The sequence below is a fragment of the Helianthus annuus genome, chromosome 7 (assembly GCF_002127325.2).
Source record: "Helianthus annuus cultivar XRQ/B chromosome 7, HanXRQr2.0-SUNRISE, whole genome shotgun sequence".
In the NCBI taxonomy this organism is placed as follows: domain Eukaryota; kingdom Viridiplantae; phylum Streptophyta; class Magnoliopsida; order Asterales; family Asteraceae; genus Helianthus; species Helianthus annuus.
Window position 1 is genome coordinate 79,840,821 of NC_035439.2, and position 72,089 is coordinate 79,912,909.

Here is a 72,089-nt window from a genome sequence, read left to right on the forward strand (position 1 = left end):
ATACTTTCAAGTCTAGTACAAAGTTTAAGATGTTTACCAGCTCAAAATCGTCAGGAACTGATGTTCCTGATGCTGATGGAGTGTTACCATACTAAGAGACCATCGGAGTGCGGACTTCGCCATCCGTACCTACAAATAATGCACATGTTTGGGTGTCAGTTTGTGACAGGAGGTAATCAGCACAGTGTCTGTATATACCCAAGTGCGCATCATCATCTTCGATCAGCACATTGTCCATTCCCTTTTTGTGGCCTTGTTTTTGCTTCTTGAATTTTTTTCCATCACCCTCAACCCCTTCTGCTCGTTTGTGTTTTTTATCTTCCCTTTTCTTTGTCTTCTTATTTTGTTCAGTATGCATCCTTTCTATATCACATTCGAGATTGTACAGAAGATCGTCATCTACAAGTTCAATTATATTTGAACTGTGTGATGAAGGTATCTTCTTTAACACAATTCCGTAAGCAATCTGCCACAATATTTTGCAATAAGTTTTATTCCCAGACTAAGTTTCAAAATAATTATGTACCGTGAACCAGATAACAATATTGATGTTATTCAGTTATATAGTGTTATTAAGTAAAATAGGGTGTTATGCAGGTATATAGTGTTATACAGTTTCATGGTGTTATTTAAACCATATGTGGTGTTATTTAGAAATATAAAGTGTTATTAAGTAAACTGTGGTGTTATTTAGAAATATAAAGTGTTATTAACTAAACTGTGGTGTTATATAGAAATATAAATTGTTATTAACTAACGATCTTTACAATAATTTTTTAATACTAAAAGTTAATTACTTACCGCAAGTAATAACATAGGCCCTCTAAAAGCATCATCGCCACCATGCCACGCTGTTTTCGTTCTTTTGAGACACGAGATCATGTACGCACACCAATTGAAGCTTTTGATATCGAAGTCCGGCTGAATATTTGAAATGAATCGCACATTGACGGAGTTGTTCGTCGTGGTTTCTCCTAGGATTGAGAAGTAAAGAATCAAGAAGTTCAGTACAAACAGTCTTCCGTTATCAGACTGCGAATCCAATATGTAATTCATCAGCTGAACTGGCGACAAGCGGGTGATATCCATATGCTTAAACTGATCTCTGAACGCTTGGACAACAACATCCTTCCTTTTGCTCGCTTTCTTTTTTTCAGCAAGATCCGTTGGACCCATAGGCAGTCCGAAAACACTCCTAACAAGCTCCGACGATATGTTTACAGTGCGCCCGCCGTCCACGTTTAAAATACTATTGTCTGGGTCGTAATTTGTAACCAACCAGTTTGCCAAAGCAGTAGGCACACCTGTCACCTTATAATGAAAAATCGAACCAAACCCAATTTCACCCACTTTCTGACGTTGTTCCTCATTTAGGCCGGATGCTAGTGTTATCAGATTGTCGATACCTACTTTTGGCCTGATACGTGCACCCGTGAAAGGTTTATATGGCTGTCTCACTTGTTGATGCATTCCACGAGACGTTCCTCTTTTGGCAGCCGATTTCCGTCGTTTACCCGGTGGTGGGGTGTCGACAAAATCGTCATCCGGGTCTCGCTGCAGATCTACAACAATTTTTAATATTTGTTTTAGTAAACAACTACTTCAAAATATTAACACTTCAACATAATACCTTTTTCAAGTGTTATATTTATGGATGGGTGTACGACAAGTTGACTATCATTAACATCCTGGGCTGCAAACAAAAATCAATTTTTAATCCTTTATTATAAGCAAACAACTTACAATTAAAACATCATTTTTTTCAAAACGTACATTGTGTGTTTTTTATCGACGGCGGAACCTCTTCTCTTGTTTTCGCATTACCCACATCATTCATCCCATCACCAACATCTGTTTTATTCAAAGCGAACATTGACAAAAACATCTCTCAACAACTAACATAAACACATATGGATACTGGGTAATCATACTTTATTGTTTTTGATTTCTCTATAATTTAAACTACATTTTTCTTACCTTTGTCGTCCTTATTTGACGTTTCTAAGTCACTACATACCAATGGTCTGTCAATTGTGTTTTTGAAACGTGATTTGTACATTTTGCCCCTAAGCCGATGGCTTGACCTGACTGTAGAAATAATTAAAAACTACATTTAAAATACTGCATCACCAATGGCTTGACCTGACCATAATAACACTCTTCTTATAGATCAGCATGATAAATAACACCCTTCATATCTAATCGTATAGAAAAATAACACTCTAAAGCTAAATCAACATGTAAAATAACACATCCTAGATTAATAGCACCCTACATAACACCATAGTTGCAATGACACTTTATTAAATAACACCCTTCATATAATTCTACATGATAAATAACACCCCTATATGAAGTTGCAGTATAAATAACACCATACCTATTTATAACACCATTCAAAACAATGACACTCTATTAAATAACACCCTTCATATAAATCTACAACATAAATAACACCCCATATGAAGTTGCAGTATAAATAACACCATACCTATTTATAACACCATTCAAAAACACCTGATAAAAACTCCATACAACACCAAATATAACTACACAACAGGTTTATAACACCATTTAAGATTTATAACACCATTTAAGACAAACACCCTGACCAAATACCAAAAATAAGCAGCCTAAACACCCTAAACCTATATAACACCAAATAAAAAACACCTTGTAAAAAAACACCCACCTTAGTGTTATAACACTATTATTGTGTTATAACACCATTATAACACCATTATTAAAACTGTTGCTAGGTTTAACAACCATGATAAAAAACACCATTAACGAATTCCAAAACAAACCCAAACTAAAAACCTTAACTGATGAACTACATAACACCATGGAAATACACCCTTATTCAATGAAACCCTAGTTTTAACACCATTCGACAATGAATCAGTATATATTTTGGTCTTGGTTAACATAAACTACCTTACATTATAAAAAGCACCATTAATCTTCAAAAGTATTAAACAATACAGTCGAACCTTTTTTGAACTCAGAGGTTGATTTCTTAATTTTTGGTTTTATAAGCCCCCGATTTGTAGTGTCTTCTACTGTTGAATGATCCATCTTCTTCTTCGTCCTTCGTTCCATTGTATCAAGCGACGGCCTTCGCTTCTTTCTATTGTATACGATTTCGATTTTAGGGCTCATTGAATATGCTTAATCTTATAATCTTTGGTGGGAAGAATCGCCCTGTTTCTTCGAGCGTAAAAAACGTAAATGAGAGAGAAATCAGGTATAATAGATACGGTTATTGATTTGAAAGTATATGAAAGCCCTATTTTACCCCTATCAAATCAAATCAGTATTTAAAAAACACTATTTTAATTACAATATCGCCACTCTAATCTTAACCATTAGATCAATGATCTAATGGTTTATATTCTTTCCTATCTTTCTCACAAAAACTACCTTTTTTACAATAACCTTACCCTATATATATATATATATATATATAGGGGAAGGTTATCTTGAGAACGCTTGCGAGAACCGTGAGAACGAATGAAAAAACCAATCAAAACCAATTTTTTTAATACAAAACTCATTGTAATTAAGATACAACATCAAAAAAAGAATTTACAACATCAAATAATTCATTTCTCATTTCAAAATCACTCTTTTTAGTTTTTTTACATGTGTGTAAATATAACAGATTTACACATGTGTAAATGACAAACTTACACATGTGTAAATTTTCTTTATTTACGAATTCACGTAAATTTAAACGTGTAAATTAAATTTCTAACATGGTATTCGAGTAATAATGATAAGTGTAGAAAAAAAATTTGAATTTGAATTGTTTTTGACCAAGTTCTTGCGGTTTTTTTATTTGTTCTCACGGTTCTCACAATATTTAGCGTTCTCATTTAAACCCTCCCCTATATATATATATATATATATATATATATATATATATATATGGGGGGAGGTTCATTTGAGAAAAAAATTAAATTGAGAAGAAAAAGAACAAATGGTACAATTGTAAAACATTAAATAATTTTTCTCTCATCTCATTTATTATTATTTTCGACTAATTAATTAGTCATAAATACTATCATCCCCCACACTAAAATTTTTGCCTATACACATCAAAATTTATCTTACACATACTGAAATTTATTCTACACATACTGAATTTTATCCTACACAACTCGTAATTCGTGCTACACACATCATAATTTATCCTACACTTTAAATTAATTTTTTTCTTCTTTGAGAAGATATATTTCTTTTTGAAAATAAGTTATAAATTTAATTTAATTAGCTAATAAAAAGAAAGACTAACAATTAATGATCTATCTAATTTTACCAATATACCCTTACACTCATATTAAATACAAAAATTAAATGAAGTAAAATGAAGCATTCTTATTGGTTGAAGTTTGTTCTTTTTTATTCTTACAAAAAATTTCTTCTCATTTGAACCCTCCACTATATATATATATATATATATATATATATATATATATATATATATATATATATATATATATTAAACCAATTTTATATTGATAAAGACTAATCTATATACCATGTCAAAAACGGTATGAATGATAGATATAAATCACGAATAACATCATAAAACACAAGAGAAGCGACAAAACGTGACGTAAAACTTTATTATTTAACCCAAACCGAAAAAACTCCCCCCAACCCCTAGATCTTGCTTATGTAAGATCTAATACTAAAGATACAGAAATACAAGTGATGATCATCCTTTGATGATCATCATACTCAGAAACTCAATCTCTCTTACAGATGAGAGATGAAACAACACATGAACGAACAGCAACTGGATAATCATCCACTGATGATTATCAAAACTAGAAAAAGATCTCTCACAATATACAACCGAGAGACTACCCACAACCTTCAATAACAACAAATAAATAACCCTAAAATTCTCACAAGATGCAAAGAACAAGAATGAGAATCGTGACAATGAGAATTGGGGGAACCACCATCTGATCAACAATTGAACCAGATTCATAATGAATCTCCATCATACCATCACTCCAACCGACCAACTGTCTTGAACAAAACAGAGACTAATACATGTTGTAGGTAGATGATTGAGAGAGAGAATGATCAAAGAAATTAGGGGTTATCTTCATCTCTGTGCAAACACCAACCCTTTTATTTCCAGCCATAACATTTACATTTGAGTCCAAAACTTCTCCATGAGATGATCGCGACCCCTCCAAAGTTACACATTACCCCCCTTAGACTTCCAACTCTATTTAACAACTTACAACAAACATTAGATGGCTATAACAAACAATAATATTCATGAACTGATATAACGACCGGTCATTATACCATAAGCCCAAAAGAGTAACAACCCAATAAGTTCACCCATGTTGAATAACAAGTCCACTTGACATGTTTGTGTTTTAATCACTATTATTTTTAACATCCCCCCTTGATTTAAACAACAAACATGTCAACTAGATCCAACTCAAAACACAACAGATCATGCTGAACACAACTCAACCTTTTGTAACCAAAACTGCCAATTTGTTCGAAATTCATTCAAACTGATCATATGGCACTTTTACAAGCTTTAACAGGTACATAGAAGTTGACACCAAAAATTCATCAAACTATACAATGCAAAATATAACACGCATCACTTGCAATAGAACCATATACACAACAATATAGAGAAACAAATAAAAATACAAGACTTCTATAACTAAAATCCTAACTTAGACAAACAAGAATTCAGACAAGTTACAAGACAAGACGAGACAAGACATGAGATCCCTTGAAGTAATACACACAACAAATCAAAGAACTCTCTATTACAGACAGTCAGCTAACTAGACAAACTGTTATGACTAAGAACACCAGACAACAATGATAGCAATACAGACTCTGGCTAAATATATAACCAGAAACACATCTCTTACACAAGAGATAAAAAACAAGGCTAACATCACATACATTCAATGAACAAGACTGAGAATAACAAGACATACTCAAGCCTATAAGACACAGCCAAACAAATCCTGATAATAACAAAATTATACAATTTGCAACCAGAACAATATTTCTCACAAGAGAAAACATACAAGGCTATCACATATACAAATTAATCTTGTCAAAAACATCGGTTAAACATGAACCACACAGCTCAACTAACCATACAAACAAGACTATAGACAAGCAGACATAGCGACTGTAAACCAGAGACATTTTAACAACATTCAAGACAAAAATTCTCAACATATAGATCTCATAACAAGACAGACACTGACATCAAGAACAATCTTGGCAAAACAACAGATTAGAGAACACTCAAACCACATGGTTTGACTAATCATACAACAAAATACAATAAGACATACGGACAACGCCCAGGAGACACTTCGATAGTCCAAAAAAAAAAAGAATTAAATCACATGATCCAAGATAAAGGTTCACACCACACAAATCAACCACATTTTCAGGTCTAAACTCAACAAAAGCACAAGACCATATAACCACAAAAATAGGATATTACATGAGAAACAACCAATTAATCATGATTAAAAATACATAATCATACAATGAACATACAAGATTGTATTACCAAGACATATAGACGTGAGCTTTAATAAACCAAGAAAACTACAAGTTATCAACCAGACAACTACTCTCAGAAAGCAACAGACAATAAGAAGCAAACAACTGTAAGGCGAAGCTGAGTCAGGGACAAGATTACAGGTTCATCACTCTATGGTGCCCGGACATGCCTTTACTCAGGAGCCACAACCTAACAACTGATAATAACAACAACAAACACCGGAAGCAATAAGAACACAGATTAAATGAACAATCAAGTTGGTGCTTGTCCTCACTACCCCGACTTCAACTAATCCAATCAACAAAAAACAAGACGACACTAGGAAGATCTTACAGAGGGTGCGTTTAACTTCATGAGAGATCAAATTTGTAGTTTTCAAGAACTACACAATCTGATCAAGCCACGATCGAGCACACCCGGTTAGTTTGCTCTGAACCTTCTAGGGTTCAGAGACTAACATAGGTCTTCAAAAAAGAAAGACACGCAATCTCTTTCCAAACTTCAAGAAGTCCTACTTATAGTTTATGTCTCACCTGAATTGAAGAAATCTCTCCAGATCTGTCCTGCACACACTTCAAACAAAAGATCAAAAACAGAACAGACACTAATGAGGTAACCAAAAAACAGATACAAACACAAGAACACACAGCGGAACCCCACCGAAACATGTACACATTAATCCCAATCTTGAACAACAATAACAAGATGAATGACATAGAATTCTCAAAATTTCGAAACCCTGATTGTTAAATAGATTTACAGCTAGTTTGCCATAAGAAACCCTATACACCTTTAAAAAAATAACGGAAGAACAAAAAACATCAACGAAAGTAAACTAGGATTTTGAAAACATAATGAAAGCTTAAGAGACCTAATTTCAACATCCAATGTTATAAAAAAAACATAATCAACTCTTTTATTTAATAAACACAAGGTCAATCTTTCCGTTTATCAATATGATCAACAACTTTAGTAAACAAAAAAAAAAACAGATCTAGAATCAACCATGACATACTACCATTCCACTAATCCAAACAATTTACACAGATTGCACAGGGGAACCACAAATGCAAGACATAATGAACAAAGAAGACACACAATAGAATTCACATAACGGTCAAGAACACATAACTACATGCAACAGAAAATGATTGTATGTCTATCATCGATAGACAAACTGGTCTAACAAGCCTAGAAAATGCCCAACATAATAATTTCTTGGTCATGACATAAATTTCAGAAAAAATAGGGAAAGAGATTCTTACAAATTATTCTGACAGCCATAAGGGTCGTAGAAACACTTACAGTTTACAGCTTCTAGCAGTCTTCACTTAGGGTTTGAATATAAACAAGAACGAACAAGTAACCTGAAACCTTCACTTAGGGTTTCAGAGCTTCACCAATTCATATAGACCAGGACCCAAATAAAGTAGCACTGCTTTATATGATATCCAAGACTACAAAAAAGTATTGTTAATCGTGAAAAAACCAAGTTCATCACACACCTTTCAAGAAATTTAAACAAAACTATATCAAAATATGATATCCAAGACTACAAAAAAGACTTTTATTTCTGAACCAACTTTACAAGCTTAAAATCAATCATCTCTAAATCTGTACAACTCTCAAGATCAAATAATCATTATGATAATATGATAAAACCACAACTCAGATCTAACAGATTACAAATTCAACTAACAAGAAAGTGAACAAATCCTACATCAATTGCTTAAGAGAGAAACAATTTATCAGAATACAACCAACAACATGATCTGTAACAATAAGCATGACAGATTAGGTTTTCATTGTAACAAAACATGAAAACACTAGATGACACTCAAAGCTTTGGTCAAAAAAGATAAAAGGGCAACGGAGATTTTTGGAAAATATCTGATTAAACTACTCATAGAGTAAAAAACTAACATATAGACTTTATTCAGTTTTTTTAGTATATCAACAATAAGTCCTTGTTTTTACAATTACCACAAACAAGAAATTGACGACAATAAACGGACCCAAAAATCGACCAACGAGCACGCACCGATTAGTTTACCCAAACTTAGTTAGATATACACTCAACTCTTCACAGAATCCAATATGAGAACAATACAAACTTAACACATAACCATACACAGTACAATTAAATCACACTTAAAACAATACCGATCCATCTAGCTCAGTCAAAGATGCCAAACAAAAAAAAATTCGTGTACCAAGAAATGTAAAAATTTGGAGAAAAAGTACTTACAAATTACTCCAGTAGCCAAAGGGTTCATAAAAAACTTACAGTGAAAAATTCAGAAAAGAACAGACCACGACTACACCTTCTTGCACCTTTTACTTAGTTTGAATATAGACGACCGAAACTAGCAACCACTTAGGATTTCAGGGCTTCTCCAATTCAGTTTAGCATCCCATTATTCAGTCGGAGCAGTCGGAGAAGCAGAGGATTTTATGAAACCCTAACCGACAATACCGAACCCAACTCGCCAGACCTGCACCTCCAAATCAGAACTTAAAAAAACCGAAATCTGAACCGAAAAAACACCAAGAATACACATAACAGAGCCTTGAAACCCAATATCAGCGGAAGAACACTAAGATCGGATCTATAAAGCTCTGATACCATGTCAAAAACGGTATGAATGATAGATATAAATCACGAATAACATCATAAAACACAAGAGAAGCGACAAAACGTGACGTAAAACTTTATTATTTAACCCAAACCAAAAAAACTCCCCCCAAACCCTAGATCTTGCTTATGTAAGATCTAATACTAAAAATACAGAAATACAAGTGATGATCATCCTCTGATGATCATCATACTCAGAAACTCAATCTCTCTTATAGATGAGAGATGAAACAACACATGAATGAAAAACAACTGGATAATCATCCACTGATGATTATCAAAACTAGAAAAAGATCTCTCACAATATACAACCGAGAGACTACCCACAACCTTCAATAACAACAAATAAATAACCCTAAAATTCTCACAAGATGCAAAGAACCAGAATGAGAATCGTGACAATGAGAATTGGGGGAACCACCATCTGATCAACAATTGAACCAGATTCATAATGAATCTCATCATACCATCACTCCAACAGACCAACTGTCTTGAACAAAACAGAGACTAATACGTGTTGTAAGTAGATGATTGAGAGAGAGAATGATGAAAGAAATTTAGGGTTATCTTCATCTCTGTGCAAACACCAGCCCTTTTATTTCCAGCCATAACATTTACATTTGAGTCCAAAACTTCTTCATGAGATGATCGCGACCCCTCCAAAGTTACACATTACCCCCTTAGACTTCCAGCTGTATTTAACAACTTACAACAAACATTAGATGGCTATAACAAACAATAATATTCGTAAACTGATATAATGACCAGTCCTTATACCATAAGCCCAAAAGAGTAATAGCTAGGGGTGCAAACGAGCCGAGCTGAGCCCGAGCTCGACCAGGCTCGAGCTCGAGCTCGATTAACTTATGAGAGCTCGGGCTCGAGCTCGGCTTGATTCGAGCTTTGTTTTCAAAGCTCGAGCTCGACGCGTTTGTATTTTCACAAGCTCGAGCTCGGCTCAGGCTCGGCTCGTTTATTATCTATTAATTAGTATATTAAATAAAAATAATATAGATAATAGACTTTTTAGGCTCACGAGCTCGATAAGTGAAGGTCGGGCTCCGACCCGTTTACTAAATAAGCTTATTTTTAGGTTCGAGGTCGGCTTGTAAACAACTTTAAATAAGCTCGACTCGAGTCGACTCGGTTTGTTTACACTAAGGCTCGACGAGCCCAACGAGCTTCACATGCGAGGCTTGAGCTCGGGCTCGATAAGGCTCGGCTCGTTTCAAGCTTTTTCTCAAGCCAATCTCGATTAGCTCGCAAGCCGCTCGGCTCGTTTGCACCCCTAGTAACAGCCCAATAAGTTCACCCATGTTGAATAACAAGTCCATTTGACATGTTTGTATTTTAATTATTTTTAACATACCTGGTCAAAGATCATCCAGAAAATGAAGTTCGATGGTGGATATACCATAGTTAAACCATTTTGTATATTTGCCTGAAAATCGTAATTAGATGAATCCATCGATTAATTAATATAATAACCAAAAGTTTTGGTTTTGAGGTAAAACATATACAATGCACACCTCTAAATTATAAGTTATGGTTAACAAATCATATAGTGCACACCTCTAGCGGCAATCATAAAAAAGGGGTTATTGGATTGTATCACCCTCAATTATCGGCATTTGGCCATTGCCACTCCCAACTAACACTTTGACGCCCAGCACCTCCAACTTGACTTTTACTTTGTGTTGGCACTACTCTGTTAACTCTTTACTAACTGAGTTAGACTCTGATCTTACATGGCACAGTCTTGATTACGTGGACAGGACTATGTGGCGATTACATGTTCTATTATGCAGAACCCTTAGTGCCACGTCATTCCCCCGGCCCCCACTTCATCTTCCTCCTTATTTATATCACTTGCCACCACTAAACCCTAGCTATCCACCATCAATTTCCCCTTTCAATATTCCACCATATCATCATCTCCCACTGAATCAACAAGGTTTTTAACTTCTTATGGCTTCAGCTTGCCTGAATAGAATCGAAATATCACCAGATAATATGCTAGAATGCTCGCAGAAGTACTTTTCATACAGCTGGTTCACTCACTGACTCTCGATTAGCCATGAAGAAGATGTTTATAAATCAAAATCCAAATCCAAAACCAAGTGTGCTTCTTCTCCGAAGAATAACCGTTCAGATATATATATATATATATATATATATATATATATATATATATATATATATATATATATATATATATATATATATATATATATATATATATATATGAACTATCAGATACCGACTCCAGACGTGAAGAGCAGGTAAAAAAGTTATCAGATCTGACAGAAGATGAAGATCCAAACGAGTTTGACGGATTTGAGTTCAGACTTGACGGTTCTGTTATGATGCTATCGGCAGATGAACTGTTTTCCGAGGGTAAACTTGTTCCGTTACAGCTGTCAGTTGTTAATCAACCTGCCACGTCATCAACAAAAGTTGTTTCCGGTGATACTGATACTGTTTAGTGGTGGCCATTACAAAAGAAAGCAAGAAGAAAAGCATATGGGCGTGTGGGTTTCAGAGGAGAAGAAAGAGAATGATGATGATGGTGTGTGTGTTTTGTGTATGTGTGAGAGAGATATATAGAGATATAGTGCCACACAATCGGCATGTAATCCTGTCCACGTAATCAAGACTGTGCCACGTAGTTTCCGAAACTAACTCAGTTAGTAAAGAGTTAACAGAGTGGTGCCGGCACAAACTAAAAGTTAAGTTGGAGGTGCCAGGCGTCAAAGTGTTAGTTGGGGTGGCAACGGACAAAGGCCAATAGTTGGGGGTGATAAAATCCAATAACCCTAAAAAAAGTGTTAATATCTTATTCTAACACTAAAATTGCTTAAGTTAACAACTCAAATCGATTCGCAATGTAAAAAAAACTTTAGATATGAGACTTAAAATATCACCAAATAAACAAAAGATGATATATAGCGGTTTGGGTATAGATGAAACTCATCTTGCGTATTTGTTAGTCTTAAACCGAGAGTATTCTTATTAGGAATTATATCTAATCCAGCGGAGATCATCATTTTATATACCATATCTCTAAGATGATATATGAACCATATCTCTAAGATGATATATAAACCATATCTCTAAGATGATATATAGTGATCACCAAGTTTGCTTTCGGTTAAGTTTGATAGAGATGGTTAAAAAATTCTAATTAGTATAAGAAGTGAAAGAACTAAAAAAGAATGATTAGTTTTGTCACTAGCTCTTTCCTCTTTTGTTTGTACAAATATGTTAGAGAGAAAATCACGAAACTAGTCATGGACCCATATAAATCATGAAAATAGTCAGCTGTAGCGTCTCTATGAAGGCTACACCTGGTGTAACCGAACAAGGGTTAACTTTGTCCCTTTTGCTTGAAGCGAGCAGTTAGAGCAGCGTTGTCACCATCCTTCTGCTTCATGTTGTAACACCCCAAAATATAAATTTATGAATATGTTAATTATGAATGTAAGAAAATAAAAGTTTAACTATAAAGTGTAATGCTCAATAATTGAGGGACCAAAGTTGAACAACTAGAAAGATAATTTAATAAAAACTCACAAAACAAAACACACACATCAGACTTATGTGTGTGTGTGTTGTGCGATTAGAAGAAGGGCAGGGAAGCACAAACCCTAAACAACCTAAATCTCTCAAATTGAAAAGGAAAAGTGAAGGTAAATTGATGCATGAACTAAGAATGGTGATTATCTAAGCATATCCAACACCAAGTAAGTCGAAATTTGTAATTTGATGTTGTTTGATTATGTGTGTTTAGTGTAATTCAGGAATGTAATACAAAATTTAGTATGATTAATGGTTGCTATGAATGTCTAGACATCAATAGATGCTAAATTTCGAATATGAGCATGATTAGGGCAAAACCCACTTGCATGTCAAGTAATGTTTAACAATTGTGAAGTTTTGTATGTTAATTTGATGATTAACTTATGAAATTGTTATGAATATTGATTTAGAATTGTATGTTCTTGATTTGAATGATAGATTCTAACATGGTAGTATGTTTATGTTACTAAAAGAGTGAACTATGGAAGTTGTGCTTAAAATGCTTGTACATTATGCTAAACTAGTGATACGCACACAAGGTGTTTGACAAAATGCCCAAGTGAATTTAGTTATGGCTTTTGCATGAATACTTGTTAAGATGATGCAACTTTCTCATGATAATGATGTATGTAATTACTAAACTCCATAACATACCATAAGGATTGTGAAATTAATATTGAAAGAAAGCTAAAGTATGGGATTATGACATATAGGCACAAAGAAGGAGGAAGGCGCAAGTCACTCAAAGGCACAATCATCACAAGATCGCGGTAAGTTCATATGAACATTATTTACTTTAATGTAGTTTTACGAAAAGTGGTATTTGGTTCTATGGAATTATTGTAAAGGTGCATAACGGGTCGAATGATGTAAGTATATGGAAAAGTATGGTCTTTAATGATTCACGATGAACGATTCGGAAAGCGATACATTGGATATTTCCGAAGGGAAGTATGGATGCTAATGAGGTAACAAGACATGTTAACGGGTTGAACAATGATAGGTAATCAAAGCATTTTCGAAGTAATATGTGTTTGAACTAATAATGTTTCCGTTATGAAATGTAGGTAAATCTCTTGCTTGAATGCGGCGCACGCGAACCGAACACATACACGAAACGTCGACTCTAAGCGCTTCCGGTCCAAGTTGTTTGTTTGATGGGTTAACTTACCATTTTGATTAGTAAATGTTATTTTGTAAGTGTCTAGTTTGTTAGTAGGAAGTTTGGATACTAAACTTTGTCTAGTTTGTACAAAAGGTTCAAGGCGAACCATATACGGTCTTAACTTTGATTATGTTGGGAAGTGTCGTAGTATTAATAGTAATGGTATTGTTAAAAAAAAAACAGGGAGAAAGGTACCTATTACGGACGGGTCATGTCAAAATTTTGGTAAAATTGTAAAAAAAAAATATATGTCAAATGAGGAATTTGGGTTCCACAAGTGGAAGTTTAGGTTATATGTCAAATGTGAAAATATGGGCGTTTCAAGTTGGTATCAGAGCCTAGGTTTGAGGGATTTAAGCATCAAGTGCTTGAACTCAAACTGAAAGCTCGTGAGGAAGTGTGTGTTCGTTTCGCGGCGCAAAGCAAGTAAGTATTTTTAAAAGTTGAAAATTTTCTTTTGTAGTATGAATAATTAGTTTCGAAATGTCATTGAATGTTAGGGAATGAATCGTTTCAGTTTGGGGTTAGAACGGGTCAAATAATGTATAAGGGGGTTTATAAGCCGTTTGCGTATAAAGGTGGGATCCTAGAGGATATGTAGCAATATGGTACCTAAAGGTGGGATCCTAGAGGATATGTAGCAATATGGTACCTAAAGGTGGGATCCTAGAGGATATGTAGCAATATGGTACCTAAAGGTGGGATCCTAGAGGATATGTAGCAATATGGTACCTAAAGGTGGGATCCTAGAGGATATGTAGCAATATGGTACCTAAAGGTGGGATCCTAGAGGATATGTAGCAATATGGTACCTAAAGGTGGGATCCTAGAGGATATGTAGCAATATGGTACCTAAAGGTGGGATCCTAGAGGATATGTAGTAATATGGTACCTAAAGGTGGGATCCTAGAGAATATGTAGTAACAAAAAACTTTAATTTAAACCCTCAAACTCTAATAATGCTTATCAAGTAACAAGGATAGCTCGATATACAACGAGAATGCATGAAATTAAATGTGTTAGGTGAATTAGACTCGAGGGAAAGTACATGTGAATGTTGAGAAGAAACATATGTTACGATAGAAAGAATGAAAGAATGTCTAAGATAAGAACGACACGATGCGATTGTCAACGACGACAAGGCATGAAGTACGAATAATGAATGGGAAATGTCAAAAAAAAAAAAAATGATGTTGAAATATGACGATGGCAAGTATGAAATGAAATCTAATGAATGTAATGAATGTTTTATGTAGATGGCCGATAGAGTGAACGTGAATGACGACGATGAAGCACGCCGAAATGAAATAAGAACTATGGTTGTGGAAGAGGTAAAGAAAGCAATTGAGGCTAGTATACCCCGACTAGCTCAGGAAGTCGAGGGGCAAGTATTAGAGGTAGCTAATACCATGGTAACATCTAAGGTGGAAGAATTGAAAGAAATGATTAGTGAACTGCAAGTGAAGAAAAGCAAACGGAGATGTACGTACAAAGAGTTCATGGCATGTAATCCCTTACCATACAAAGGGGATGTTGATCCGATAGCTTGCCAAAGGTGGATTTCAAGCACTGAAGCCGTGTTTACACGAAGTAGATGTGAAGTGGAAGATCAAGTAATGTTTGCCACGGGCCTCCTACAATTTCGAGCAAAAGATTGGTGGGATGCATACTCGAAGGAATTGGGGGATGATAAAGTACAGTCGTTAACATGGCAAGAATTCAAGGAGTCATTCCTGAAATATTATAGTCCACAATCCGCAATTGATAAGATTCAGGAAGACTTCTTGCGTCTCAGACAGAAGGATGAAACGATTGACGAGATAACAAACAAGTTCCTTGAAAGGGTGAAGTTCTGTGAGGAGATAGCGGGGACGGAGAGGCAAAGGATTGTACGTTACCATGCTATGCTAAAGGCCGAATATCGGGAATTTGTAAATCCCTCCAAGTGTGCAACGCTGAATGAACTAATTGATTGGGCAAGAGACAGAGAAATTGAAATAAAAAGGCAGGTTGAACGGGGAGAGAAAAGGGTAGCGGAGAAGCCTACCAACGCAAGCCCATCGAAAAAGGCAAGACACCAAGATCAAAGCAAGAAAGGGAAAGCAAGTGGTGAAATCCCGACCTGCAAGACGTGTGGGAAGCATCATTCGGGTGAATGTTTGTCGGGAAAGAAGGGGTGCTACAAATGTGGGCGAGAAGGACATCCGTTTTATAGGTGCCCAGAAAACTCAAAGGCGTGTTACAATTGCAATGAACCGGGGCACATTAAAGCGGAATGTCCGAAACTCCAACAAGGGGCAAAGAGAGATGGAAAGAAGGACGAGCCCCCCAAGGCTCGCGGAAGGATGTTTCAGTTAACCTCGGATGAAGCTAAAGCTAGCCCGGACGTGGTTTCAGGTATATTTTTGGTGAATTCCATGCCTATGAATGTTTTATTTGATTCCGGGGCTAGTAGGTCGTTCATTTCTAATGAATTGTTAGCCCACCCATCGTTTAAGCTTGAAAAGATGATAGTACCCTTAGAAGTAGAAGTTGCTGATAGTAAGAGCTATTTGTTACATGATATTTGTAGAAACTGTAAGATCTTAATCGAAGATGAGGAATTTAGTATAGATCTTGTCCCGATGTACATGGGGGAATTCAAAGTAGTTGTAGGAATGGATTGGCTTGCCCAAAACCACGCTGAAATTCAATGTGAAAAGAAAGTCATTCATATATTAACCTCGGGGGGGAAACGGGTAAGTGTTCAAGGAGATAGAGTCATCAAGTCGAAATTGTGTTCTCTAATCAAAGCTGTTAAACATGTGAGGAACGGGGTAGAGCTTATCTATCTTATGTGATTGACACCAATCGAGGTGTCCCAAAGCTTGAAGATGTGAACGTGGTGAATGAATATCCGGATGTGTTTCCGGAAGACCTACCAGGCCTTCCGCCTGAACGAGAAGTAGAATTCAAAATAGATCTTAATCCGAGTGCAAAACCGGTAGCTAAGGCTCCTTATCGGTTGGCCCCAACCGAAATGAAAGAATTGATGACGCAACTTCAAGAGTTGCTCGTTAAGGGTTTTATTAGACCCAGTGTTTCACCATGGGGAGCACCCGTACTTTTCGTGAAGAAGAAAGATGGTTCGATGCGAATGTGCATCGACTATCGAGAGTTGAACAAATTAACGGTGAAGAATCGATACCCGTTGCCCAGAATTGATGATCTATTTGATCAGTTACAAGGGGCGAGTTGGTTTTCAAAAATCGATCTGCGGTCGGGTTATCACCAACTACGCGTACGAGAAGAGGATGTGCCTAAAACTGCGTTTCGAACGCGGTACGGACATTACGAGTTTTTAGTAATGTCCTTTGGGCTGACAAACGCGCCAGCGGCGTTTATGGATTTAATGAATCGGGTGTGCCGACATATGCTTGATAAGTATGTAATCGTTTTTATCGACGATATTCTAATATACTCCCGTAGTGAAGCAGAGCATGCTTCCCATTTACGTGATGTATTAGAAACGCTTCGCAAGGAAAAGTTATACGCAAAGTTCTCAAAGTGTGCCTTTTGGCTTAGAGAGGTACAATTTTTAGGCCATGTGATCGATGCGAATGGTGTTCATGTGGATCCGTCCAAGGTGGATGCGGTAATGAATTGGGTACCCCCGAAGAGTCCAAGCGAAATAAAAAGTTTTCTGGGCTTGGCTGGGTATTATAGGAGATTTATCCAAGATTTCTCCAAGATAGCCTCTCCTATGACGAAGTTAACAAAGAAGAGTGAAAAGTTTATATGGGGCGAAGAACAAGAAAAAGCGTTTCAAACTTTAAAAGAAAAGCTCTCAAATTCTCCGGTGTTGACGTTACCGGATGGAACGGATGGTTTGGTGGTGTATACGGACGCCTCTCGTCAAGGTTTAGGTTGTGTGTTAATGCAAAGGGGTAAAGTCGTTGCTTACGCTTCGAGACAACTCAAGCAACATGAAGGCAATTACCCGACTCATGATCTTGAACTGGCGGCGGTTGTATTCGCCTTGAAAATATGGAGGCACTACCTTTATGGGGTGAAATGTACTATCTTCTCGGATCATAAAAGCCTCAAATATTTTTTCGAACAGAAAGATCTCAATATGAGGCAACGAAGATGGTTGGAACTCATTAAGGATTACGACTGTGACATCCATTATCACCCCGGGAAAGCTAACGTAGTAGCGGACGCACTTAGCCGAAAGGAATACCCGCCCCCGATTCGGGTAAAGTCCATGAAGATGGTAGTTACTCCTAAGCTACTTGATGAAATTCGGGAAGCTCAAATGAAATCCTTAAATGCTGTTGACCCAAAGAAAGAAAGAACAAAAGGATTCATTCATGAATTGGAGGAGAATGCAAATGGTATGAAAACGAGGTACAACCGAATTTGGATACCCCGGTATTGCGAAGTGAAGGAACTATTGTTGAATGAGGCTCACAAGTCTCGATACTCCGTTCATCCAGGGGCTACAAAGATGTATCGAGACTTGAGGATGAATTATTGGTGGCCGGGGATGAAAAGAGACATTGTCAAGTATGTTGCTAAGTGTTTGACGTGTTCCCAAGTAAAGGCTGAACACCAGAAGCCGTATGGAAAGTTACAACCCTTGGAGATCCCGGTGTGGAAGTGGGAACATATAACGATGGATTTGGTGACTAAGCTTCCCAAGACAAAAAAGGGGCACGATGCAATATGGGTGGTCGTTGACCGACTGACCAAAAGTGCACATTTCCTACCTATTCGGGAAAATTATAAATCAGAGAAGATGGCGGAAGTCTACATGAACGAGATCATATCCCGACATGGGGTTCCGGTGTCTATAGTGTCCGATCGGGACACCCGGTTCACCTCTCGTTATTGGAGGAAGTTTAACGATGAATTGGGAACCCAATTACACATCAGCACCGCCTACCATCCACAAACCGATGGTCAGACAGAGCGAACTATCCAAACATTAGTTGATATGTTAAGGGCGTGTGTTATAGAATTCGGAGGAAGCTGGGATGATCAATTACCTTTGGTAGAATTCTCATATAATAATAGCTATCATAACAGCATAAAAATGGCCCCCTACGAAATGCTTTATGGAAGGAAATGTAGGACCCCGGTTTGTTGGGGGGAAGTGGGTCAACGAGAGATCGCGCCAAAAGAAGTAGTGACCAAAACGAATGAAAAGATTGATATGGTTAGGTCAAGATTGAAAGCAGCGCAAGATAGACAAAAGTCTTATGCGGATCGACGAAAGCGACCAATAGAATTTCAAGTGGGAGATCATGTGTTACTAAAGGTCTCTCCATGGAAAGGAATAATCCGTTTTCGTAAACGCGGGAAGCTAGGCCCTCGATATATTGGGCCATTCAAAATACTCGCCCGGGTTGGGGCGGTGGCATATCGGTTAGAACTACCACCTGCGCTGGATGGGATTCATAACACCTTTCACGTGTCTCAGTTGCGGAAGTGCCTTGCGGATGAGAAGGCATACGTGCCTATGGATGACATTGAAGTGGATAAGAAGTTAAATTATGTTGAAAAACCCGTCGCAATAAAAGATTTTAAGGTGAAGCAACTCCGCAACAAATCCGTTCGACAAGTGTTGGTGCAATGGCAACATAGGAAGGGATCGGATCTCACATGGGAAGCGGAGGATGATATGCGAAAGCACTATCCAGAGTTATTCGGTATGTATTCTGGTTTCGGGGACGAAACCATTTTTAAGGGGGGTAGACTTGTAACACCCCAAAATATAAATTTATGAATATGTTAATTATGAATGTAAGAAAATAAAAGTTTAACTATAAAGTGTAGTGCTCAATAATTGAGGGACCAAAGTTGAACAACTAGAAAGATAATTTAATAAAAACTCACAAAACAAAACACACACATCAGACTTATGTGTGTGTGTGTTGTGCGATTAGAAGAAGGGCAGGGAAGCACAAACCCTAAACAACCTAAATCTCTCAAATTGAAAAGGAAAAGTGAAGGTAAATTGATGCATGAACTAAGAATGGTGATTATCTAAGCATATCCAACACCAAGTAAGTCGAAATTTGTAATTTGATGTTGTTTGATTATGTGTGTTTAGTGTAATTCAGGAATGTAATACAAAATTTAGTATGATTAATGGTTGCTATGAATGTCTAGACATCAATAGATGCTAAATTTCGAATATGAGCATGATTAGGGCAAAACCCACTTGCATGTCAAGTAATGTTTAACAATTGTGAAGTTTTGTATGTTAATTTGATGATTAACTTATGAAATTGTTATGAATATTGATTTAGAATTGTATGTTCTTGATTTGAATGATAGATTCTAACATGGTAGTATGTTTATGTTACTAAAAGAGTGAACTATGGAAGTTGTGCTTAAAATGCTTGTACATTATGCTAAACTAGTGATACGCACACAAGGTGTTTGACAAAATGCCCAAGTGAATTTAGTTATGGCTTTTGCATGAATACTTGTTAAGATGATGCAACTTTCTCATGATAATGATGTATGTAATTACTAAACTCCATAACATACCATAAGGATTGTGAAATTAATATTGAAAGAAAGCTAAAGTATGGGATTATGAAATATAGGCACAAAGAAGGAGGAAGGCGCAAGTCACTCAAAGGCACAATCATCACAAGATCGCGGTAAGTTCATATGAACTTTATTTACTTTAATGTAGTTTTACGAAAAGTGGTATTTGGTTCTATGGAATTATTGTAAAGGTTCATAACGGGTCGAATGATGTAAGTATATGGAAAAGTATGGTCTTTAATGATTCACGATGAACGATTCGGAAAGCGATACATTGGATATTTCCGAAGGGAAGTATGGATGCTAATGAGGTAACAAGACATGTTAACGGGTTGAACAATGATAGGTAATCAAAGCATTTTCGAAGTAATATGTGTTTGAACTAATAATGTTTCCGTTATGAAATGTAGGTAAATCTCTTGCTTGAATGCGGCGCACGCGAACCGAACACATACACGAAACGTCGACTCTAAGCGCTTCCGGTCCAAGTTGTTTGTTTGATGGGTTAACTTACCATTTTGATTAGTAAATGTTATTTTGTAAGTGTCTAGTTTGTTAGTAGGAAGTTTGGATACTAAACTTTGTCTAGTTTGTACAAAAGGTTCAAGGCGAACCATATACGGTCTTAACTTTGATTATGTTGGGAAGTGTCGTAGTATTAATAGTAATGGTATTGTTAAAAAAAAACAGGGAGAAAGGTACCTATTACGGACGGGTCATGTCAAAATTTTGGTAAAATTGTAAAAAAAAAATATATGTCAAATGAGGAATTTGGGTTCCACAAGTGGAAGTTTAGGTTATATGTCAAATGTGAAAATATGGGCGTTTCACATGTGCCAGAATTCGTCCTCCAACTTTTGGCGCTCATTGGGAGGGTAGAACTCTTCGAGCATGACGTTCTTCAACTCGTCCCATGACAGACCATAAGCTGCATCATTTCCGCGTTTATTTCTCTCAGCCGTCCACCTGTCAAAAGCGTGGGGCTGGAAGACGCCGGTAGCATTCAGAGTGCAGAGATTGTCAGGACACCCACTATGATGCAGGGTGACCTCGATTGAGTCGAACCATTGAAACAAAGCTGTAGGGCCTTCTTCGCCAGTGAACTCTTTCGGTCCGCATGCCTTGAACTGCTTGAAGCTGAAAGCAGCCTTAGGGGTTTCAGTCCTGGATTCTTCAGACGATTTGCGCATGTTGTCATATAGTTCACTCACGATCTGAGGAATAGCCTTTGCCATTTGCTGGGCGACGAGAGCAGCAAGGTGTTTGTCTTTCTGGTTTTGGCGAGTAGTGCGGGTGTAACGGGATCCAGATGACGACATTGTCTGCAACAGACATCGCCATAGGACTCAAACACAATACAATCGAATCTCACCTCACACGCCTAATATTTCTAAAGCTCAGGAACACGTATAATCATGTATCCACATAGTCACATAGGCACATAAGCAAAGATTCACATAAGCACAGAAGCACATTAGCACGTAAAGCACAGAAGTACAGTAGCATGTAGAGCACAGAGACCTAGCTATATTTTGCACGTATTCATAGAAGCTGTTAGAATACAGAAACCTATCATTCAAAGTCCGCGAGCGTTCGAGAATAGCGGTCGCGAATAACATAGTGGGTAGTGTAGTATAAGCGCGTAACGTAGCATGCGATCATCCATAAATAGCGATTGGTTGGCGTTTTGAGGTTGGGGTGTAGTGCGAGTCGTGTGTGTCGATTAAAGCGAATGCGAAAAGTGAATAAATCACCAAAAATCATATCACATGAACAGATAATTCACATAAGACACATAAAATCCACATAAAATCGATGAATATCAGAGTCGGCAGTAGCGATCTCAGAATCGAAACACATAAAAATCGAGAGATAGATTGTCCAGGCTCGTTAGACATTGACTACCCAAAGTGATTCGACTACTCACAAGGACTTTTAGTGCACACTTTGACCTTCGGGACTGTGCTCTCGCCTCGAATCTGGGTGATTGGCACGCATCCTTTCAGTCATATCGTGACTTCAAGTCGTTGGAGTCCGTCGAGACTTTGGTGAGAGTTTTGTAAAACAAAAATAGGGCGGAATAAGTCGTCAAGGTTTGGGTTTCACCCCTAACTTAACAACCTTGTTCCTGTTTTGATAAGAATAGAGACGAAAACCTGCGTTAAAGTACGGATCTCACTCCCGATTCAACGCAAATTCTCGTGTTTATAGATAAAAATGTGGGTCGAACAAGCAATTTAGTCGAGAGTTTGCGGTTTTCACACCTAATCACTTGTTCATTTTCGAAAACTAGAGTGCAGTGATAGTGTAGCGTAGGCGAGAATAGCGAGAAATAGCAAGTAAGCTCGTACAAAACCCCTACTGGGTATGCACAAGTTGGTCTGTTGGTACCTAACTATAGACTAGGTCGTTTCTAAGACATCGACCCGGACTAGGTCGAGTCTTGCCTAATTCCCTATAGTTATGGCTCTGATACCAAGCTGTCACACCCCATCTGATGGCGGAAATATCGGGGCGTGGCACTGAGCGAAACAGATTGTCCAGAAGTTTCCATAACAACTATAATTACCAATTATTTAAAGCAACATGTTCCATACCATGTCATAAAAGATAACATAATTATTATAGACAAAATCTAGTCAATTTGTTCTGTTCCGACAACTCAGATTTCAAAATACAGACAATTGTTTATTGGTTTCTAGACCTTTCCTAGCCTCGATTTCACACCAAGCAAAGCATTCAAACATCTTAAGCACCTGCCACATACGTTAAAGTAAAAGTCAATACACAGAGTGTAAAGGTGAGCATACAAGTTTAATAGATATAATAGAGTTCGAAATCGTTACGCATAACCAGCACGTACACGGTGTAAAATGAGGCATGTTAGTTATCGACATGAATCTATCGATACCAATGACTGCGGGTTGACTGCCCAAGGCAGTTCGTAATATACACTCACCACTGTGATCCATGTAACAAATTGTCCTTAACAACCCTGAGTGAACAGGTGCTGAGTCCAAACTAATAGTACTATCATTGCTAAGGCAGGTAGACAGCATTCCATGTGTAAACATAACAAACAAGCATTCATTAAGTCACGTATAACATGCGGTAACGGTTAGCGTTAAAGTATTACGTAGTGTGTTCGATGTGATTTAGAATAAGTAACATATGTAACACCCAAAAGTGCGTAAAGCAAAAAGGGGTCGAGTATACTCACAGCGATGATGGATTAAAGGGAGCGCTAGAGAGTAATCAGCTTGATCAGAACGATAGCATAGCGATAAGTGATACGTAAATCGGTGAGAAGTGTCAGTGGATCGGACGGTACTCCGATCGGATGGCAATCCGATCGGGTAGCCGGTCGATCGGGTGACAATCCGCTCGGATGGTCATCCGATCGGGTGACCTTTTGAGTGGATTGTTACTTCGTTTGGGAAGGATGTGTTTGTGTATGATGGCTTGTCTTTTGAAGTTTTCGTTCCAAACAAAGTAACAATCCACTCAAAAGGTCACCCGATCGGATGACCATCCGAGCGGATTGTCACCCGATCGACCGGCTACCCGATCGGATTGCCATCCGATCGGAGTACCGTCCGATCCACTGACACTTCTCACCGATTTATGTATCACTTATCGCTATGCTATCGTTCTGATCAGGCTGATTACTCTCTAGCGCTCCCTTCAATCCATCATCGCTGTGAGTATACTCAACCCCTTTTTGCTTTACGCACTTTTGGGTGTTACATACGTTACTTACTCTAAATCACATCGAACACACTATGTAATACTTTAACGCTAACCGTCACCGCATGTTATACGTGACTTAATGAATGCTTGTTTGTTATGTTTTCACATAGAACAGCATTCAATGTGTAAACATAACAAACAAGCATTCATTAAGTCACGTATAACATGCGGTAACGGTTAGCGTTAAAGTATTGCGTAGTGTGTTCGATGTGATTTAGAAAAGTAACGTATGTAACACCCAAAAGTGCGTAAAGCAAAAAGGGGTCGAGTATACTCACAGCGATGATGGATTGAAGGGAGTGCTAGAGAGTAATCAGCCTGATCAGAAGGATAGCATAGCGATAAGTGATACGTAAATCGGTGAGAAGTGTCAGTGGATCAGACGGTACTCCGATCGGATGGCAATCCGATCGGGTAGCCGGTCGATCGGGTGACAATCCGCTTGGATGGTCATCCGATCAGGTGACCTTTTGAGTGGATTGTTACTTCATTTGGGAAGGATGTGTTTGTGTATGATGGCTTGTCTTTTGAAGTTTTCGTTGTAGCATTTTGAAAACAGAGAAGCATCCCTACCTTTCAGGTCGATCGATTGAACGGTCGTTCGATCGAGCGACCATCTGATTGGTTGGACATTTTAGTGAGAACAAGTTCACAGCAGTTTATCACTCGATCGGATTGCAGTCCGATCGGGTGGCAATCCGTTTGTATTGAACATGTTGAAAATTGTTTAAGTGTTTGAAGTCTAAACGTCACATAGTCGAGTGGTAATCCGATCGGGCAGCAATTCATTCAACGTTCAAACCTCAAATGTTGAAATGGAAGTAAAGTGTGGGACCCAAGGTGCAAGCCGATCAGATGGCAACCCGATCAGGTGGCAATCCGATCGGACAACAGTCCGATCCGGCGACACTCCGACCTGGTCGACCTGATCGTCTTCTTCCTTGGTTGTTTTGATAGTTTGTAGTTTTATTGAGACGGTGTGACAACATGCTAATCAACAGAACCCCATCTTGACCCCAATGACCTGATCGAACAGGAATCACCCAAGTTCAACCAGTTAACTGGTTCAAGACGGTTGTTCTTGGTTAAGCCAAAATCGGTGGTCTCGTGGATAGAATCCAGATCTTGAACCAACACAACACTAAGAACGAGTAGAGGTCAGAACGAGATCTGATTTCATCGGTTTGAGTGCATTAAGTGTAAAAGAGTTGAAAGAAAGTTAGAAGCCATCTTTCAATCCTTTTTCACTATGAATATGTTCAGATCTATGCAAGATCTTTGTTTATTTGTGTGGAAATCGTTCAGATCTAAGTTGTTCTTGGTGGATTGAAGTCCAAACATGAAGTTCATAAGAACACCATGATGACATCATCCTAAAACACCTCAAATCTAGTGATTTCACGGTTAAAAGTTAAGATTCAAAAGATAGGAAGGTGTAGGAGTGCGTGTAGATCAAGAAAGTACAAGATTTAGGATGAGATCTTACCGGAATTGCGAGAAATCGAAGAAAAGGTGAGGTTGGAGCGCTGGTCGGATGAGAGGTGCAGAAAAGGTAAGTTTGTGATGTTGACAGGGGTATTCATAGGGTTTCCATAAAAGGAAAGGGGAGATGTGGCTGGTCGATCGTGTGGCAGCCCGATTGGGTGGCACCTCGATCTAGTGGCACCTCGATCGGGTGGCAGTCCGATCGGGTGGCAGCTCGGTCGGCTGGCCACTCGATTGGAGTGCACGGCGCGATGGATTTTGCATTTTCGATTTGCGTGACGAGCGTTGCGATGCGATGGAGTTTCCTATTCAAATTACTTTTAATCCCAACTACCATATCTAACATATAATTATCCTAAATCACTTGCGTTTAGCGTTTACGATTCGATTGCGATTGAGTTTCGATTGCGTTTCGATTAGTCACCACACATAACATAGATAAACACGCACAAGTAACACATAAAGGCACACACACGTAAAACAATATCCAGAACACATAATTCGAGTTGCGAATGCGATTGCGGTAAGCGATAACGCGATAAACATCGATAAATAGCGATAAAACCTCGATTAATAATAGATATTCCACATAATACAACTAACGTAAAGCATAAAATAGACTATCTACAAGTCAAAGAAGTCAAAACAGGAATTGAGCAAGGAGTGGCAAATCGCAATTAGCAACCTTTTCTTCCTTTAACTTCAATCTTGACTTTGACTTTGACTTTCGAAACACGGGGTGTTACAGCCTCCCCCTATTTAGGGAATTTCGTCCCGAAATTAGGCTTCAGCTGTAACAAACAACTGTGGGTACTTCGCCTTCATGTCGCTTTCGAGCTCTCAAGTGAACTCTGCGCCTCGTTTGCCTTCCCATCGAACCTTCACAATGGGAATGCATGAGCGTTTGAGCTGCTTGGTTTGGCGATCCATGATCTCGACAGGCTTCTCCACGAAGTGTAGTGTTTCGTTTACTTGGAGATCTTCCAGCGGTACGAACAGATCATGCTCAGCCAGGCACTTTCTGAGGTTAGACACATGGAAAGTCGGATAAACATTGCTAAGTTCCTCCGGTAGTTCGAGTTTGTAGGCCACTTTTCCGATCCTTTCCAAAATCTTAAAGGGTCCAACGTATCGAGGCGCGAGTTTCCCTCTCATGCCGAATCTGACCACACCCTTCCAAGGAGATACCTTTAGGAGTACATGGTCGCCAACGTCAAATTCAAGGGGCTTGCGTCGTCTATCGGCGTAACTTTTCTGACGACTCCGAGCTTTCAGCAAATTGTCTTTTATCTGGAGGATTTTGTCAGTTATTTCTTGTAATAGCTAAGGACCGGTTAATTGCGAATGCTCGATCTCGTGCCACACAATAGGCGACCGCCATCTTCTTCCGTATAAGGCCTCAAACGGTGCCATTTGAATGCTAGCATGATAATTGTTATTATACGAGAATTCGACTAACGGTAGGCAAGTGTCCTAATTACCACAGAAATCTATGACACACGAACGGAGCATGTCTTCAAGGGTCCGAATCGTTCTTTCAGTCTGACTGTCGGTTTGTGGATGGAATGCGGTACTTAGATTAAGCGTAGTACAGAGAGCAGCTTGAAACGTTTCCCACAGACGTGAGGTAAACCGAGCATCACGGTCAGAGATGATGTCATGAGGTATCCCATGCCGACAAATGATCTCATCGGTGTAGATTCGGGTTAATCTTTCTACCTTGTAGTCTTCCCGTATTGGCAGAAAATGGGCAGATTTGGTCAAACGATCAACGACAACCCAGATGCTGTCGTGACCTGCTGACGTGCACGGAAGTTTCGTTATGAAGTCCATAGCTATACTTTCCCACTTCCACGTAGGGATCGGAGGTTGTTCAAGTAAGCCAGAGGGTCTTTGATGTTCAGCCTTGACTTTCGAGCAAGACAGGCACCTTCCAACGTAGAGAGGGATATCCCTCTTCATGCCCGGCCACCAGTACTTGTAGCGAAGGTCCTGGTACATTTTGTCGGCACCGGGATGAATAAGTTGAGCTCCATCGTGATAGATTCTTTCCTTCTTCAGAGTACGCTCGGTAAAGCATGCATGTTGGGCTTCGCGAATGAGAGATTCGAGATGATGCTGGGCTGGAACATTGTGGGTGCTGAGCAGATAGCTTTGTCTGCTGAGAGCGTCGGCAACGACATTTGCTTTGCCTGGGTGGTAACGAATCTCACAGTCGTAATCGTTGAGAAGTTCTACCCATCGGCGTTGGCGCATATTAAGTTCTCTCTGGTTGAATATGTGTTGTAGGCTCCTATGGTCGGTGAAGACTGTACACTTTGTACCATAAAGGTAGTGTCGCCAAATCTTCAACGCAAAAACAACTGCGCCTAGCTCGAGGTCATAGGTTGTATAGTTCTTCTCGTGGATCTTGAGCTGACGAGATGCGTAAGCGATAACCTTGTCCCGCTGCATGAGAACACAGCCAAGACCAAGGTTCGAGGCATCTGCAATAGACTACGAAGTCATCGTTTCAGTCGGGTAAAGCAAGGATGGGAGCATTGCAAAGCATGTTCTTGAGGGTTTGGAAAGCAGACTCTTGTACAGTTCCCCAAACAAAGTATCTGTCTTTATGCGTGAGAGAGGTAAGCGGCACGGCGATTTTAGAGATCCCTTCGATAAATCGACGATAATAGCCCGCTAGTCCGAGAAAAGAACGGACTTCAGACGGATTCTTCGGTCTAACCCAACTCTTTACAGCTTCAATCTTCGTGGGATCGACATGAATACCTTGACTATTGACAATGTGACCGAGGAATTGAACCTCGTCCAGCCAAAATTCACACTTGGAGAACTTGGCATAGAGTCGATTTCCCTGGAGTAGCTCGAGAACCAAACGTAGATGCTGTGCGTGTGCGGCTTTCGACTTTGAATAGATCAGGATATCTTCGATGAACACGATGACGAAGCGGTCAAGAAATGGTTTACACACGCGATTCATCAGATCCATGAAAACTGCGGGTGCGTTGGTTAAACCGAAAGGCATAACAACGAACTCATAATGGCCGTATCGAGTGCGAAAAGCGGTTTTGGGTTTATCCTCCTCTTGAATGCATAACTGGTGGTAGCCTGAGCGTAAATCGATCTTGGAGAAACACGTAGCACCTTGTAGCTGGTCAAACAAATCATCAATTCGAGGCAGGGGATAGCGATTTTTGATGGTTAGCTTATTCAATTCCTGATAGTCGATGCACATCCTGAATGACCCATCCTTCTTTTTGACAAAAAGGACTGGTGCGCCCCATGGAGAGGTGCTCGGGCGAATGAAGCCTTTATCAAGTAATTCCTGGAGCTGACTCGAGAGTTCACGCATTTCGGACGGAGCGAGTCGGTATGGAGCTTTAGCAACAGGGTTGGCTCCAGGAATGAGGTCGATTCGAAAGTCGATATCACGACTTAGAGGGAGACCTGGAAGTTCATCGGGAAACACGTTTGGGAATTCACACACAACGGGTACCTGGCTTACCGCCATTCCTTTCTTTTCCTTCTCCGCTACTACAATGTTAGCCAAGAAAGCTCTGTATTCCTTGCGAAGATACTTGCTAGCTTGGACACATGACATGAGCTTGAGACCCTTCGAAGCAGTTTCGCCATAGACACATAATAAATCACCATTCGAGAGCGAAAATCGAATCATCTTATCGAAGCACACAACTTTAGCATGGTTTTCACGAAGAAAGTCCATGCCTACTATGATGTCAAAACTTCCGAGTTGCATCGGGATGAGATCAATCGGAAAGATGTGATTGTTGAGCTCAAGAGTACAATCACGAAGAACAAAATTAACGGGGACAGTTCTTCCGGTGGCGACTTCTACATCGAACGTTGAGGGGAGATGGGAGCGCTTACGATTAAGGAGCTTCTCGAACTCAAACGATACAAAACAGTTATTGGCTCCAGTATCAAAGAAACACGAAGCATAAATACCATTCACGAGAAACGTACCATTGACAACGTTGTTGTCAGCCTAGGCTTGGCGCGCATTGATGTTGAAAGTTCTGGCACAGGCGGCTTGTTGCTGTTGCTGCTGAGGCTGTCGCTGCTGCTGCTGTTGTTGCTCAGGTTGCTGCTGTTGGGGCTCTTGTTTCACAACCCTGTTCGGGCACATGTTCGCGAAATGGTTGGGATCACCACATGCGAAGCAGACTCTGGCATTGATCGCGGGTGCCTGAGCTGCTTGTTGGCCATGAGGAGCTGGGAGTAGAGCTTGATAAGCAGTAGCTTGAGCTGGTGCTTGTCGAGGACCAGTACGACAATTGGCGGTGAAGTGGTCGTACATGTTGCAATGCACGCAGAATCGGCAGGCGATACCCACCGGGTGATATTAAGTACAGGTCGGGAAAGCAGGGTAGGGGCCAGTGTAGGCACGCTTTGCAGGCGGTGCATAGGTGACTGGTGCTGGAGCTGATCGGTGCTGGGGTTGCTGCTGAGCTGGTACGGCTTGAAGCGGGGCAACAGTGGTAGTGACAGCACAGCATTTTGTTGATGCACTGATGTCTGTTAACTTCGTCTTTATAGAGTCTTGTAATGTACTAGATAGATTAGGGCACGCAAAATGAGAAAACAATATTATAGGGTAATTCCGCACGAAATTATACTTGTGTGATTTCGCACGGAATTAAAGAATCCCAAAAATACTGTTTTCTGATGCGTGTAAAATACAACATATAAATCACATCAATTAAGGCATAAAACTAACCCTTATTAAGTACTAATGTTGGAAAAAGAGTGTTTTTGTCTTTCTTTTGTATTTTCAGGATGAAATGAGCTCAAATTCACAAAAGAAGCAAAAAGACAACTAATTCTAGCATAAATACAAGAAAAGGAATAAAAGTAGACTGCCCGGACCCTCAACGGCATCCTCCAAGGCAAAGAAGAGAAAGCAGAAGTCTGAACACGCCCCGTGCTCAGCCAGCACGGGGCCGTGCCCAAGAAGCAGCATAAAAGACAAACTTATAGAAGCTTTCATTGCCCACCACGGGGCCGTGTCCAGCGGGCACGGGGGCGTGGTGAAAGTACAGCAGGCGCATTAATTGTAATTGCGAATTACAATTAATGAGGAGAGAGAGTGTCAGACGGGCACGGGGGCGTGTCCAGCGGACACGGGGCCGTGCCCAGCCTTTTGTTCAGCCTATAAATAGGAGTGCTTGGTTTCATTCCATCTCATCCCTTGGCACACCACCTCTCTCATACTTCATCCACCACCCACCACCACCATAACACCATCATCCACCACCATCATCCATTGTCCATCGTAGAGTGTGTGAGTCGTCTCGGGATCCAAGATTGATCGTAAGAGTTCTTGACAATCAAGGCCATGTTTGCCTAAGTCTCTTACATCACTTGGTGAAGACAAGTGTTTAGTATAATACTTTTTATTTTTAATCTTTTGCACTTTTTATTTGGTTTTGTATTAATGACTTTAATAACTAGTTGCTTATGTTGAACGTGATCTTTCCTTATCGTTTGTCCGTGGTGTCTTGGCATTATTTTACTGTCTATATAAAATAAAAGATTTTCACCATTCATATCTCCACGGTCTATATGGAGGTATGTTGGCTACCTGGTCGGGGGTTAAGGGAACGGTTTGGTAAGGGTCTTGCCCTTGTTCAGCGTTTAGAGGTCCCGCTTGGGACCTGGGTCAAATTTAGTAGGATCTCCTTCAATGCCCATAGGTATTGGATGGCGGGGATCCAAACTCTTTGACCCCCTCATAAGTTAACTACTATTAATACTATAACCCGGCTATTTAGGACTGTATCCCTGCTGACTCAGACTACTTAGCCGAGGGTAACGTCACCGCCGAAAGCGGGGCCTACCACAATTTGCATTAATAACTTAATTCATTATCTTTCAATAATCCGACCCTTTAGGATTGTATCCTTGCTGACTCAAACTACTGGGTTGAGGGTAACGTCGCCTTCAAAAGAGGGGCCTACTACAATAACTAAGATAATCTCTTAAACAAGTGCAAAAGTGCGAAAATAATCAAAGGTTATACTAATACACGTGTCGGATCCAAGTGATTCATCTTGTCTATCTGTTTTTATTTTATTTTATTTTTCAGCATTTAGTTAGTTTTTATTTTCTTAGTTAAAAACATTTTTCTCACTTTTTGATTTGGTTAGACGTTGAGGATAAACCGGTATTAAAAGCTCTTGTGTCCTTGGACGACCTCAGTATCTTACCAACTCTATACTACGTCCACGATGGGTGCACTTGCCCATATGTGTGTTTAGTGTTAGTAAATATCGTGTTTTATAAATTTAAAACTTGGCTAAAAGTGTAAAAGGGGCTTAAATATACATCAAAAATATAACACACTTCACGCACATCAAGTTTTTGGCGCCGTTGCCGGGGACACAAGGATTTTAAGAAAGTTAGGAATCAACGGCCTAATCATATTTTTATTTTTCTTTTTAATTTTTTAGGATTTTTCTTAGTTTTTCAGCTTCTGCAGAGCTCAGCACGGGGCCGTGCCTGCTGAACACGCCCTCGTGCTCAATCATTGGAACTGGCAATCCTGTTTTAAGTCAGACAGTAAGCTGAACACGGGGCCGTGTCCACTCAACACGCCCCCGTGCCCAAGATTCTCTTACTGAAAACAGAACCGTTAGATCCCGGCGGTTGGTAATTTCTGACACAAACATGGGTGATAGTAATTCTTTTTACTTTCGGCACTCTTATGGTATGTGGTGTCGATTATGTGGAGGCGAACATGAAGAATTAAAATGTTATTTTCTAAATTATAGGCCCCACTATATAGACCCACCGATTCCTTATAACCATAAGAGGGGCGAAAGTAAAAATAAGCACTATCTCTCCCTCGAATGCGCCCAGCCAGATATTCTAGGGAAAATGCTCCTTGACGAGTTATTTCAACTAGAAGAACTAATTCTCAATTGGTCAAAAGAACTTAGGAAGGATTTTATTGATCCGCCCCAAGATGATGACCATGAGGAAATGTTGGAACCGCATTCCGACAACCTCGTTGCTCCCGAAAATACCTTCATACCTAGAAAAGACTTGGACGATAGTCGTCCCTGTGCCGATTGTGCCGTGAAGGACTCCCCATCGACTTCGTTCGATGCATACATAGACCCGAGCGATTCGGCATACACCTTCTTTAACGAGAGCCCGGAAAAGGGTTGGACTTGTCCACCTAGAATGAAAATAGGATTTACCCTCACCGATAACCTCTTGCGTTCTCGCCTTAGTATAGGACAATTAAGGTATCTTAGGCATTTTGGGGTTGTTCCAACAAATCAAGAACCACCCGATATAAATAAGCTCCTTAGGAGCAACAAACTTCATAAAACAGTCCACTCGACACGGGGCCGTGCCCGGCCAACACGCCCCCGTGTTCACCAAAAGATTCTCTTCTGATCAGAACGTCAGAATACGGACAAACTGTGTCAGAATTTTACCTGCACATGGGGCCGTGCCCAGCGAACACGGGGCCGTGTCCAGAAGGCTGTCGTTTTCTATAAATGCAGCCAAAAATTCTGCACATTTGGACCAACTTGGGGCAGAGATTTAAAGGAATCTTCTCTCAAACAATCCTAGGTAAGTCTAAAAGAAGTTTCCAACATCCCATCTTGTCCTTTCCTCTTCTAGCCATTTCCTTCTTTGTCATCTTTCTTCAAGAACTACCATCAAAAAGTTTGAATTCTTCAACCTTTGTGGTAGGGAACAATGAGTTTTATTCATGAAATCTTGGTAAAAACATGTTGTATAACATTGTTTAAAAGTTATTAATGTCCAAAAAGCCTACATAAATTCAGAAAATAACTTAAAAAGCCAAGATTCCTTGCTAAAAAATTCTGCAGAAAGATGAACACGGGGCCGTGCTCAATGAGCACGGGGCCGTGTCCAGGAACTGTTTCATCACATAAACTGTTTTTCGGTTTATTTTTCGTAGAATGGCGAGTGAAAACAGCGAAACATCATCCGTTCATTCCTCAAACAGCCGAAGGGGAAGAAGGCCCTCCGTTGAAGCTACGCTTGTGCACTATGTGATAGCATTGAGGGAAGCTCTCGACGAAATGACGTCAGTAGAGGAGGTCCTAATTGACCGTATTAACGATCTTACGGTGGGACTCGAAAGTAGCTTCCAAGAAATTAATCTTTTGCACCAAAGGTTAAACATTCTTATAGCATCTCCAATGGAACCAGTCCTTCCACAACAAGACTGGAACTTAGCAATCGGGGTTAACAACCCTACCGGGTGGGAAGACTTTCCCGCGGAACCTTCCATGGAGCACCCACAAGAAATTCCAGCGGAAATCGGAACTCCTCAAACTAATGCAAATGAGCCCTCTTTTCTCCTTCCAAGGGAGGTGGAGGAGTGGCTCGCCGACATATGAGGGGAACCACACCCGGAAAAAGGAGTTTCTAAAAGCCTTATCTAACCAAGATTAGTAGCTTCTTGGAAATTTTGCTAATTAAAATAAAACATAGGGCTAGAACTCCATGATTTAATATTTATGTATTTTTATCTTTAGTTTTTATGTAATGTCTCTCTATGTTTGCAATGATATGATGGTTTCTAAGGTTTGATGGTTATTAATAAATAAAACACGCTCATGATGGTAATGGATGAAAAAGGGAACGAGAAAAATGGCCCCATGCACAAAGAACAGAGCAACCCGACACAAATCTCCATCACAGAAGGCTCAACACGGGCCGTGCCCAACTAACACGGCCCCGTGCTGAGCCACCTGCAGAAAAAAACGCCCAATTCAGGTAACTGGACACGGGCCGTGTTCAGCGGACACGCCCCCGTGTCCAGGCTTCTGTCTTATTTCTTTAATTTCTGTTACTGACACCTGACCACGGGGCCGTTCCCGGTCACCACGGGGCCGTGTCCGGGATGCCAGTAACATAAATCTTTGCTTTTTAACCCACTTTTACACATTCTAATCAACCGAAAATCTTATTTTTGGGACACATTGAGGACAATGTGTAATTTAAGTGTGGGGGGGATGCTAAAACCTTGAATTTTGCAAATCCTAATTACAAGCCTTACACAAAACTCTATTGGAACCGCTAAACACCCCAAATTTTTTCAAAAACTTTTCGTTTTTTTTTACTTGTCTTGGTTTAACTTGGGAATAACAAGTTCTAAAAAGGTTATATTTTTATAAATTTACAACCGATAGCGTCGTGATAACAAAGAACCAACATAAGAAAATTACGAAACGGCATAACAAGTCTAGTTAAAAATTCAATTATATATACTTGATCGCATTAAAAACCCATTCCCACAAAAGTGAGTTTTGAGCCTTTATTGAGCATACAAATATACATCTTTAGACTAAATGCTCATTTTTCGTTTCTTGTGTGAATAGCCGCTTGGTTCTTACAACTCTAGAACTTGCCACGACGATACATTTCCGGTCCTTACCAACTTAAACCCAAGTAAGTAAGTGATGGAGGCATTAGGACTAACCATATTTTTCTTTCTACACCATTATTTTTCATTTTTTTACCACCTACCCAAAATCCCCCTAGTTAGCCCCTTTGAGCCTAAACCTTTCATTTCATTACCCTAAAACCCTTTTTACCCACCAAAAACCCTTTTTTATTTTTCACCCTTTATTTTAGTAACAAGCTCGGTTTTTCGTAAGCTCGCAATTTTATGTGACTTATCAAAAAAAAAAAAAGATGAAGTCAAAAACAAACAAAAGCTATATAAAAGCTTGTTTGGAGAAATACTTCAAAATAAAAAGTCACTAAAAACAAGGTGTGTCACGAAAACCGACGCTTTTTACGATTTTCGCCCTTTTACTAACCACTAACCCAACCACCCACCTTTAACCCAAGCCTAACCCTTCACCCAAAAAGTCCTCTTGATATTTACAAAGGTAAAAAGTTAAAAAGGAGGAGGATTGATTGCTTGGCAAGCCTATGGAAGGCGTAAGTTCCATGCCGCTCTCGAGTGATTCACTAAAACAATTACACCTTCGGCCGAGTGTTGAGTGATCTCCCGTGAGGTATGTGAACTTGTATATAAATAGAATTTTAATAAGGCATGCTATGCCCGAATAAGTAATTTATCTTGTGAAACGTTCTAAATAAATCATAACGAATAGGATTGTAAATAAATAAAAATAAAACTTACAAAGATCTTGGATTCCCGACACTCTATGACAAGCCAAAAACTTTCTCTTCTACCTATTCCATTTGGGAGTGTAAGCCACATTTAAAGAGTTTTGCTTGAGGACAAGCAAAAGTTCAAGTGTGGGGGTATTTGATGTGTGTAAAATACAACATATAAATCACATCAATTAAGGCATAAAACTAACCCTTTTTAAGTACTAATGTTGGAAAAAGAGTGTTTTTGTCTTTCTTTTGTATTTTCAGGATGAAATGAGCTCAAATTCACAAAAGAAGCAAAAAGACAACTAATTCTAGCATAAATACAAGAAAAGGAATAAAAGTAGACTGCCCGGACCCTCAACGGCATCCTCCAAGGCAAAGAAGAGAAAGCAGAAGTCTGAACACGCCCCGTGCTCAGCCAGCACGGGGCCGTGCCCAAGAAGCAGCATAAAAGACAAACTTATAGAAGCTTCCATTGCCCACCACGGGGCCGTGTCCAGCGGGCACGGGGGCGTGGTGAAAGTACAGCAGGCGCATTAATTGTAATTGCGAATTACAATTAATGAGGAGAGAGAGTGTCAGACGGGCACGGGGGCGTGTCCAGCGGACACGGGGCCGTGCCCAGCCTTCTGTTCAGCCTATAAATAGGAGTGCTTGGTTTCATTCCATCTCATCCCTTGGCACACCACCTCTCTCACACTTCATCCACCACCCACCACCACCATAACACCATCATCCACCACCATCATCCATTGTCCATCGTAGAGTGTGTGAGTCGTCTCGGGATCCAAGATTGATCGTAAGAGTTCTTGACAATCAAGGCCATGTTTGCCTAAGTCTCTTACATCACTTGGTGAAGACAAGTGTTTAGTATAATACTTTTTATTTTTAATCTTTTGCACTTTTTATTTGGTTTTGTATTAATGACTTTAATAACTAGTTGCTTATGTTGAAGGTGATCTTTCCTTATCGTTTGTCCGTGGTGTCTTGGCATTATTTTACTGTCTATATAAAATAAAAGATTTTCACCATTCATATCTCCACGGTCTATATGGAGGTATGTTGGCTACCTGGTCGGGGGTTAAGGGAACGGTTTGGTAAGGGTCTTGCCCTTGTTCAGCGTTTAGAGGTCCTGCTTGGGACCTGGGTCAAATTTAGTAGGATCTCCTTCAATGCCCATAGGTATTGGATGGCGGGGATCCAAACTCTTTGACCCCCTCATAAGTTAACTACTATTAATACTATAACCCGGCTATTTAGGACTGTATCCCTGCTGACTCAGACTACTTAGCCGAGGGTAACGTCACCGCCGAAAGCGGGGCCTACCACAATTTGCATTAATAACTTAATTCATTATCTTTCAATAATCTGACCCTTTAGGATTGTATCCTTGCTGACTCAAACTACTGGGTTGAGGGTAACGTCGCCTTCAAAAGAGGGGCCTACTACAATAACTAAGATAATCTCTTAAACAAGTGCAAAAGTGCGAAAATAATCAAAGGTTATACTAATACACGTGTCGGATCCAAGTGATTCATCTTGTCTATCTGTTTTTATTTTATTTTATTTTTCAGCATTTAGTTAGTTTTTATTTTCTTAGTTAAAAACATTTTTCTCACTTTTTGATTTGGTTAGACGTTGAGGATAAACCGGTATTAAAAGCTCTTGTGTCCTTGGACGACCTTGGTATCTTACCAACACTATACTACGTCCACGATGGGTGCACTTGCCCATATGTGTGTTTAGTGTTAGTAAATATCGTGTTTTATAAATTTAAAACTTGGCTAAAAGTGTAAAAGGGGCTTAAATATACATCAAAAATATAACACACTTCACGCACATCATTTTCAGTGATACTTCAGTGATATGTTTGCTTTTGCTGGAAACACCGGAGATGATACTTCAAGCAATACCAATGAGAACACTCCGAATGCGAAGAAAACTTTGTCGGATGCTTTAAGCGTGGAGAGTGCATACGACACATATAACAAACCTCCAAAGTTGATGGCGATTGAAGAGTACAATCGGTGGGCCAAGAAATTTGAAGAGTGGTTAAAGGCATTTGCATATCAAAGCTGGAAAAGTTTAAAGAATGGATACCATGATGGAACATGGTGAAAATCTGACACAAACTGAACATATAGAAAATTTTGTTGCTGAAGAAGAAGAGGGTTGGCAAAGATTATGGTGGGGAGGAGGAGAAACTGATGAGAAAGTGAAAGAAAAAGAGCAGCAACCAAAGAAGATTAATGATGGGATCATTGATACTTCACAAGAATTTACCGCTGAAAACTTGAAGAAGATGGCTGATAAAGTTCTTGCTGCAAAAGAACTTGAGGTAGATTCTGGTTCTGGAACTGAGTCCAAAGATAAGGTCAGTTCAATTGATGCAAACGAGTCAGGTAAGAAAATTAAATCTGAGAACGACTGCAAAAATTGCATGAAAGAATGCAAAGTTTGTAGTACAATCACTTACCTCAGTGGTAAGAAAGTTGAAGATCTGACTGGTAGAGTCAGAAGTGTTGAAGATCAGATTCTTAACCGTGATAAATTGTTGAAAGCTTCGAATGACAGATTGAAAGAATTAACTGATAAAATTGAAAATGATAAAAGTGACATAGAAAGAGTTAGAAAAGAAAATGAAAAATTGATTCTTGAAAATCGTCAGATTTCAGAAAAATTCGAGAAGCTAAAACGAACGGTTAAAGATTCTGATGAAAGAAATGGTAAAACAACAAAAGAAAATCTTCAACTGTCAGGAGTTCTTAGGGTGAAAGAAGAGTTAATCAACCAGCAACTGGATGAAATTGCTAAGTTGAAGCTTCAGTTTCAAGAAGCTGAAATTAAAAATGAAAGCATCCAGTTGAAACTGAACAGTTACAACTCCGCAAGCTTTGTCTTGCAACATATTGTTCCCAAACCCATTGGGAAAAACAAAGCAGGCGAAGATGTCTTTTCGGATGGAACCGGGGTGGGTTATCATCAAGTTCCACCACCTGTTTTAAAAAATTATTCGAAGAAACAATCAGGGTTGGTTAATGACGAAGATGATAATGAAGTGAAACTTCTGGACATGATTGATGTCACATTCACTTCATCTTCCGATGAGGATAGTGTCCAAACTGAGATTGTTAAAAGCATGGCTGAAAATGTTTTGAAAACTGATAGTGACACTACTGAGGATGATCAATGTTTCTTGGACAAATACATTCCGAAGCCAAAATCCAAAAACAACTTAAATGAAGAACCTACTCTTGTCATGTACAAGATGTTGGGATCGAATAAGTTGTATTCGGATTCTGAGTTTCCACTGGAGAATGTTAATGTTGCTAAATTGACAAATGTGTTCAAACTGGTTGAAATTGATCGGTTTGAAGTAAAAAGTTTAAATCAGACAAAGAGGCAAATGAATTTTGAAAAAGATAAATCTTACTATAAAAAACCTGTTGTTCCACCGCGTTTTTATAACAACAATCAAAACAGATGGTCGGGTGGTTATCAGGGTGGTAAGAATTATCAAAGAAAGAATTTTCAAAACAAGAAGTTCGTTGAGAAGAAAGTGTTTGTGAAAAGTTCAAGTTTGAGTTCACTGTCTGACGAAGAGTCTAAAATTTTTTCAAAATCAAACAAAGAGTTCTTTGAGAAGAAGGCCTCACAGCCTCAGTCTGAAGGCACAAGTCGGGTAGTTGACACCCGAACATGCTTCAAATGCAATCAAGTTGGACATATTGCACGAAAGTGTACCAACTTGAAGCCTAAGACTGAAGTTGTTGAGATTTAGAAGAAGAAAGTTGTTGAAAAAAGAAAAGCTCCATTGGTTGTTGAGAAAAAGGTTTTGAAAAATGACAACACCAAAATCAAAACTGAACCTGTTAAAAATGTGGTAATTAAAAATGATAAGTTTTACAAACGGGTTGCATCATCTCAACAAACGTGGAAGCCAAAAGTTGTTGAAAAGAAGACAAGTGTTCCAAAACCAAAGGTTTCGGAGTCAGAAAAACAATTATCTTCTACTACACCAGTAAAGATGAATGTTCCTTTGGATTACTATGTGAAACTTGAGAAAGAAATGTCAAAGTCTAAGAAGAAAAATGTTCCAATGAAAGACCAACCATCTGCTCAACCTCAGAAAGATGAGTTTTACTTATACAAAGAGGTTGAGGTTGGGTCTGAAGAAAGCTTAAAGATCAATGATAAGAATTTTCCACCATTGATCAACAAAAGAACTGTCCTTGATGTCCAGTTACCTGAGTCGATAGAGGCTTGGGTAGCATCAAAATCTAACTAAGCATTTTTGAAATGTGCAGGAGCTTCCAAGATCCGTTTCGCGATGGATTATGGATAGTGGAGCTTCTCGGCACATGACGGGGAAGAAGACCCTGTTGTATGATGTTCGTGGTTTTAATGTAGGTTACGTAGGTTTTGTAGGAAATCAAGGAGGTAGGATTATCGGTGAAGGAACGTTATCTAATGGCATTGTGACGTTTGAAAGAGTTAACTACATCGCCGAGCTGGAAAATAATTTTCTGAGTATTTCTCAAATCTGTGATAGGATGTATACAACGCACTTCACAGACAAAGAGTGTTTGATCTTGAAACCAGGATTTTTTGTTCTCGAAGAATGGATTATCATGAGAGCACCAAGAGTTAATGATCTGTACGTGTTGGACATGAGCGTAGCTACTACTACCACGGGTCAGGCTCATTGTTTTATGTCTAGAGCAACAGAGAAAGAATCAAAGTTGTGGCACCGAAAGATGGGTCATATACATTTACGAAAAATGAATCACCTGGTGCACAATGATTTAGTAACTGGTGTTCATTTGAAAAGTTTCCATCTGGAAGGGGAGTGCATTAGTTGTGTTAAAGGCAAGCAGAAGAAGAAATCACACCCTCAAAAGAAAGTCAATTCAGTCTCAAGACCTTTAGAGAGACTTCATATGGACTTGTTCGGTCTAGTGAATGTCAAAAGTATAACTGGTGATCTCTACTGTCTTGTAGTTACTGATGATTATTCCAGATTTTCATGGGTATCTTTTCTAAAGTCGAAAGATGAAACGTTTGAAAGTTTGATGGCATTGTTTAGAAAGATTGAAAACTTGTACCAAGCACGAATCAGAAGACTCCGAAGTGACAATGGTACTGAGTTTAAGAATAACAAGATGGAAGAGTACTGTGATGAGAGAGGTATATTGCAAGAATTTAGTGCTCCTTACACTCCGCAGCAAAATGGAGTAGCAGAACGAAAGAACAGGACGCTAATCGAAATGGCCAGGACGATGCTTGCTGATTCAAAGCTACCAATCAATTTTTGGGCAGAAGCAGTGTCAGCCGCTTGCTATACTCTCAACAGGGTTCTCACTGTTAAGAAATTCAACAAGACGTGTTTCGAGTTGATCAACAACCGCAAGCCGAACCTAAAGTATTTAGAACCGTTTGGGTCTCCCTGTACCGTTCTAGAGCCTTTTGGTAAATTTGGTCCAAAGAGCATTGAAGGGATTTTTATAGGTTATTCAAGTCCACTAAGAAGTGTCTTTGTTCCAAGCTTAAAGCGGATCATCGAAGCATCGAATGTTGAGTGTCAAGGTTATTCAATGCCACCGCAGAATCCAGGAGACTCATGGAGATTTAATTACGATACTTTGCGGGATTCGTTTGACATAGAAGAAGAAACAGAGGAAGAACCAGAGTTCTTTGATGAGTTGGATATTCTAAGAGAGTATGAGTCATCGGGAGAAAGATTTCCAGCTCAATATTCTAGAAGACCACGGCAAACTTCAAATGATGATGAAGCCGGTCCAAGCAATGCTGGTGAACATGATGATATTCAACAATCTTCAGAACAAGCTCCTGATAATCAGATGACAGTCAATGAGAATTTAGAATCTAATATTGGGCCAGTATTTGATCGTGGTGATTCAGATTCTGAGGGGGAGCAGATCCAGTTTTCAAGTCAAACAAATCCAGTCGGTGACCAAGATGTAAATCAGAATATCACTAATTTGGAAGGTGAGGTAGATGTTCCAGGCGAGGCGATGCCAAGAACTCTTTCATTCCATCCAGAGGAGTTGATTATTGGAGAATTGCAGTCAGGCATCCGCACAAGACGAAAAATTGACCAAGGCCTTACTTGTTTTTATTCTACAGTAGCACCTTTGCAAACTGAGTTTTCACTAAATTGTTTTATTTCGCAGATCGAACCGCGAACTTAGGAAGAGGCGCTTACTGAAGATTCTTGGGTCAATGCTATGCAAGAAGAGTTGAGTCAATTCGAGAAGTTAGGAGTGTGGAAGTTAGTAGATTTGCCTGATGGTCACAGGAAAATTAACACAAAATGGGTATTTAAATGCAAAAGAGATGACCGAGGGGTTGTTGTTCGAAACAAAGCTCGACTTGTAGTCCAGGGCTTTAGTCAGCAGGAGGGTATAGATTTCACTGAAGTGTATGCTCCCGTGGCTCGACTAGAAGCGATTAGAATCTTTCTGGCATTTGCATCGTGGAAGAATTTCAAAGTGTTTCAGTTAGATGTGAAATCGGCGTTTCTCTACGGGAAGTTTAAAGAGGAGGAATATGTCGGACAACCACTGGGCTTCACCGACCCAATCCACAAAGACAGGGTTTATTTACTGGATAAAGCGCTGTATGGTTTACACCAGGCCCCGAGAGCTTGGTACGAGACATTGTCTCAACACCTGTTAGCCAACAGCTTCTTCCGTGGAAAAGTGGATGCCACTCTCTTCACCAAAGAGGTCGACGGACATCTTCTGATAGTTCAAATATACGTGGACGACATCATATTTGGGTCAACGAATGAAAATTTGTGCAAAGACTTTGAAAAAGTTATGAAGCAAAAGTTTGAAATGTCATCGATGGGGGGAGATGAAATTCTTCTTGGGACTTCAAGTTGATCAACTACCTGAGGGAATTTTCATACACCAGACGAAGTATGTTCATGATGTGTTAGAGAAATTTGGGATGTCAGGTTCTACTCCAGCGTCAACCCCTTTAGCGACAAATCATGGGATAAACCCAGATCTCTCCGGAGACGGGGTAGATGAAACAATGTATCGTTCCATGATCGGATCGTTGATGTACTTAACTGCTTCAAGACCCGATATCATGTATCCAACGTGCCTCGTAACACGGTTTCAGTCAAGCCCCAGAGCTTCGCATATGGTGATTGTGAAGCGGATATTACGCTACCTGAAAGGAACTCCATCATTGGGGTTGTGGTATCCAAAATCAAGCGATTTCATGCTCGAAGGGTATTCTGATTCAGACTACGGAAGCTGCAAAGTTAACGCAAAATCAACAACAGCGGGTTGTCAGTTTTTCGGACCTCGTTTGGTCACCTGGCAATGTAAGAAGCAAACCTCTGTGGCTTTATCCACATGTGAAGCTGAGTATGTATCTGCTAGCAGTTGCTGCTCTCAGATCTTATGGATCCAGCAACAGATGCGCGACTACGGTTTGCAATTTCTTAACACCCCTATCTTTGTTGATAATGAGGCCGCAATTAATATCACGAAAAATCCTGTTCATCACGCTAAAATGAAACATATCAAAATTCGTCATCACTTCATCCGAGATTGCTTCGAGAAGAAGTTGATACGAATTGAGAAAATCCACACTGACGAACAGAAAGCTGATTTACATACCAAAGCTTTTGACAAAACTCGTTTTAAATATCTTTTAAAACTAAACGGTATGAAGCTTTTATCGGTGTCGGATGGGATTATTGGCGTTGATGAGGATAACATTGTAGATGATGATGTTGAGAAACAATCTGCAATGGTTTGTCGATTTTTTACTTGTTTTCGTATTTAGGGGGAGTATTATATTTTCAGAAAATACAAAAACAGTAAAAAATTCAAAAATCCAAAATCATGAGATAATTTCAAAATCCAAAAATAATAGAAAACTAAAAAAGAGCTTGTGTAAAAAGGGAAAATGATAGTTCATCGGCTTGACAGTTATGGTATGCTAAAGAAATGTAAAGTTTTAAAAGTGTTAAACAGTCTTGTTGATGATGTGTCGATAGGTTTTTATACATTTAGTAAATCTTGTTTGGGATATAAACCTAAAATTCAAACTTGCTTATTTTGTGGGGAACAAATCTTGAATATATAGGTAACCCTGAAATCTTGTTTGAAAGGTCCCTTTTTCTGAGATACTAGGTCTTTATACTCAGTGATATCTGGGGTATTATTCCGGGACTTCTGATTTTGCGGAAGCAATGGCCTAGTCCCCGTATAATACTTTCTGCATGCTTTTTAAGCTCGCCCTCAGCATAAAAAATGATGACACATTGCAAAATGTTAATCATGTGCTGTTGAAGAAAAGATTCTCTAAAGGGAACACACCTAAAGTCGAACCGTCATCTCTCTGCTGAACGGAAGTTCTGACCTGAGCTCTCACGGTTTCGCACCTAACCCTTTTACAAATATCATCTGTGGTATACTCACCTGTAAGACTGAATATTGGGATCTGGATATGGGAGTATATTCAAGAGGTGGGATACACAGATAAGTTTAAGTTCTTTAATTCACCTAAATCGTATCCTGAACAGATTGAAGTTTGTATGAAAATTTAAGAGGATCAACATATCGACAATCTAAGTGAATTGTTTAAGGCTTAGTATGTTATCAAGCTCAACGGTGCTAGTAACTTGTCATTAGCTGATATGATTCCCTAACACGCTCACCAAAAATATGTTTGTAAATAGTTTACTTTCATTGCATTTTAATTCATGCAATTCATTTTCTAGTTTAGAAACTTTGTTAAAAATCCAAAAAGATTTTTTTATTTCTGCTTTATTTTCCGACAAACCAAAGTGGAGAGTTAATCTTCAGATTCAGAAGGTTGGAGCAGATGTAGAAAGATTCTAAGCTGGATGATGAGTTGGGAGCTTAATATGATGATTGAGAAATTGGAAAGTTAAAACAAGTTCATTAATTTGAAACTTGTAAAATTTCAGAAAATTTGAAAATGTTGAACAAAAATCAGTTTGTTTATGTCATGTATCAACCAAGGTTATTAAGTTGGACTTGGTAGATAAATTGAGTAATCAGGGTCATTAACTTGGACCTGAATACTTATGTGGATTTTTAAAACTGATGAACATTTAATATATTTTTTTAAAAAATTGATTAGATTATAATGTTAGTTGTTTGAGAAGCAGGTAACAAGAGTAAGATCCCCATGGCAAAGAAAATGTTAAAGTTTGAACCAGAATTCAAGTCCCAGCTTATCGAGAGGGGGAGTCTACGAAAGGGAGAGTCAGAATTCTGGATCAACATTCAAAGGGGAGTTTGAAGGTTAAGAGTTTGAAGAAAGAAGATTGAAGGATGTTTTACAAGTTCAAGACAATTCAAGGCAGAGAACAAAAGATCAAGACTAAAGACTGAAGACCGGATGCTAAAGTCTTCGTCAACATCCAAGGGGGAGTCTGTTGATGCACTGATGTCTATTAACTTCGTCTTCATAGAGTCTTGTAATGTACTAGATAGACCAGGGCACGCAAAACGAGAAAACAGTATTTTAGGGTAATTCCGCACGAAATTATACTTGTGTAATTTCGCACGGAATTAAAGAAACCCAAACGAAATTAATGTTTCATGCGAAATTAGGTAATTCCACACGGAATTAACTAATTCCGTATGAACATGTAATTTCGTATGAGTTGAGTTCGTGCGGAATTAATCGTCTATAAATACTGGTCTTGCCTGTTCATTTCGTACGGAATTAGAGTTTGAGAGCCGAGGTGCTGCCGGATTGTTATCTGAATTGTAAAAGCTCAGAAAATCAATATAAGAAGAAAACTAAAGGAAAAACAAGTTGTTTGACATCATTTACATTGATTCTGCCTTTGTATTTGATGATGAACTACTCAAACTGACTATTTAGGGTCACACGTCGATCCAACATATTTGTTGTTGGAGCTGCTGTTGTTGTTCTTCCTCTTGCGACGAGAGGACTTTGACGATTGCAGAGCGGCGGCGGTGGTGTCAGCGGTTGGTGCGGTGGTGGCTTGATGCAGGTTCTTTGAAGCTTTATCCCAAAAACCAGCTTTTACTCGCTTGTCGTTGATTTCAGCGGCAAGCAAGTAAGTTTCTTCGATCGTTGCTGGCTTTGAAGCATGCACAAAATCTGCAACACAATCCGGCACAGCGCGGATATACTTCTTGATCGTCATGTCGGTGGTCTTGACTTGATCTGGACAGATAATACTGAGCTGCTTGAAGCGAGCAGTTAGAGCAGCGTTGTCACCATCCTTCTGCTTGATGTGCCAGAATTCGTCCTCCAACTTTTGCGCTCCTGGGGAGGGCAGAACTCTTCTAGCATGACGTTCTTCAACTCGTCCCATGATAGACCATTAGTTGCATCATTTCCGCGTTTGTTTCTCTCGGCCGTCCACCAGTCTAAAGTGCGAGACTGGAAGACGCCGGTAGCATTCAGAGTGCGGGGATTGTTAGGACATCCACTCTGATGCAGGGTGACCTCGATTGAGTCGAACCATTGAAACAAAGCTGTAGGGCCTTCTTCGCCAGTGAACTCTTTCGGTCCGCATGCCTTGAACTGCTTGAAGCTGAAAGCAGCCTTAGGGGTTTCAGTCCTGGATTCTTCAGACGATTTGCTCATGTTCTCGTATAGTTCACTCACGATCTGAGGAATAGCCTTTGCCATTTGCTTGGCGACGAGAGCAGCAAGGCGTTTGTCTTTCTTGTTTTGTCGAGCAGTGCGGGTGTGACGGGGTCCAGATGACGACATTGTCTGCAACAGACAACGCCATAGGACTCAAACACAATACAATCGAATCACACCTCACACGCCAAATATTTCTAAAGCTCAGGAACACGTATAATCATGTATCCACATAGTCACATAGGCACATAAGCAAAGATTCACATAAGCACAGAAGCACAGTAGCATGTAGAGCACAAAGACCTAGCTATATTTTGCACGTATTCATAGAAGCAGTTAGAATACAGAAACCTATCATTCAAAGTCCGCGAGCGTTCGAGAATAGCAGTCGCGAATAACATAGTGGGTAGTGTAGTATAAGCGTGTAACGTAGCATGCGATCATCCATAAATAGCGATTTGTTGGCGTCTTGAGGTAGGGGTGTAGTGCGAGTCATGTGTGTCGATTAAAGCGAATAAATCACCAAAAAATCATATCACATAAACAGATAATTCACATAAGACACATAAAATCCACATAAAATCGATGAATATCAGAGTCGGCAGTAGCGATATCAGAATCGAAACACATAAAAGTCGAGAGATAGATTGTCTCAGGCTCGTTAGACATTGACTACCCAAAGTGATTCGGTTACTCACAAGGACTTTTAGTGCACACTTTGACCTTCGGGACTGTGCTCTCGCCTCGAATCTGGGTGACCGGCACGCATCCTTTCAGTCATATCATGACTTCAAGTCGTTGGAGTCCGTTGAGACTTCGATGAGAGTTTTGTAAAACAAAAATAGGGCGGAATAAGTCATCAAGGTTCGGGTTTCACCCCTAACTTAACAGCCTTGTTACTGTTTTGATAAGAATAGAGACGAAAACCTGCGTTAAAGTACGGATTTCACTCCTGATTCAACGCAAATTCTCGTGTTTATAGATAAAAATGTGGGTTAAACAAGCAATTTAGTCGAGAGTTTGCGGTTTTCACACCTAATCTCGACCTAATCACTTGTTCATTTTCGAAAACTAGAGTGCAGTGATAGTGTAGCGTAGGCGAGAATAGCGAGAAATAGCAAGTAAGCCCGTACAAAACCCCTACTGGGTATGCACAAGTTGGTCTGTTGGTACCTAACTATAGACTAGGTCGTTTCTAAGACATCGACCCGGACTAGGTCGAGTCTTGCCTAATTCCTTATAGTTCTGGCTCTGATACCAATCTGTCACACCCCAACCGATGGCGGAAATATCACGGCGTGGCACTGAGCAAAACAGATTGTCCAGAAGTTTCCATAACAACTATAATTACCAATTATTTAAAGCAACATGTCCCATACTATGTCATAAAAGATAACATAATTATTACAGACAAAATCTAGTCAATTTGTTCTGTTCCGACAACTCAGATTTCAAAATACAGACAATTGTTTATTGGTTTCTAGACCTTTCCTAGCCTCGATTTCACACCAAGCAAAGCATTCAAACATCTTAAGCACCTGCCACATACGTTAAAGTAAAAGTTAATACACATAGTGTAAAGGTGAGCATACAAGTTTAATAGATATAATAGAGTTCGAAATCGTTACGCATAACCAGCACGTACACAGTGTAAAATGAGGCATGTTAGTTATCGACATGAATCTATCGATACCAATGACTGCGGGTTGACTGCCCAAGGCAGTTCGTAATACACACTCACCACTGTGAGCCATGTAACAAATTGTCCTTAACAACCCCTGAGTGAACATGTGTTGAGTCCAATCTAATAGTACTATCGTTGCTAAGGCAAGTAGACAGCATTCCATGTGTAAACATAACAAACAAGCATTCATTAAGTCACGTATAACATGCGGTAACGGTTAGCGTTAAAGTATTGCGTAGTGTGTTCGATGTGATTTAGAATAAGTAACGTATGTAACACCCAAAAATGCGTAAAGCAAAAAGGGGTCGAGTATACTCACAGCGATGATGGATTGAAGGGAGCGCTAAAGAGTAATCAGCCTGATCAGAACGATAGCATAGCGATACATGATATGTAAATCGGTGAGAAGAGTCAGTGGATCGGACGGTATTCCGATCGGATGGCAATCCGATCGGGTAGCCGGTCGATCGGGTGACAATCCGCTCGGATGGTCATCCGATCGGGTGACCTTTCGAGTGGATTGTCACTCGATCGGATTGCAGTCCGATCGGGTGGCAATCCATTTGTATTGAACATGTTGAAAATTGTTTAAGTGTTTGAAGTCTAAACGTCACATAGTCGAGTGGTAATCCGATCGGACAACAATTTGTTCAACGTTCAAACCTCAAATGTTGAAATGGAAGTTAAGTGTGGGACCCAAGGTGCAAGCCGATCGGGCAACACTCCGACCTGGTCGACCTGATCGTCTTCTTCCTTGGTTGTTTTGATAGTTTGTAGTTTTATCGAGACGGTGTGATAACATGCTAATCAACAGAACCCCATCTTGACCCCAGTGACCCGATCGAACAGGAATCACCCAAGTTCAACCAGTTAACCGGTTCAAAGTGACGAGCGTTGCGATGCGATGGAGTTTCCTATTCGAATTACTTTTAATCCCAACTAATATATCTAACATATAATCATCCTAAATCACTTGCGTTTAGCGTTTGCGATTCGATTGCGATTGAGTTTCGATTGCGTTTCAACTAGTCACCACACATAACATAAATAAACACGCACAAGTAACACATAAAGGCACACACACTTAAAACAGTATCCAGAACACATAATTCGAGTTGCGAATGAGATTGCGATAAGCGATAACGCGATAAACATCGATAAATAGCGATAAAACCTCGATTAGTAATAGATATTCCACATAATACAACTAACATAAAGCATAAAATAGACTATCTACATGTTAAAGAAGTCAAAACAGGAATTGAGCAAGGAGTGACAGATAGCAATTAGCAATCTTTTCTTCCTTTGACTTCAATCTTGACTTTGACTTTGACTTTCGAAACACGGGGTGTTACAGCCTCCCCCTGTTTAGGGAATTTCGTCCTGAAATTAGGCTTCAGCCGTAACAAACAACTGTGGGTACTTCGCCTTCATGTCGCTTTCGAGCTCTCAAGTGAACTCTGCGCCTCGTTTGCGTTCCCATCGAACCTTCACAATGGGAATGCGCGAGCGTCTGAGCTGCTTGGTTTGGCGATCCATGATCTCGACAAGCTTCTCCACGAAGTGTAGTATTTCGTTTACTTGGAGATCTTCCAGTGGTACGAACAGATCATGCTCAGCCAGGCACTTTCTGAGGTTAGACACATGGAAAGTCGGATGAACATTGCTAAGTTCCTCCGGTAGTTCGAGTCTGTAGGCCACTTTTCCGATCCTTTCCAGAATCTTAAAGGGTCCAACGTATCGAGGCGCGAGTTTCCCTCTCTTGCTGAATCTGATCACACCCTTCCAAGGGGATACCTTTAGGAGTACATGGTCGCCAACGTCAAATTCAAGGGGCTTGCGTCGTCTATCGGCGTAACTTTTCTGACGACTCCGAGCTTTCAGCAAATTGTCTCTTATCTGGAGGATTTTGTCAGTTGTTTCTTGTAATAGCTTAGGACCAGTTAATTGCGAATGCCCGATCTCGTGCCACACAATAGGCGACCGACATCTTCTTCCGTATAAAGCCTCAAACGGTGCCATTTGAATGCTGGAATGATAACTGTTATTATACGAGAATTCGACTAACGGTAGGTAAGCGTCCCAATTACCACCAAAATCTATGACACACGAACGGAGCATGTATTCAAGGGTCCGAATCGTTCTTTTAGTCTGACCGTCGGTTTGTGGATGGAATGCGGTACTTAGATCGGGTGGCAGTCCGATCGGGTGGCAGATCGGTCGGCTGGCCACTCGATTGGAGTGCATGACGCGATGGATTTTGCAGTTTCGATTTGCGTGACGAGCGTTGCGATGGAGTTTCCTATTCAAATTACTTTTAATCCCAACTACTATATCTAACATATAATCATCCTAAATAACTTGCGTTTAGCGTTTGCGATTCGATTGCGATTGAGTTTCGATTGCGTTTCGATTAGTCACCACACATAACATAAATAAACACGCACAAGTAACACATAAAGGCACACACACGTAAAACAATATCCAGAACACATAATTCGAGATGCGAATGCGATTGCGATAAGCGATAACACGATAAAAAAGCGATAAACAACGATAAATAGCGATAAACGTCGTTATGAAGTCCATAGCTATACTTTCCCACTTCCACATCGGGATTGGAGGTTGTTCAAGTAAGCCAGAGGGTCTTTGATGTTCAGCCTTAACTTTCGAGCAAGTCAGGCACCTTCCAACGTAGAGAGCGATATCCCTCTTCATGCCCGGCCACCAGTACTTGTAGCGAAGGTCCTGGTACATTTTGTCGGCACCCGGATGAATAGAATATCGAGATTTATGGGCTTCGTCCATCAAAATCTGTCGTGAATCGGTCCGTTTAGGGATCCAAATTTGGTCCAGATAATGGAATATCCCATTCGACTTATTCACAAGCTGGGCTCCATCGTGATAGATTCTTTCCTTCTTCAGAGTACGCTCGGTAAAGCATGCATGTTGGGCTTCACGGATGAGAGATTCGAGATGATGCTGGGCTGGAACATTGTGGTTGCTGAGCAGATAGCTTCGTCTGCTGAGAGCATCGGCAACGTTCCACATCGGGATTGGAGGTTGTTCAAGTAAGCCAGAGGGTCTTTGATGTTCAGCCTTAACTTTCGAGCAAGTCAGGCACCTTCCAACGTAGAGAGCGATATCCCTCTTCATGCCCGGCCACCAGTACTTGTAGCGAAGGTCCTGGTACATTTTGTCGGCACCCGGATGAATAGAATATCGAGATTTGTGGGCTTCGTCCATCAAAATCTGTCGTGAATCGGTCCGTTTAGGGATCCAAATTTGGTCCAGATAATGGAATATCCCATTCGAATTATTCACAAGCTGGGCTCCATCGTGATAGATTCTTTCCTTCTTCAGAGTACGCTCGGTAAAGCATGCATGTTGGGCTTCACGGATGAGAGATTCGAGATGATGCTGGGCTGGAACATTGTGGTTGCTGAGCAGATAGCTTCGTCTGCTGAGAGCATCGGCAACGACATTTGATTTGCTTGGGTGGCAACGAATCTCACAGTCGTAATCGTTGAGAAGTTCTGCCCATCGACGTTGGCGCATATTAAGTTCTCGCTAGTTGAATATGTGTTGTAGGCTCCTATGGTCGGTGAAGACCGAACACTTTGTACCATAAAGGTAGTGTCGCCAAATCTTCAACGCAAAAACAACTGCGCCTAGCTCGAGGTCATGGGTTGTATAGTTCTTCTCGTAGATGTTGAGCTGATGAGATGCGTAAGCGATAATCTTGTCCCGCTGCATGAGAACACAGCCAAGACCAACGTTCGAGGCATCGCAATAGACTACGAAGTAATCGTTTCCGTCGGGTAAAGCAAGGACGGGAGCATTGCAAAACATGTTCTTCAGGGTTTGGAAAGCAGACTCTTGTTCAGTTCCCCGAACAAAGGATCTGTCTTTATGCGTGAGAGAGGTAAGCGGCACAGCAATTTTAGAGAACCCTTCGATAAATCGACGATAATAGCCCGCTAGTCCGAGAAAAGAACGGACTTCAGACGGATTCTATGGTGTAACCCAACTCTTAACAGCTTCAATCTTCGCGGGATCGACATGAATACCTTGACTACTGACAATGTGACCGAGGAATTGAACCTCCTCCAGACAAAATTCACACTTGGAGAACTTGGCATAGAATCGATTTCCCTGGAGTAGCTCGAGAACCAAACGTAGAAGCTACACGTGTTCGGTTTTTGACTTTGAATAGATCAGGATATCATCGATGAACACGACGACGAAGTGTTAGGATCGGAGGCTCTCATGATTGTGTTTGTTTGTATATTTTGATCATTTAGAGAATATTAAACAGTGAAAAGTGCAGCGGAAATGGATACAAACTTTGTAAACACAAACATAGAAGAGAATAGTATGTTTAAACACTTGTTTTACTTTGAGTCGAATGATTACAACAAAAATCAAAAGATTACAAGCATGCTTACAATACTAAGCTCCCCCTCAGCCTGATACCCCAAGGTTGGTTGCACAAGATGAAAGGATTGGACTGAAGAAGAAGAATCCACTCAGTCAATCAAATGTAACAGTACAGGGTACTGTTCCATTTATAGGCAATCCAATCCACTGACGCATCTCAGCTGACGTCACCATGAAAGTGACATCTAACAACCTAACAAACTCTATCTACTTATCTATACAACTACTGCTTTGCTAACTACTGATATTATATTGTATTACATGAGATAAACATAAACTGCTGCTGCATCCTTCCACTGCTGTGAACCCAGCAGTACTTGTCATGATCAGCAGTGCTTGAACCAAGGCAGTAGATTGAGCAGCATAGCTTTTAGTCTTCATCAGTCCTTGTGTAGAATCAGCAGTTGTAGGTCAGCAGATGTTTATAGAATCAGTACTTTGGAGCATATCAGATGTTTGAGCCACATTCAAGGGGAAAGCAAGGTGTAAACTGCTGCTTATTGTTAGTCCACTGATGTGATCCGGTTTTGGCTTTACATTATCTGTTCCTTTGGTAGGGTTCAATCCCAAGAATCTCCCCCTGGAACAGATAATGCCAAAACCCTTCATTATTCAGGACCTTTATTTATCATCAAGAGTTCCTTAGCTTGTTTCCTGAATTCAGCTTCAAATTCCTTGGCACTCTGGTCATTTTCATCCCTACACAGTGTAAGTTCAAGGAGATCCTGCAAATCTTCAACACTTAGGCCAAGTGCTTCTTTCCTTAATATGTACTTCAGTTCACCATTGGTTCTGACCAGAGTCAATACGTGGGTCTTTTGATCAGATATCCACTTTAGTATTTTTAAACCAAATGGGTTTCTTGGGAGAGATTTATTCTTAGATGAGTTAGGAGATAATGGCCTTGTGAACACTTGCAGACTTTCAGACATTCTTTTGAAGGCTTCTTCAATGACTTTGTTTGCTGCAGCTATGTCTTCTGCAGTTTCTTTCTCAATTTGCTCTTGCCTTTCAATTTCTGACATGTCTGTTGCAGTGTTTGGTGATGCAGGTTTGTTTAATACCTTCTTAACAACGTTTTGAAGCTTGGTTGAGCTGTCTTCTTTTAGACCCATTTTCATGATGGTGTCCTTGAAGTACTCTGCTTCCTTTTCTTTGACCTCTTCTACAGTCAACTGTTTACCTTCTTCTTGGTTTGACACAAAAATAGGTTTGTCTACTGATTTGAACAATGTTCTGAGGTTTTCAATCTGCTGTTCAAGCTTCATCATTTGTTCACGTTTCTTTGAAGCACTTGAAACAATTATCTTTCTTTTCTTTAGCCTTTCATAGGCTTCATCAGTCTGCTGTCTAGACCATTTTGATATGGCTTCAGCAGTATCTATTTTTGCATCCACCAGCTCCTTTTTCTTTCCTTTATACTCTGCAGTTAGGTCAGTAATGAGCTTTTTGTATTTACTCCAGTTCGGAGCATTCTTCTTCTTTGTAGGATCATTCTTGATTTTCTCAATCCTTTCTGCCTCATGCTTTAGAGCAACTAATGGCCATTCTTTGAACTGTTGTTCTTCAGCAGGATAGAATTTCTCTTTCATGATGTAGGCTAGATATTGTTTTCTTAACCTTTTCTTTTGATCAGCCTTTTCTTTGTTTAGCTCTTGTGCAAATTCTTCTATCTGCTTTACTTTTGTGAAGTAGAACTCCAGTCTTTTAGCAATGCCTTCGTCACTTAGACCTTCACTTTCACTCTCAACTTTAGCTCTTAGTTTAGCTTGCCTTGCCTTGATCTTGAGGTAATCATCCATATCCTCTAGTGGCATGTAGCCTATGAGTGAGGAGAATCTTCTTTTTGAAGGATCTTCTTCTGTATAGAATTGCCTCATCTCATTTTTGATAGCTTCAAGTTCCAGTGGATATTGTGCAGCATTAGGATCATGTATACCCTCATTGGCAGAGATTGGCTTTCTTTTTCTACTGAAGAGCTTTTGTTGTGATGTAGGAAAGGTGAGAGTAGTGGTGGATGGTTGACTAACAGCTGTTGAAACAACTGGTGTCTCAACCGCTGTTGTCATTACAACTACTGATGTATCAGCAGATGTCTTCTACTTTTGAGCAGGGGTTATGATGGTAGTTGTTTGAGTGGTGATCAGTGGTTGACTAACAGTAGTTGAAACAACTGGTGTCCCAACCACTGTTGCCATTACAACAGATGTTGTAACATCTGTTGTCTTCTGCTTTTTGGCAGGGGGTGATAATGGTTTAGCTGTTTGTGATGGTAATGGTGGTTTTTGTGCTGTCGACACAGATGGTGGTGGAACAGTAGTTGTGGTGGTGTGTGGTGATGTGGTGTGTGTTGATACTGCAGTTTTGATTTGACTATTTTCTGGCTCAACATACATACCATCATCGATTCCCTTTTTCTTCCACTTGATCTTCTCCCCCTTTTTGGCATTATCTGAGAAGGGTTCGTTCATGAAGAGAACAGTGGAGGGAACTTTTCCAGAGGCACTTTGAATGTGAGCCTTTATAGCTTTTATATCCGCCTGAGTATCTTTGAATCTTGATTCCACCATGTTAGTCAGCTTTTGAACATGTATGGCATGCTGCTGATCTGCCATCTGCTTTTGTTTTTCCAGCAGTGGTTGGAATAAGTTCCATAACTCATTTGCAGCAGGTGCTTGTTGAGCAGATGCTTGAGCTGGAGCAGCAGTGGATTGGGCTTTCTGAGCTTTTAACAGCTGCTGCACCATATCCTTAATTTCGGCAACTGAGGTTTCAAGGTTTTCAACCCTGCCCGTCAATTCCTGATATCTTGAATCATCACCTGAGTTAACAGGATCATCTGAATCCCCACCAGCAGTGGTTTTACCAATGAATGACTTAGGAATAGAGTCCCAAAAGTCAGCCATTGATGCCCCTTGTTCTTGGTACTGGGGACTTCTTTCTTCAGCACTTGATAACCGTTTGATGTTGCCAGTGGTCAAAACAAACTCACTGGTGGTTCTCAGTGGTGCTATAGAAGAAATTGCCTTCAAGGGAGTCTTACTAATGAAACCACTGTCCAAGTGTAAACCTGTAGATTCAACACTTGTAGTGGCTGCTCCACTTGAACTACTGATAGGAATTACTTGTAATTCCTGCAGTGTAACCTCCTCAGTTGTTTCTGGGATAACGAAGATATCAACATCAGACCCAGACACTTGTGGGAGTATCCTCTCAGTGATAGGTGATTGAGAGGAACTGGTTTGTGTCTGAGTAATAGCATCTGTATGCAACAAAGGTTTTATTGATTGTGGGAATGTGATGGGTGAGGGTAAAGGGGTTGAAAGAGACATGTCCCTGGGATTAGGACTGTGGAAGATGGATCCGAGTGGATCCAAAGCTTCATATTGTGGTGTCCCTGTGGATACAACCTGATCCTTTTGTGAGGATGCAGGAGGAGTTTGAGGCTGGGGTTGAGATCTTTCTTCCAACTGCTATGAGGAAGTAGCAGCAGTGGTTATTTGTGACTTTTGTGCTGTCACTGGCATTGTCTCTGGGATCTCATCTTCCAGAGATGCCTTTGATTTGGGTTTGGTGGGCTTTCTGGATATTTTCTTTTTGGTTCTTTTTATGGTGGCAGGTGTGGGTTTCAAAATAGTGGGTGTGCTACTTTGATCACCTGGAGCAGTGGGCTCAGCAGCAGATACCTGAGGAGCAGTTTCATATGCTAAATTCTGCTCAGGCACCTCTGCTTTTGTTTTTATTGGTGCCAACATTCTTGAGAATGTTTCAGGTGTTAAGCAGTTTATTTTAAAAGAGGCACCTTGTTTGGGCAAATATGCTTCTTTCTCTACAAATTTTTGTTCAAAATAGTAGCTTAAAAATCTTGGAAAGGGCAGAAATGCTTTATTATCAACGTTTTTTACCAAATCATCAAATATTTCCTGGGAGTAATTAAAGTTTTTATTGTTTAAAATTGCATACCCCAGGCATTGAATTTGTTGGTATTTCATTAAAAGACGTTGTTTTATTAGAAACACACATTAACAGTGTGTGAAATAAAAATCTGGGTGCAGAAGGAAAATAACCTTTTTGTAAGGTATCCTTTTAGGTTGCTCTGCATAGCCCCTGTTTATGAAATCATTTTTCAACTCGTCTTTAGAAAATGAGGTTTTTCCTTTCAAATCATCGAGTTTAAAGATTTCAGAAATGGATTGTGGAGTGATTTAAACCTTCTTACCCTGTATCGAGGAGTTGATGGCTGTGATGATGTCTCCTTGTTTGTCAAGGGTGGCATTTTTCCAGAACTCTCTCTGGGTTTGAAGATAAATGGGAGCGTCTGCTGTTATCAAAGTTTTGTACTTTGATGCAGATAAGATGTCAATGATGGAGTCGAAAGTGTTGTCAGTTGTGGGTTTTGTGAGTATACCCACATAGTTGTAAGGAGATTTGTAACGAATCTCCGTAGTTTCAGCAGCCATTTGAGTGGCGTCTGATGGGGTGGAGGAAGAAGATGGTTTTGATTTTGACTTCGATTTTGGTTTCGTCATTTTTTATGAAGAAGATCGAAGAAAGTTTTTGGAGTTATGAGAGGGAAACTGCTTTGTGAAGAGAATGTTTGGAATTTAATTCGACAGTGAAACCCTTTTTGGATTTAATCAGGGTTTTATTCAGGGAAAAAGTGAATGCTGATGTGGCAGCGGTTATAATGATCTGACGGCTAAAAACTGACCACGTGCCAACCCCTGATGAAATGGTAAATAATGGAGGACAGTTGTTTTGACAACCACTGATGGATCAATCATCAGTAGTTACAACGGTAATGAAATGAAGCAGTGGGTGTATCAGTGGATGGAACAATGATTTTAAACATCAGTGTTTTTGCAAGAACAGAGGTTGACTATCAGCAGTGGACAGACTTTAGAGAGCAGATGTTGAAGCACAACAGCATTTAAGGTACAACAGTGGTTAAAGACAATAATGGGGATCATTTGTATAACAACTGTTTGTGCAACAGTGTTTTGACTTTTGACAAATAATTTTAGCATCGGCTTGTACTCATTTCTACTAAAGCTACTCATTTTGTGTCTAATTACTTGAACTAGAACATGAGTATCTCAGTAGTTCAAAATCAATTTGCAATCAATTTTTGATCGGTGACAACCAAACTTGAGCTTAACATGACCTTGATATGTGTGCCATTTCCTTTTGATCAGATTTAGGGATAGTAATTTCACACAAAAATAAGGAAATTTCATCCTGACCAGAGATGAACTTTTACTATCAAAAATGAGTAAAAGTACAAAATATATTTTATAAAAAGTGATATATATATCTGGTTTTATTTAGAGAAAAACACCTTAAAAAAATTAAAGGATGTTTTGAAAAAAAATATCAAAAGGATCTGACATATGTTCAATAAATTCATGATCATATCATTCTCAGGTTATTTTGACCATTGTTTGGGGTCATTTTCTTGTCAATTGATTGTAAATTCTTCTTTTAAGGTCAACCACTGGAAATGTCATTGTTACCTGAACGATTCCTGTATTTGATGAAAGCACTTAGTTGTATGATGACCACTGTTTACCCAAACTTTGATCTCATAAGTGTTTTATGCTTATTCTCTTTTTCGTTTGTTTTCAAAAGTTTTGAGATAATCACACTTTGAGATTTGTTCATTTCCCTTTTTCCCTTTTTACCCTTTCCATTCACATGTTCAGAAATACTCACTGGGAGATTTTATTTTGAACAAGCTTAGTCCAGAATCATTTTGAAGTAATGTTTTGAGAGATCTGGCCACATTTGTACATGTTTTATTACCAGATCTCACATTACGTATGATTTGGACTGTTTTGACATCTTATTTTCTTAATGTGTTTTGACAAAGTTGTTTTGGTCCTTTTGAGGATTCTCAACTTGCCTTTGAGCACATAAGAAATTTTGACTAAAGTTGTATTTCCCTCTTTCAATGTCAGCAAAACACTAGTGTTTAGATGAACATAGGTTTTCCAATCCACTAACGCATCTCAGCTGACGTCACCATGAAAGTGACATCTAACAACCTTACAAACTCTATCTACTAATCTATACAACTACTGCTTTGCTAACTACTGATATTATATTGTATTACATGAGATAAACATAAACTGCTGCTGCATCCTTCCACTGCTGTGAACCCAGCAGTACTTGTCATGATCAGCAGTGCTTGAACCAAGGCAGTAGATTGAGCAGCAGAGCTTTTAGTCTTCATCAGTCCTTGTGTAGAATCGGCAGTTGTAGGTCAGCAGATGTTTATAGAAGCAGTACTTTGGAGCATATCAGATGTTTGAGCCACATTCAAGGGGAAAGCAAGGTGTAAACTGCTGCTTATTGTTAGTCCACTGATGTGATCCGGTTTTGGCTTTACATTATATGTTCCTTTGGTAGGGTTCAATCCCAACACGAAGCGGTCTAGAAATGGTTTACACACACGATTCACCAGATCCATGAAAACCGCGGGTGTGTTAGTTAAACCAAAAGGCATAACAACAAACTCATAATGGCCGTATCGAGTGCGAAAAGCGGTTTTGGGTATATCCTCCTCTTGAATGCGTAACTGGTGGTAGCCTGAGCGTAGATCGATCTTGGAGAAACACGTAGCACCTTGTAGCTGGTCAAACAAATCATCAATTCGAAGCAGGGGATAGCGATTTTTGATGGTAAGCTTATTCAATTCCCGATAGTCGATGCACATCCTGAACGACCCATCCTTCTTTTTGACGAAAAGGACTGGCGCGCCCCATGGAGAGGTACTCGGGGGAATGAAGCCTTTATCAAGTATTCCTAGATCGCCTTTTCTATGATAGCATAAGCTTCATTTGGCGTCTTCGTTCCTAGATCGCCTCCTACATTCACATCTAATCTCTCCTGCGTATCGTAATTAAGGCCTTGGTAAAACGTTAGAACCAACTGTCTTTTGGAGAATCCATGGTGTGGAACATCAAGTAACAAATCTTTAAACCGCTCCCAGGCCACGTGCAGCGACTCTCCTTCATCTTGGCGAAAGGTCACAATCCGGTTTCTCAGCTTGGTTATTTCTCAGGCGGAAAGTATTTTTGCATAAATAACTCCGCCAGCTCATTCCAAGTCCTGATGGACCCAGCTGGAAGTGACATAAGCCAAGCTCTCGCTTTGTCACGCAATGAGAATGGAAACAACCTCAACCAAACAGCATCCTCCGAAACATCCCTAATCTTGAACGCCGAACAAACTTCGAGAAAAGCCGCTATATGTCGTCCGGGATCTTCATGCTCACGCCCGTCAAACTGCACCGAATTCTGCACCATATTAATAATAGTAGATTTAATTTCAAAAGTAGGTGCATCGATAGTAGGTCTAATAATACTGGGCTCCAAGCCTGTTTCTCCGGGCTGATTCGATTCATTCAAAGGTCGCTCGTCGTCCGCCATGACTGCGTCTCCTTCGTCCCCTGAGCCTTCGGCTTCAGCGGGTACCACCGGCTCCGGCTCACCAGCTGCGAGCAGCAGTCCAACCGCACGAGATCTTTCGCGAAGACGTCTCCTCAGATCACGTTCAGGTTCGTCTGAAGGCACAACAACGTCAGGAGCGGGGGTTGAGGACATCAACCTGCAAATGAAAAATTGACATAATGAATATATTATCATTATATTAAGGCTGTTTTGTTTTGTTTTTTTTTCAGCTGAAATGAAACAGAAAATTGGCTTAAATAGGCTGAAAATTTTATAAAAAAAATCATAAATTGGCCCGAAATTTGATAAAAATTAAAACAACTAAAATAATCAAATCGGCTAGTGTAAAAATGATTTTTCGGAGCCGAAAGTTCAAAGAATAAATGAATAATAAGTTCGAATTCGAATAAATAAATGGAATAAAAAATCACAAGTTTATGAAATGAGCTTGAAAACGAATAAATTAAATCAAAAACAAGAAATATTAACAAATAAATAAACGAATAAAAAATCAAGAAAATATTAACAAGTATATACACCGATAAAATAATGACTCGGGTCGTTCCTAAAGCTCGCCACATCCCCGGCAACGGCGCCAAAAACTTTACGTGTGCGCGTATATACATGTTTTTACAAAGAATATAACACACGATTCGGTTTTAAATTTATAAAAATGATTTATACTTCAACAATAAAATACACTCGAAAGGGCAAGTGTACCCCGTCATATATGTAGTAAAGTATCGGTAAGAACCAAGTGTCGATCCAAGGATGTGGGGGGAGAAATAATACTAAACCGTCGTCATTAAACTACCGGTAGGAAAATAAGTGTGAGATTTTCTAAAAGCTAAAGTAAGCATAAACAAAGATTCATAAAAACATAATAGACTCCAAATAAGAAAATAAATATATAGCCTTGCTTTATACACAACCAAAGTATATGAACTAAGTCAGTTTTGTCACTTGAAACACTTGGTCAATTTTCCATTTTCAAGACAATTAGTATCCCTTTCGGGAATCCTAACATGACAATCATTCGGAAAGCAAAAACGATAAACACACTTTAACCACCTAAGATTGTTCCTTAACGTGCAATTGATAAATGTCTATGAAAATCCCCTAAAGATAAGTTAGTCATCCGTTAGGAGTTTTCTAACCTCACTTAATCAAGGAAAATGACACCGATAAACACAATGTAACCACCGAGACAAGCATAAACTAGATTAAATCACAACCGAGTTGATTTTACAAATCTTGCACATAAATTCACCAAGATAGCAATTTTGGCCTAAACTACTAACTAAGCTAACAATTCATGCCAAGAATTCAGAACAACGCCATTTAACCCGTTAAGGTCCTTACGTGAGGGAAGGCTTTCTTGATTAACAATAATTACCCCTTATTAAACCACTAACCATTTCTAGTATCATGGTGCACACATTTGACACAAGTTAAACAAGTTCAAAGTCTACTAATACGTGATTAATTAAGCTTCGTCTTTCAATTATCTCAACTAACCATATACTAATCATCCAAGATAATTAACTATAATCAAGAAATCAACATCAATAAACAAGGTTGCAAACTAATCATCATGGATTAACATAGAAAATGCTTCAAAGTGTCATTACAAACATAATTAACATACTAATGGTTGTAATTAAGCAAGGGATACTGGTGTTTTTGCCCTTAGGCTTACAATAATACATAATCATCAACCTAAATGCTTGAAATATGAACAAAAACATGGAAAGATTCACGAATCAAACCATAAACAAGCACAAGATTGAGAATCCGGATGATAACGGAGCTAAACGGCACAAGATGGCTTGAATCCGGGTAAAAAGCAAAGCTTCCGGAGCCTGAAAATCTCCTGTGAAGCTCCCAAAAGTCCAGCGTTCCGAAATGAGAGCTGCCTTCTGTTTTTTATAACTTTTTCAGATCGCACGGTCGTGCCATTAAAGTGCACGACCGTTCACTTTGTATTACTGTTCACCATACTTATGTGACATCAGCAGATCTTGACCGGTCTTCGATATTGGACGGTCGTTCCACAGACTGCATGAGCGTGCATTGCCGAGAATAGGCTGGCACAGACATCTGAACGGGCAGTGCATATCCAGGCTGGGGTAAGTCATCGAATCCGCACGGGGTGCCACCAGAATGCACGGTCGTTTGGTTCCGAGGATGCCTTTCACTCCTGATCGCACTGGTTGTGCAATGCCGGGATGAGCTCTGTTATCGGATCTGCACGGTGGTGCCACCAATTGCACGACCGTGCAACTCGCCCAGGTCAGTTTTCTTCACAGAAAGTTTGCAGCTCTGCCGTTTCGCCCGGAAAATCCTCGTTTTCATCATCTTCTTGTTCGGCACGCTGTTTTAGGCCTGTAAACACAAATACACCTAATTCAGTATCCGATTCTCGGTTTTACGGCCAAAAACGCGTAAAATGGGGGTAAAATAGGGGAATAAAGTGTGTGTAATTTAACGAATATCAAACCTCCCCACACTTGAACCTTTCTTGTCCTCAAGCAAGCTAAAACTAAAATGCAATAAAAGAAAGATCCTAACGAGAACAAGTATTTACAAAATACCTACTAATTATACAAACATACGGTTAGCCGGTTTTTTGAAACGCAACATCAAGTGATTCAAACCAAACAAACACATGCAAATATATGTTTAGATAAGTAAAAAGCCGTGACTTCACTCCGATTGACTTAGCACGCTAATCTTCACACACCTCACAATGTTCACACACACTCGGTTTATTTTTGTGAAACATACATAAAATGTGTATGTGTAAACATTCAATGCCTCGACAATGAAACGTGCAGTATCATAAGCTTGTCACAAGATCTCATCTCCACCAACTAACATGCGAGAAAGGGTAAATCAAGAAGTCTTTAAGGGTTGTAACGATAGGCTTCGGTGAAGGGTATGGAAATGGATTTTTAAAGTGACTAAATGGTTAAAACTCGGTAATAGCGTTTAACAATCGTAAAACAACTAGAATATATATACTAATGCCTTAAAAAGGCGCCTTTTGTGATATCAAGCTCATCAACGAGGTTTCATCATTTTAACACTTAAAATTGCTCGATTTTGTCGACTTCACCCTATTTTTGGGTGTTTGATTTTCTGATTTTTTTTATTTTTTATTTTTTATTTTTTTTTTATTTTTTTTTATTATTATTTTTTTATATATATAAACTAATAGATTTGTACAATGAACAACTAACTACAATAAATGCTAGTTAAACGACTTTTAACCGAGTTTTAACACAAAAGGTTTAAAAAAATAAAAAGGCTAAATTTGGCTAAGTGGGTGATTTTGTTGGGTAAACAAACGAAAACACGGGAAAGGCTCAACATGGTTAATCCTAAGGGGTAATGTAGGGTTTTGGGAAACATAACACAAAGAACAAGGCTAACAACAAAGGGGTTTTCTAAGTGCCTCTATCATTTCTACACAATTTCACACATTTATGGTCTTAACAAGCATGCTACTGACAAGTTCTAAACTACCCGTGACATCCGGCTTACTCCTACTCCGAAATGAACAAACATATAATAATTTTAAGGCTCAAACATGCTCACAAAACGGAAGGAATGGGTAAAAGTGTGAAAATAAACATGCAAGTATTTCTTTGTTTGTCACGTTTTCTAGTTATCTTTTTCAAAACTTATCTGGCTTGCCGGGTTTTTATCATATCAGAAGCTTTCTAAAACAACTAACCGGTTTATTTACTAAAAATATATACAATTTTTTTCATAAATATATAGAGGACAAACAAAGTCAAAGTCAAAATGTTAAACCCCCTTCCCACACTTGAACTTCGCATTGTCCCCAATGCGAAACCGAGAATATAGAGAAAAAGGAGAATAACACTCCCCTGAAGATGATTTAGATGAAACGAGTCTCCAAAGCTGCTTATGTGGTGTGCTCCGGTCTAAGACGTGCTTCCAAAATCTGTACAAATGTCACAAAGCAATGCTAAGCTAAGCAAAACAAAACAGAAGGCAGAGACAATCTAAACGCAAACAAACCATAATTTACATAAATAGAAAGCATACTAAATATCCATACATGAAACATAGCAAATAAACTAAAATGTCTGAAAAATAGAATACATAGCCGTGGGTGTATGAAATGAAAACCAAAATGAACACCCAAGAAATATACTACTAAAATAACACCACATCCACCAACTCAGAACTCCCACTACTGCTCGTCATCCGCATCTCCTCCTGTGCTGGATGGGCCTGCCCCGCTATAGTCGCCTGGGTTCCCGAATGGGAACTGTGGCGGATCGCCAAAGCAGTTAGGGTAGGCGTTCTGAAGCCCCCAAATATGTATGAAAATCCAGCATGTAGCTCCTGGCGCATGAAGTCTTGGTTCGCCCGCATCGCCTCTTGATTGGCCCTAAGTTGATCTTGATTAGCCCTTATCTGCTCTATATTAACCCGCTGCTGCTCCTGGCTAATCTGCATCTGCTGGAACTGGCCAGAGAACTCTAGATAGGAGGGGATGCCGGGAGGCTAGTGCTGGTGCTGCGGGGAGTGATGTTGCTGTGGTGAGTGTGGTGGTGTGTGCTTCTCATGTTGTTTCTCGTCTCCCATAACCTCATCCTCATCCTCTAGCTCGATTGGCAACGGGTCCCAGACCTCGTTTTCCAACCCTTTCAACCAATCTCCATTGTCCGTTTCCACGATAATCCCCATGGCTTTCAAAGAGCGGATGTCAACATACATACCCTCAGTAACCAAAGTAAGACACTGAACCACCTCGTCAGTCATAATGCCCATGTTGTAGGCGATTTGGGTTACATACTGACCACCGTGTATCTGACTGCTGGCGGTTCTACCCGAGCTAGGCACAAAGTACTCAGCCATTCGCGCGACGAGGTTGATGTGAACCCCCTCCGCGAGCGCATAAAGAAATATAATATCCCGGTGTTGGACAGTTTCCCAAACTGTCCATGCGCCCAGCTATGGTATGGCTGAAGATGGGGTGCATAACACTATGTAAAGGGTCTTGCAATCTTGAAGCTTTATGATGCGTGTGAAGTGTGTATTATTTTTGATGTATATTTTAAGCCCTTTTACACTTTTAGCCAAGTTTTAAATTTATAAAACACGATATTTACTAACACTAAACACACATATGGGCAAGTGCACCCATCGTGGACGTAGTATAGTGTTGGTAAGATACCGAGGTCGTCCAAGGACACAAGAGCTTTTAGTACCGGTTTATCCTCAACGTCTAATCAAATCAAAAAGTTAGAAAAAAAGTTTTTAAACTAGAAAAATAAAAACTAACTAAATGCTGAAAAATAAAAATAAAATAAAAACAGATAGACAAGATGAATCACTTGGATCCGACTCGTGTATTAGTATAACCTTTGATTATTTTCGCACTTTTGCACTTGTTTAAGAGATTATCTTAGTTATTGTAGTAGGCCCCTCTTTTGAAGGCGATGTTACCCTCAACCCAGTAGTTTGAGTCAGCAAGGATACAATCCTAAAGGGTTGGATTATTGGAAGATAATGAATTAAGTTATTAATGCAAATTGTGGTAGGCCCCGCTTTTGGCGGTGACGTTACCCTCGGCTAATAGTCTGAGTCAGCAGGGATACAGTCCTAAATAGCTGGGTTATAGTATTAATAGTAGTTAACTTATGAGGGGGTCAAAGAGTTTGGATCCCCGCCATCCAATACCTATGGGCATTGAAGGAGATCCTACTAAATTTGACCCAGGTCCCTTGCAGGACCTCTAAACGCTGAACAAGGGCAAGACCCTTACCAAACCGTTCCCTTAACCCCCGACCAGGTAGCCAACATACCTCCATATAGACCGTGGAGATATGGATGGTGAAAATCTTTTATTTTATATAGACAGTAAAATAATGCCAAGACACCACGGACAAACGATAAGGAAAGATCACCTTCAACATAAGCAACTAGTTATTAAAGTCATTAATACAAAACCAAATAAAAAGTGCAAAAGATTAAAAATAAAAAGTATTATACTAAACACTTGTCTTCACCAAGTGATGTAAGAGACTTAGGCAAACATGGCCTTGATTGTCAAGAACTCTTACGATCAATCTTGGATCCCGAGACGACTCACACACTCTATGATGGACAATGGATGATGGTGGTGGATGATAGTGTTATGGTGGTGGTGGGTGGTGGATGAAGTGTGAGAGAGGTGGTGTGCCAAGGGATGAGTTGGAATGAAACCAAGCACCCCTATTTATAGGCTGAACAGAAGACTGGGCATGGCCCCGTGTCCGTTGGACACGGCCCCGTGCCCGTCTGACACTCTCTCTCTTCATTAATTGTAATTCGCAATTACAATTAATGCGCCTGCTGTACTTTCGCCACGCCCCCGTGCTCACTGGACACGGCCCCGTGGTGGGCAATAGAAGCTTCTACAGGTTTGTCTTTTTTGCTGCTTCTTGGGCACGGCCCCGTGCTGGCTGAGCACGGGGCGTGTTCAGGCTTCTGTTTTTTCTTCTTTGCTTGGGAGGATTCCGTTGAGGGTTCGGGCAGTCTACTTTTGTTCCTTTTCTTGTATTTATGTTAGAATTAGCTGTCTTTTTGCTTCTTTTGTGAATTTGAGCTCATTTAATCCTGAAAATACAAAAGGAAGACAAAAACACTCTTTTTCCAACATTAGTACTTAAAAAGGGTTAGTTTTATGCCTCATTTGATGTAATTTATATGTTGCATTTTACACACATCACTTTAGATACCCGAGGATCATACGGCCCGCCAACTGCAACTCGCCCCCAAAACTCACCCCGCTCGTCTTCGCTGGGGAAGGTGAACTGATCAGTAAAGAACTCGGAGTCCATTTCATCATTGGTGTAGATATCGAGTCTTCGACCCAACCTTCCCACAGTCCAACTGTGGCAATGACCACCTAACCTGAAATTTATCCGTTTCTTATAGCGGAAGTTTGGAACTTTACTCGCTTTTGGCTTGTCATACGAGTAGGTAGCGAAGAATTATAGCGTAAGCTCAAGATAGATCGGCCGGTCAATGTTGACCAACCGCGCAAGCAGAATTGTTAACATGTTTTCGAGCCGGTCACGTTGGTTTAATTCAGTCATGACATCCCAATCCAACCTTCTAGGGGTGCTGAATTGATTCCGCCTTTGCCATAGTGCATTAAGTTTCAGAATGCAAAGATTTTCTGGCGCGTCGTTTTTATTGAATTGGAGAAACGGATGGTTCATCTGCATGAGGGACTACAATTAGAACAGGAGAAGCAGAAAAAATATCATTCAGAACAGCCTAGCACACAGTTATGAAGCTACTGTCCTACTGATCTGGGTGATTCGTACGGGCGTGTGACGAGACGCACGGTCGTGCGTCACCGAGAATCAGCAATGGTGGTCGGTGTTTGTCGGAATTGCATGGTGTGCAATCAATGGCACCCTCGTGCATCACCGAGACCACAACAGAGATTGTGAACAACCGCAACTTAAGCTGTATGCGGGGTGTGGAGCTCGATATCCTCCACCGCCGACTCGATCGGCCCTCCAACGTAAAGCTTCAAGCGATGACCATTTACCTTGAAAATCACGCCGTCCGCGTTCTCAATTGCGACAGTCCCATATGGAAATACATCTTTTACCGTGTATGGACCCGTCCAACGCGAATTCAATTTTCTCGGAAATAAACGCAACCTCGAGTTGTAGAGTAATACAAGATCCCCCACTTGGAATTGCTTATGGTCCTTCAAGCGTTTGTCATGCAATCTCTTGGTGCGCTCTTTGTATAACACGGAGTTCTCATAAGCGTGTTGTCGTAGCTCCTCTAACTCGTGAATCTGAAGGAACCGGGCTTCACCTCCGGTTTTTAGATCCAGATTTGCAGTTTTTAGAGCCCACGTCGCTTTGTGCTCCAACTCCACAGGTAAATGACATGCCTTTCCGTAAACAAGCCTAAAGGGAGTAGTTCCAATAGGCGTCTTGTAAGCCGTACGGAAAGCCCAAAGCGTTTCATCCAGTTTGTCTAACCAATCCTTGCGGTTTGCACCTACCGACCGCTCAAGGATCCTTTTCAACCCCCGGTTCGTGACCTCCACTTGCCCACTTGTTTGTGGATGATAGGGCGTGGATAAACGGTGATGAACACCATAACGGGACAAAGCTCTCTCGAGCTGAGTGTTGCAAAAGTGTGTCCCTCTATCACTGATCAGTTCCTTTGGTGCACCAAACCGGGCAAACAAACTCTTCAGAAATCTCACGACTACCCTGGCATCATTGGTGGGTAAGGCCTGTGCCTCCGCCCACTTCGATACATAATCAACCGCAACCATGATATATTTGTTTCCTCGTGAGGGGGAAATGGTCCCATGAAGTCTATCCCCCAGATATCAAAGACTTCACACACATGTATCCAATTTTGAGGCATTTCATTGTGTGCCGATATGTATGTTGCCCTCTGGCAAGCATCGCATGCACTGACCCACATCTGCGCTTCACGGAATATTGTCAGCCAATAAAACCCTGAATTGAGCACCTTCTTAGCGGTGAAATTGGCACCATGGTGACCTCCTGTAAGTCCCTCGTGACAGTGGCGCAGAGTGTCAGTCGCCTCCTTTCCCGAAACGCATCTTCTAATCACCTGATCAGCACCAACCCTAAACAAGAAAGGGTCATCCCAAATGTAGTGCTTGACGTCCGAAAATAATTTTCTCTTTTGTTGGTGAGTCAATCCCTTAATCAGAATTCCGCAAGCAAGATACTTCGCAAAGTCGGCGAACCATGGCGACTCATCGCATATCTCAACACTCATCAACGACTCGTGTGGGAAATTGTCATTGATTGAATCCCAACGGATGTCCATGATGTCTCCATGCTCCAACCGAGATAGATGGTCAGCCGATACATTCAACGCACCCTTTTTGTCTTGAATTTCGATATCAAACTCCTGCAGCAATAAGATCCATCTGATGAGACGCGGTTTAGCATCCTGTTTGCTGAACAGATATCTGATGGCTGCGTGATCAGTATACACAATTGTTTTTGAAAGCACCAAATACGATCTAAATTTGTCAAATGCGAATACGACTGCCAAGAGCTCTTTTTCTGTCGTGGTATAATTCTCCTGAGCGTCGTGAAGAGTCTTGCTCGCATAACAGATCGGTGAAATTGCTTTTCTTTCTTCTGTCCCAGAACGGCCCCTATAGCGAAATCGCTCGCGTCGCACATAATTTCAAATGGCAGACTCCAGTCAGGCGCGACTAAAATAGGGGCCTCAATCAACTTTTGCTTGAGAAGGTCAAAAGCCCTCAAGCAATCATCCCCAAAGATAAACGGAGCGTCTTTCTCCAACAGACGGGTCATGGGCCTAGCGATCTTTGAAAAATCCTTAATGAATCGCCTGTAGAATCCCGCATGACCAAGAAAGCTCCGTATTGCTCTCACAGAGGTGGGCGGTGGAAGTCGTGAAATAATATCAACTTTAGCTGGATCGATCTCCATACCAACACGCGAAATCTTGTGTCCCAACACTATGCCCTCTCGTACCATGAAGTGGCACTTTTCCCAGTTTAGGACAAGATTCGTCTCCTCGCACCTCTTCAACATTTTCTTCAAATTTTCTAGACAATGATCAAAGGAATCCCCAAATACCGAAAAGTCATCCATGAACTCCTCCATAGAGTCCTCGATCATGTCATGAAAAATTGCAACCATGCATCTCTGGAAGGTCGCCGGTGCATTACACAACCCAAAAGGCATACGCCAGTAGGAGAATGTGCCGAAAGGGCAGGTAAAGGTAGTCTTCTCCTGATCCTCAGGAGCAACAGGAATTTGAAAGTATTCAGAAAATCCATCCAAGAAACAGTAATACGACTTCCCCGACAGACGTTCCAACATCTGGTCGATGAATGGAAGCGGGAAGTGATCCTTGCGAGTAGCATCGTTGAGTTTGCGGTAGTCGATGCAAACTCGCCACCCAGTGACGGTATGCGTAGGAATTAGCTCATTCCTATCATTTGGGACTACAGTAATACCACCTTTCTTAGGTATTACCTGCACTGGACTCACCCACACAGAGTCAGATATAGGATAAATCAATCTGGCATCCAACAACTTAATCACTTCTTTCTTGACCACATCTTGCATATTGGGATTCAACCGCCTCTGAGGCTATGCACAGGGCTTGTACTCGTCTTCCATCAGAATCTTGTGAGTACAAAAAGAAGGATTGATGCCTTTGATATCCATAATCTTCCACGCTAGTGCTTTCTTATGAAGTCGTAAAACACTAAGCAGTCTTCTCGTTTCCTCGTCCGTCAAAGATGATGAGATAATAACCGGCAGACGGCGCTCCTCGTCTAGAAATGCGTATTCCAAATGGGGCGGAAGCTCCTTTAGCTCCAAAGACGGGGGATCTTCAACCGACGGCTTCGACTTTTCTTTATCCTCACGATCAATCTCTGAAAATCGATCTAGACTCTAGGAACCATCATCACCAATCTGATAGACTGGCTGCTCGAAATCGTGGCCCTCCTGCGTAATGCCATCTAGGTCCCCACACAACAGATGTGTGTCCGAATCAATCTCCTCAATCGTGCCCTGGAAATGTGTGCTCACATACGTGTCGACAATGTCAACATAGTAGAGCGCATCATCCTGACTCTGTGGGTGCTGCATGGACCGCTTGATGTCGAAGGTCACATGCTCATCATTCACTCAGAGTGTAATCTGGCCCGCAGCTACATCTACATTGGTTCGGGCGGTATTCAAAAATGGACGTCCGAGAATCAAAGGCACCCTAGAGTCCATATCCATATCCAGGATAACAAAATCCACGGGAAACACAAACTAAGTAAGACTCTGAACCACCTCGTCAGTCATAATGCCCATGTTGTAGGCGATTTGGGTTACATACTGACAACCGTGTATCTGACTGCTGGCGGTTCTACCCGAGCTAGGCACAAAGTACTCAGCCATTCGCGCGGCGAGGTTGATGTGAACCCCCTCCGCGAGCGCATAAAGAAATATAATATCCGGTGTTGGACAGTTTCCCAAACTGTCCATGCGCCCAGCTATGGTATGGCTGAAGATGTGGTGCATAACTCTATGTAAATGGTCTTGCAATCTTGAAGCTTTAGATACCCGAGGATCATATGGCCCGCCAACTGCAACTCGCCCCCAAAACTCACCCTGCTCGTCTTCGCTGGGGAAGGTGAACTGATCAGTAAAGAACTCGGAGTCCATTTCATCATCGGTGTAGATACCGAGTCTTCGACCCAACCTTTCCACAGTCCAACTGTGCCAACGACTGTCTACCCTGAAATTTATCCGTTTCTTATAGCGAAAGTTTGGAACTTTACTCGCTTTTGGCTTGTCATACGAGTAGGTAGCGAAGAATTCTAACATAAGCTCCATATAGATTAGCCGGTCAATGTTGACCAACCGCGCAAGCGGAATTGTTAACATGTTTTCGAGCCGGTCACGTTGGTTTAATTCAGTCATGACATCCCAATCCAACCTTCTAGGGATGCCGAATTGATTCCGCCTTTGCCATAGTGCATTAAGTTTCAGAATGCAAAGATTTTCTCGCACATCGTTTTCGTTGAATTGGAGAAACGGATGGTTCATCTACATGAGGGATTACAATAAGAACAGGAGAAGAGAAAAAATATCATTCGGAACAGCCTAGCACACAGTTATGAATATACTGTCCTACTGATATGGGCAATTCGCACGGGCGTGCAACGAGATGCACGGTCGTGCGTCACCGAGAATCAGCAATGGTGGTCGGTGTTTGTCAGAATTGCATGGCGTGCAATCAATGGCACCCCCGTGCATCACCGAGACCACAACAGAGATTGTGAACAACCGCAACTGAACGACCGTTCCACCTGCGGAACAACCGTGTGACACCGATTTCTGCAGAAATTCAACCCCGAAACAAAACAGCCAGATTGTTTTCGAAAATCAACAAATTTTGGCACAAACCGG

General features: G+C 40.2%; 1 protein-coding gene across 1 annotated transcript; it reads left to right on the forward strand.

Moving 5' to 3' along the window:
• Nucleotides 1-12,832: 12,832 nt before the first annotated feature.
• Nucleotides 12,833-21,165, forward strand: LOC110867817. Its single transcript, XM_022116829.2, has 5 exons — nucleotides 12,833-12,958; nucleotides 13,508-13,564; nucleotides 15,216-16,356; nucleotides 20,559-20,615; nucleotides 20,913-21,165. Exons 3-5 carry the CDS (start codon nucleotides 15,216-15,218, stop codon nucleotides 20,927-20,929), a joined length of 1,215 nt encoding a protein of 404 aa, XP_021972521.1. The 5' UTR covers nucleotides 12,833-12,958; nucleotides 13,508-13,564; the 3' UTR covers nucleotides 20,930-21,165.
• The last annotated feature ends 50,924 nt before the right edge of the window (nucleotides 21,166-72,089 follow it).

Bases quoted from the DNA above. Each gene is read 5' to 3' on its own strand.
- LOC110867817 (XM_022116829.2), top strand. From the start codon at position 15,216: ATGGCCGATAGAGTGAACGTGAATGACGACGATGAAGCACGCCGAAAT. The intron at 16,357-20,558 runs GTATATTTTTGG...TATGAAATATAG, and splicing joins TAGCCCGGACGTGGTTTCAG to GCACAAAGAAGGAGGAAGGC.